At 42.2% G+C, this 72089-nt stretch overlaps 1 protein-coding gene across 1 annotated transcript; it reads right to left on the bottom strand.

Moving 5' to 3' along the window:
* Positions 1-13391: 13391 nt before the first annotated feature.
* Fbxo32 (F-box protein 32) lies at positions 13392-50655 on the bottom strand. The gene is made up of 9 exons (XM_026407402.2): positions 50234-50655; positions 44081-44193; positions 42142-42191; positions 40930-41022; positions 28054-28147; positions 27074-27258; positions 20186-20368; positions 19107-19250; positions 13392-18712 (listed from the first exon to the last, which is right to left on the bottom strand). The coding sequence occupies exons 1-9, from the start codon at positions 50347-50349 to the stop codon at positions 18623-18625; spliced, it is 1068 nt and encodes a 355-aa protein (XP_026263187.2). The 5' UTR covers positions 50350-50655; the 3' UTR covers positions 13392-18622.
* Between the last annotated feature and the right edge of the window lie 21434 nt (positions 50656-72089).

The raw sequence follows: 72089 nt of genomic DNA, 5'->3' as shown, positions 1-72089 counted from the left end.
ACTCATCTTTATTTCAATATGTACCTATTTCAATATGTAAATATTAAAAGGTAAATGCACAGGTATTTATATGGCATTTGCCTCCCAGCAGTAAAGAGAACAGATATACTTACAATATTGAAGAGTCACTAGTATTTATTTAGGTCATGTTTTATGTTGTGATTCAGGTAGCTGAGAATGTCAGAGAAAAGACCTGATCTCTTATAATTCTGGAATCAGAAATAAAAAAGTCAGAGTACTTCAATTCACATTTCCTGAACCGATATTCCATGTTATACTAATCTGGGAGGTGCTAGTAGGATTAGCCTAATAAAAGGGTTCTGTGGTCCAATAAGTTTGGGAAACTCAGCATACTGGATCCCCACACTGGTGTAACTCTATCTGGGTATTATTAAGGAGTTTTAAAAAAATGTGTTTTCTGAAAAAATCATATGTTCAAAAATAATTACCAGATTTCTTTATGAGGCAGAGGATAGAAGAAGTAAATATGCCCAATTCACATGCATTTGCTGTCACACAACAAATATCCCCTTGTAGACACTTGGGGCTAAATGTTGGTCTATGCAACATTTTTAGTGGGTTTGACCACATCCCTTACTGAGGAAACCTGCCATGAGCTATGTCTTCAAGTGACTAGTAAAACCTAGAGGGAAAATTGTATTATCAAAGGACAGACATTCTTCAGGAAAAAAAAGTGTGCTGTGTTCCTGCTATTGAAATATGGTTTTCCAGGACTTAATGGAAAAACTAACAAAGAAGACAAAAAAAAAATGCTGTTTCAATGCAGTCATTTTGTAGACAAAGGTAGAAACCTACAATCTTTCCTCTACCACAGCATTTCATATTTAAACCTATTTTTAGTCTGATGGTGGAACTCACAGCTAATGCTTATGAGATCTGTGTCTAGACAGTTGAGAAAAACAGGAAATGAGTTACATTGTCATAGCTTCAGAGAATTTAACCTTATGTCTTCTAGCTCCAAGCTGGGCCTGCTTTAGAAAAACATTCCTTCTATCCTGAGAATTTCAGGGTATTTAAGGAACTATAATCATCCAGGGCCTCTTCAGGGAGCACAGATAGCTATTTTTGGGGAAAAGGAAATGAGAACATGAGCTTACTGTGCTTGGACCATAAACTGAACGCAGTCACTTGGCGGAACATGTTTGCTGTGCTCTTCTGAATTCCAAGTGTGCTCCTGAAAGGCAGGAGCTCAGCCTGGAAATGCTTTCTCTGTCCTAGGCGCAAAGTGTGATGCTGCAGGGCTTGACCTCCAGAAGAGCAAGTTAAGAAATGGTATCTGACATTTATGGGACACTCTGTATGTGCCAGGCACACAGAAAGCTAAGCATATCACATGTGTCATCTCATTTAATCTTCACAGTGACCCTAAGGTGTGGGTACCACAAAAACTCCTATATCCCAGCTGAAAAAATGAAAGCATGGAGAAGTCAAGGAATTTGCAAGAGGAGCAAAACCCTAGCATTTGAACCAGGATCAGTAGGATTCTAGAAGCTGTGTTCATGGTTGGTATGCTCTACCATTATAGGGATGTTGTGAAGATTAAATTACGTATAGTAAATTTATCATAGTTCCTGATTCAAAGTGAGCATTGCAATTAATTCCAGTTGTGATTTATTTTAGAAATAAGATAATGCTATTCTTCGATGCTCCTCATCTTCATCCTGATGTAAGGCTGACAGTGCTTAGTATTTTTAAGTATTTACTGAATCAATAGTGAATTGAATAATGGTGGTGAGGATTTGTGCTCAGTGTTCTATGACTATGGTGTGGCAGTAGGTTAAATGATTGTGACAGTTGGTAAATTTATAGAGTTCCTAAGCAAGTAAGGAGAATTGACTAACACTGAAGTGAAATCTGCAATATGGGCCTTATTAACCATTGCTGCTGCTTCTTTTTTTCAATATTTATTTTTTAGTTTTAGGTGGACACAATATATTTTATTTTTATGTGGTGCTGAGGATTGAACCCAGTGCCTCACGCATGCCACTTGAGCCACATCCCAGCCCTAACCGTTGCTTCTTAGGGTCTAAGAAAGGACTACATAAGATAGATAACAGATAACTACACTAAATGCCTGCTTTGATAGATTCACTAAAAGGCAGTAGAGAGTAGTATCAGATAAGCTGAAATACTTTGCTCAATCCAGCAGGGAAAGCATAAAACAACAATAAGAACAAATTAAATCATTACAAATTGTGTTAAGTGCCATCAAGGTAATAATAGACATGTTATGATACAAAATAATGGATTTGGGACATGGGCAGGAGGTCTAGATCTTATGTTGCTTTAGGAAAGCATCCCTCCATACATAAAATTATGGAAAACAAGTGATAAAATACAACAGACATCTGGGTGCAATGGCACATGCCTATAATCCCAGTGACTAGGGAGGCTGAGGAGGAGGATTGCAAGTTCAATGCCAGCCTCAGCAACTTAGTGAGGCCCTAAGCAACTTAGTGACACCCTGTCTCAAAATTTAAAAAAAATTAAAAATAAAAAGGATTGGAGATGTAGCTTAGTGGTAAAGCACTTCTGGGTTCAATCCCCAAAACAAAAAGGAAAAAAATACAATGGACAGTAAGTAATTCTTGAAAATTTATTTTTAATGCAAAGTTACTTGTAATCCAAATATGTAATGTAATTTTTCATCTTTTTATTAAAATACAATTATATTAAAAAGAAACTGTTTAAAATACAATCTCTTTAGCCAGGTGTGGTGGCACACATCTATCATCTCAGTGACTCTGGAGGCTGAGGCAGGAGGATCGCAAGTTCCAGACCAACCTAAGCAGATTAGGAAAACCCTGTCTCCAAAAAAAAAAAAAAAAAAAAAAAAAAAGGCAAGTGACACATTTAAGACCTGATGATAAGGTTAGGAAGAGGGAAACATAGAGATGAAGCCTTTGGGATTGGAAAGAGCATGACAACATAGAGATGAAGCCTTTGAGATGGGAAAGAGCATGACAAGTTCAAGGACCTAAAAGAGGATGAGAATATGTAGAGCATAATAGGATGAGGTGAGTCTGGAAAGAAGTAGTACTAGCTCATGTAGGGCCTGATTGGCTCTTGGTAAGAAAATGGGTTTTATTCTAAGTTTAATGGACACCTTTGAAGAGTCCTAAGTAGGTAAGTGTCATGCTTTGATTTGCAGCTCTGTGGACAATGGATAGATAGAATAGGAAGGCTGTTGGGGTTTCTTGTACCCATAAGAAAGATGGTAGCTTGGACCAAGCTGCAACTGTGGGGAGAAAGAAGTGGGTGGATTTGAGAATTGATAAGACCTGATCTACAAGTATTGGATATGGAGGGTCAAGGAAAGAGGAGACATATGGGAATGATTCTTAAATTTCAATTTGGGTAAATACAATCTCAAGAGTAGTGTAACAAACAAATATGTAAAATTATAGCTGTCTTAGTCAGTTTTTGTTAGGTTCTGCTCCAGTAACAAATAACCCCTAATTATCTGTAGTTTATATGGCAAAAGCTTATTTCCCATCTGTATCATATATCTATTTTGGGTCCTCTGTGGCTTTTTCAACTGGGATTCAGTCCAGAGGAGTAATCCCTTCTGGGTCATGCCAATGTGTGGCAGGTGCAGAAGAGCTATGGTAGAACCACCAAAGAGCTCTTACAACATCTACTTGATGTAAAACATCTACTGAATGGGGCACTTCACTGCTGCTTGCACTACATTGGCAGGATTGGGAGTCATAATCTAATGTCAATGGGGCAGGAAGTAGTATTCTCTTGTACAAAGGGATAATTATTTGGAACATTTATACTGTACACTCCAATTTCAAAATATGGTATTAATCACCAGGAAATGGTTTGTTTTGTTAGAAAATAAGGAAATAACCCTATATATCAAGAGTTTCTATGTGCCTTACTTAAGGATGAAGGAAGGTATATAGAATTTGGGAATGACTACTTTGTGGATTTTCTCAAAAAGAAGAAAATCTTTAAAAAACCATTTTAAAACTTGTTATCCATTTATGAGATGTTAAGATCTAAAAATCACATGATGGTACCCTCCTCTGTTCAGCAAGGGCTAGGTCTTTCAGCAAGGGCTAGGTGAGACCATGGAAACTGGTAGAAGAGGACATATTGATGAGGAAGGAGTGGTTCCCATTGTCACATATTCCCAAGAGGAAATATTAATGTAGATACTTAGATCATTAAAGAGCACTGCAAGTTCAAGAGTAAATATATATCAATGTCATTTACTTATTTTTTTTATGGTGCTCTAAGAGTATATGGAAAGGAGAGTACCCCAAGTGGAGTACATCTTGTTTTCAACCTAGAAAATGGCACAGGACCTCAAGATACAATTGTGGACAAGATAGAGAACTGTGGCTGCCAAACTCACAACTGGGTATTTCCAAGGCTTGAGGAACTACTACCCACTGATGCACTGGTATCACAGGTGGAGAAACTTGCAAGAGGAGTTTACCCCCTGGTCTCATCTTCTTGGATATATTCTGTTGAGAACTTGAATAAAAACACAGAAAGCGTGCTTTTTCAAATCTGAAGATGAAAGAGAGATGACAGAGACAAGATCTCAAAAATCTTGTGAGAGTTCAAGAAGAGATGGAACCTAGTATAACAGAACAGTGATGAAAATGTGAAATCCTACATCTAGTTTAAAAAACATTCAACATGAGGGAAAGCCAGAAGGTCCAGGCCTTTTAGTTGACAGGGAGTATAAAATGGGCCAATGGTACTTTGTTCTTACACCCTATAATTGATTCCATCTTAATGTATACATTAAAATACTAAGCACTAACACATCTCCATATGTTAATGAAGAGAGGAGGGAACAGATGTCCTTTATCTGCTGTGTTTGGGCCACTTATGGAGCCTGCATTTTTTTGTTCTGGAATGCTTTTAGGGACAGGGGGTGGGACACTGAAGGACCCAGATAATCACAGAACTCTCAGAGGAATTGAGTGTGGTTAGTCCAACAAAGAAGAGATTAGGGCAGAGTGCTTTAGAGCTGTCTTTGAGTATTTAAAGGGCAAAGGTGTGGAAGTGAATTCAAGTTACCTTGTGGGAGTCAGAAATGCACCTATGAGCAGATATCCCAGAGAGGGGGATTGTGCACTGCTCCCAAGACTTTCCTCCCAGAGCTATTTTGATGAGCTCCTTGTCATTAGAAATCAGTGTTGCTGGGATCAAAGTGGAGCCTGGTTGGCCATTAGAGGTGGTGGAGAACTTTCCCTAAGTGGAGAAGGAGGTGTTTCTGCCTTGGCCTAGTCCCACACACATGTATCATGTAAGCTTTGTTTGCTAGTCCTGCCTTATCCTCCTCTGTTTTAGTTATCTTTTCTTTCTTTCTTTCTTTCTTTCTTTCTTTCTTTCTTTCTTTCTTTCTTTCTTTCTTTCTCTCTCTCTCTCTCTCTCTCTCTCTCTCTTTCTTTCTTTCTTTCTTTCTCTTTCTTTCTCTTTCTTTCTTTCTTTCTTTCTTTCTTTCTTTCTTTTCTTTCTTTCTTTCTTTTCCTTATTTTCTTTCTTTTTTTTGGTCTCTGTGACCAAAAGACTTGACAAGAACAATGTAGAGGAGAAAAAGTTTTTCTTTGGCCCATGGTTTCGGAGATTCAGTCCATGGTCAGCCACTACAAAGCTCTGGGCTCGAGGTGAGGCAGAACATCATGGTGGATGGTTTTGTGGAGGAAAGTAGCTTAGGACATGGCACCAGGAAGCAGGGAGTGAGTTCTGCTTACCAGGAACAAAATATATACCCCAAAGGCACACCCCCAATGACCTATGTCCTTCAGCCATACCCTACCTGCCAACAATTTCCACTTAGTTAATTCATATCAGCAAGTTAATCTACTGATTTGGTCACACTGTCACAGGAAAGTGGGGAGATGAAACTCTAAACCTTGGTTCTTGTGTTCCAGTGAAAGAAAATTTAAAGTCAGACTCCAAAAGCCACATAAGAGAACTTTATTATTGGTGAAAGTAAAATGAAAAGTGAGGTGAAAGTAGAATAAAAGCAAATTGAGGGTCAAGCAGAGAATATGAGAGAGAGATGGGGGGGCACCTCCAAGCAGAGAATGGCAAAGGAGACAATGATGTCTCCAAATTTATTACTGTTTGATGTCTACCAGGAGAACTGGGGTCCTCCTTTAGCAACCTTCACCAATATAGGTGTTCAACTCCTCCTTTTTTTTTTTTTTTTTTTTTTTTTTTTTTTTTTTTTAAAGAGAGCGAGAGAGGAGAGAGAGAGAGAGAGAGAATTTTCAATATTTATCTTTTAGTTCTCGGCGGACACAACATCCCCGCTGGCACGTGGTGCCGAGGACCGAACCCGGGCCGCACGCATGCCAGGCGAGCGCGCCACCGCCTGAGCCACATCCCCAGCCCTCAACTCCTCCTTAATGGGGTGGTGGATTTTTAAAATTTATTGGGTCCTTTCTAGAATTGTCATTGTGGCCATCTTATTGGGGGTGGGGGCTTCATCTGCAACTCAGTCCCATGTTAATGTAGGCATTGGGGTCAGTAATTGGTCAGAAGTCACCTTAGTGCACATATGCAACTAAAGGGATCTTCCTTCCCAGACAAATGGAGATACCTATAACCATTATTCCTAACTTCACACCAACCTCAATGACCCTATTAAGAGTTGGTCCCTTAATCCTGTTCTTTTGACATTTTTCCATTGGCTCCTTTGCTTCTGTTTATTTTCTACAAATTAAATACCACTCTTTGCTTTCTTATCCACTTTGAAAGTAGTTTTAAAAAGACCCTAAAGTAATTTGAAGAATGCTTGTGAATTTGACATACATTTCACTGCTCATTGCTAGCTACTACCTAACACCGCCTCATAATAATTTCACTTCTGAACATTTTTACACTGTCACATGAGCTTTTGGGGGACACCTCATATTTAAACCATAATATTCTCTAACACAGCTCTTGTACTCTGCACCATAACTGCATATCTAATCATATTACTCAGATGTTGCCTGGGGTTTCCCTTGCCTTCAGAGATCTCCTCACCTGAAAGCCCAGTTGTGTGACAGTCTTTTTTGTTTAATATATATATTTTTTATTGGTTGTTCAAAACATTACAAAGCTCTTGACATATCATATTTCATACATTAGATTAAAGTGGGTTATGAACTCCCATTTTTACCCCAAATACAGATTGCAGAATCACATCCACATTTTTACATAATGCCATATTAGTAACTGTTGTATTCTGCTTGTGTGACAATCTTGAGACCTCCCATGGTATCTGTGATTCTGAGCTGCCTTCCTCATGCTTAGTCTCTTGCCCCTCTTCCCTGACAGTCTGGATGTGAAGCCCATGACAAAAGCCTTTGGTTGTCAGGAGAGGCTGGCAGATCAGATTATGTGGGACCACAGGAAGCTGAAGTTGGAAATGTGGAATAGATTCTGGTCTTGGATGGTCTCTGAGCTAGAGTCCTAGAAGGATATGAGGACTCTAGTCAGAAGATATTAATAAGGAGACCCTTTAAAAAGGTGTAGGCAGGGTCAGGAGAAGCAACAAAGGATAATGTAGTAGGCCAAGATCATTAATGTCAAGGAGCTGTGGTAAGCAGCATAATGGTTCCCCAAGGTCTCCTCATTTTCCTAAGAACCTCTTCTGTTCCTTGACAAAGAGGCTTTGTAGATAGGATTTACAGATCTTGAAGGATCTTGACTGGGGCCAGGATCCTGGGTTATTCAGGTTGGGTTCAAGGACATTGTTAATGGTCTGGGGGCACCCTCACTGATGTATTGCAATTATGAGTTCAGTTTTTAAACTGGCCAAATATAGAGAGAGCAGTACAGAGAATCTTCATTTACTTGTCACTTAGATTCAATAATGATCTATCAAATGATTATGAACAGGGGAATGATATAATTAGTATTTTAGAAAGATCTTTTTAGGGCACGAAGTAGGTGTGTTGGAGGACTCAGCTCTGAGGTGACAAGATGGTTTAAGTACCTCTTAAACTTCCAAGAAAACTGATGTTGACAGTGTAGCTAGTGTGTGTGGGAGGTGGGGGTGGGTCAGGGAGAGTTTTATGGGTAGAACAGGGCTGTAAATGTTCAATTGTGGGTCTGTGTTTCATTGAATCTAAGATGCTGTGGATTGTAAGATACAACCCAAATGCAAAGATATTAAAAGTGGAAAAGAATGTTCACCTTAAAATGGTGAAATGCAGTGGAATTAAGAGCTGGGCCTGCCAGCCCTCCAGGAGAACACTGTACATGAGCTCATGATTATATTCATCTATGAAAGACACGAATTTTGGTATCTGGCATCCTGGTGCATAGTATGATTAATGAACGCTTCTGTTTTATGTTTCCCCAGTTGAACTCGTGCTGTTCTTGATTAAATAATGTTTTGGGGGATTTGTATGGTTGGGAACTTCATAGGAATCTCAGTTTAGCAAAGTGCTACCTGGACGCAATGATGCATTTATGAGGCCACAGTCATGTTTAGGTCAGGGGCAGCCAAATTTGTTATATTAATAAAAATGGTTGCTTTGAGTGGCAGTGCTGGGGTGCTGGTCTGTTGCTTCCTTTTGTAGGAGCTTTTCTGAGCTTCCAGAAAGAGCTGGGATTTCACAGGCAGATGGAGCTATTTTCCATGTTTTTCCTCTTCAGGGACAGGCCTGCAAACTTGTAATTACAGGGTAGCAGCATCCCTTGTTTGGGAAGTGGGATGGTTACATAAGCACTGTGGGAAAGCATACATGGCCCAGGCCCCACTTGGACAACCTAAAATCGCCTTTTGAAGGGTGTGGCATCCAAATCAAACCAGCCCCTGACTGAGGGGCAGGACAGAGCTTTCTGCAAGAGCTGAGTGCAGGGTGGGAGGATCAACATGCCAGCATGGGCCCCAGTCACATCAGGTAGCAAGTCCTACGTCTGAATGCCCGGGAACCCCAGGGCAAAGTTTTGCCTTTTTGATTTGAAATTCATTGAATATTTTGTATGAATGTTTTAAAGAAGTCCAGAGCCAGATTTCTGTGTTGCAGGTTATTTTAGGACAATATTTTATCAGTTGCTGTTTTGGGAACAGCCTTTGCATTCCCAGAAGCGCTCAGCAAGACTGGTCTCTCTTCACGCCTCCACTGCTCAGGAAGTGTGGGTTCTGGGTACATACCACTCAAGTCTGAGTCCCAGTTCTACTGAGTGTCCCTGGGCAAGCTCTTATCCTTCTTATGCCTCAGTTACCTTTTCTGTAAGATGGAAATAATAAATAGAACTTATTTAGAAGAATTGTTGAGAAAATCAAGCATTGCCTTGATAGTGCCTTGCCATTTAATATAAAAGGAATGAGATTAACCACAATATTGAACACTAATACGGTTCAGTTTACTCTGTGCTGGTCACTTTTATGCATAAAAATATATCATTTAATCTTCTCAACCATTCTATGAGTACATGCTATTTTTATCTCTGTTATAGATGAGGAAATTGAAACATAAAAGTTAATCTGGGGCTGGAGATGTGGCTCAGCGGTAGTGCGCTCGCCTGGCGTGCGTGCGGCCCGGGTTCGATCCTCAGCACCACATACCAACAAAGATGTTGTGTCTGCCGAGAACTAAAAAATAAATATTAAAAATTCTCTCTCTCTCTCTCTCTCCTCTCTCACTCTCTCTTTAAAAAAAAAAAAGTTAATCTGATCAATATAAGTTAATTATTATTGTGTCTCTATTGAACCTTATGCATATTTGATTGTAGAATATTCTAGTTAATGGTTCTCCCCAAGAATATGTGAGTTCCTCAAACTTAATGACTCTAGCTGTCTTTTTTGACTTGATTAAATCTAGTGCCAGAAAAGAAAAAAGACACAGAGCAGATAAATAATGGTGAATAAATTGAAAGTAGTTTACTGGGAATTCTCCATTTGGAGTACAACTATGAAAAGATTTTGTTCCTTTTTCCAGTATTGGCTCCCAACTATATTATAGAACTCTTTATGTTCCATAATGATATAAAGAGTTGACTCCCCTGCTGCTGACATTTGGGTCAAATTTTGCAGCTTTTCAGTTGAGACATATTTGGCTTAGGTTTAAACACTGTTTTCTGTAGAGGAACGACTAGAGAAAAGGAGATCAGGAGGAGGGGAGGATAAGAAGGGTAATGGGGGATGAAGATGATCAAAATATGTTATGCACATACTAATATGCCACATGAAACCCATTGTTTTGTATAATTAATATGCACTAATAAAAATGTTTTCTGGTAATCCCAGCTGCTCAGGAAGCTGAGAGAGGAATATCACAAGTTTAAAGCCTGCCTCAGCAATTTAGTGAGGCCCTCAGCAATTTAGTAAGATCCTGTCTCAAAATAAAATACAAAAATTATTATGGGGATGTGGCTCAGTGGTTCAATCCCTAGTATTTAAAAAAAAAAATGTTTTCTGATGAGCTGGTTGGAGACCATTGGTTTAAGTAATAAGCAAAGACTTGAATTGTGGAGGCCATTGATTTAATCATTATACTTTTTACAGGTAGTAAAGTTTACATGGTTGGGGTTTTTCCTTCTCTAGAGCACATAAGGCAAAACAGGAAATGGAAAGTGGATCTAGTGAACAATAACGACAAATTCTTTCATAAAGCTTACTCTGTGTCCAGCGCAGCTCTGACTGCACAGAACGTATCTAATCATATAAAACACATCAGCTCAATTACTCCTCACAGCAAGCCCAGGCTACAGACACTGGTCACACCCATTTTGCAGATGAGGGGAAAGGCACATAAGGTTTGTAGCATGCTGTCCAATACAGCTGGGAAGTGGCCGTGAATTTCTCAGCCTGCGCTCTTCTTGACCACAGTGCTGTGCTACCTCTCTCAAGGAAGCCCAACTCCTCAGAATCATTTTGAAATTAAGAAAAAGCTGAATAGTAAAACATAATCAAAACTATTGAATGCATATTTCAAAAAAAAAAATTCAAGAAGGGGGAGCCGCACAAACACTTTTATGTGGGTAAAGAATGACTCTTTTACTGTGCTCTTTGGCATCTACTAACATGACTTCTCAGGATGTGGTCATTGGACAAATGCCTCTTATAGCCACTAGATTCTGCTCTCCCTCTGGATTTTCTCCTTCCCCCTTCTTTAGACTTTCCTTGCCCTTGTTCTTTTTCTAGGATCCTGTATTAGTCAGGGTTCTCCAGAGAAACAATCAGTAGGATGAGTCTCTCTGCCTCTGTGTATGTAGAAACATACACACACGTAACTGTTCTTCTATAGTCAGAGTAGAATAAAATTCCTTACAGTAAAATTTTATTCTTTAATATAAATACATGTACATCCCACATATATATCTATATTTGTTAAGAAATGGCTAATGCAGTTGTGGGGCTGGCAAGTCCAAAATCTGCATGTAGGCTGACAGTCTGAAGACCCAAAAAAGAGCCAATGTCACAGTTTCAAGTATAAAGGGCCATATAAAGTATGAAGACCCAAAAAAGAGCTAATGTCGCAGTTTCAAGTATTTTGTGGAGACAAAATTCTTTCTTCTTTGAGGGGCCCCAGATTTTTTCTCTTAAGGCCTTTGACTGCTTGGATGAGGCCCAGTCACATTTTAGAGGGTGATCTGCTTTGCTCAAGGTCTACTTATTTAAATGGTAACCACATCTAAAAAAATCCTTCATAGCCACATCTAAACTGATGTTTGATCAAACAACTGGGTACTTTGGCTTAGCCAAGTTGACCCCGAACTATTACAGAACTGCTAGAAGAGAGTTTGGGCTTGTGTTAATTTTCTACAACACTGGAAAGGCTCTGGCACTGAGACCCCAGGGGATATAGAGAGATACAGTTCCCTCCAGAAGGGAAATCTGTCCAAACTTCAGAGTGCTCCCTGCCCCAAGACATCTGTTAACATCACCAGATGGGCTTGAGTGGTAACTCTCAGGCTCTGCCTCTAGCTTCCAGTTTCCAAAGAGGAAACTTTACTTACAGGGATTCAGGAAGAGTGTGTTCTGGGCTTATGTTCTCATCCCACACTGCTCTCCTTTCCAGAAGCATGGATTCAGTTCTTCCTGTTGTTCCTACTGGAGCTCCTCTAGTACTTTTTTTCTTTCTTTTTTCTTTGGTACTGGGACTGAACTCAGGGTCACTTAACCACTGAGCCACAACCCAGCCCTTTTTTTGTATTTTATTTAGAGACAGGTTCTCACTGAGTTGCTTAGGACCTTGCTAAGTTGCTATGGCTATCTTTGAACTTGAGATCCTCCTGCCTCAGCCTCCTGAGCCACTGGGATTACAGGCGTGTGTCATTGTGTCTGGCTTCCTCTAGTACTTTGTACCTGGACACTTGAAACTTTAGATCTTGTGTTGTAGCTGACATACATTTTCTTGCCCCCACTTCCCACCATGTGGGTGAGTCCCTTGAGGGCTAGGGCTGAGCTCACACTCTGGTGCCCACAATACTGCTTCATCATGAACATCGCTCACTGGAAAGAATCTGCAAAGCTGCTTCTCTGGTGTTTCTTGAGCAGGAGCAGGATTGGCGTCATCCTCAATGAAACCTATGTAAAACAGGAAGAAGAACAGGACATCTACCACGGACAGAGGCTGATCCCTGTTTAGCCTTTCAGTTCTGTACTCTAAGGGTCAAGAAACAAAACAACAACAACAATAAACAAACAAAAATAATTTTTTTAAAAAAAACTTGCTGCTGAAATTAGGCTGTGAAGATGGTTGTATCCTGTATTTTCTGGCAGAGCCTTGGCCACCTTTGGGTGGGGGCCATGTAGCTGAAGAGTGAGAATTTTCCTGTGGGAGTGGCAGGGACCCACACTGGGGAGAGCTGATAGGGAAAAGCTTTCTAGGTGTGGACATGTAGTGGGGAATCTGCCAGAGAAGCTGTTAGTTTCCTGTCACTTCTGGAACAAATCACCACACATTTTAAAATAGCACAAAATCATTTTGTAATTTAGAAAGTTGGATCTGACATGGTCTCACTGGGCCCATGTTAGGATGTCAGTAGGACTGTTCCCTTCTGCAGACTCCAGGGAGAATCCCTTTCTGTGCCTTTCTGCTTGTATTCCTTGGCTAGTGTCCCCCTCCACACTCGTGGTGCTTTGCACAGGTCTAGCATATAGTTGCTGTTTCATAAATTTCCATTGGTGACATTGACTTCAAAATTCACTATTCACAAGTCATTCCACTACACAAACAGTGAATGGAAATATACTATTTTAAGTACAGGCTGTATTATGGTCTCTGGTCAGTATTCAGCAACAGGCTTATTTTTCATGTATTCCCAGAAATTTTACAACAATGGTACCAAGTTTCTGGGAGAAGGAGTATAAGTCTCAATAGGCAAAATATAAACATTTTTGTTATGATAAAAATCCAACTTGAATTGACACACTCCAAAAATACACCAGTGTGTGTTTTTGGAAAACATTTATTGCAATAGAGTGTCAAAAATTTTTACAAAAATATGCCACTGTCTGGTACAAACAACTATAAAAAAATCAGTTCATCATGCAAGAAAAGTGCAAATAATTTATACAGAAGGACTCAGCTCACGCAATATTAAATAAACATCTTTGCATGTTTGCAAGTAATCGGTCTAATTTACACTTTAAATTCAACCCACTCTACTATTTTTCACTAAAAAAGTACATTAAAGCTTCTAGGCTTAGGACATGGACTATCATACACACCCCCTTCAGCCAGGGTGATTGGCACACAGTAGACCAAAGATGGCGCCAAAGGCTCCCAAGCGTACAGCAGGGTTTGGAGCCTTCTGTTTAACAGATGTGTGCATTGTAAATTAAACAAAGTTGTCTATATTCAAAGATAGAAAAGTCATGTTCAAATTCCAGAAGTAATGGAGCAGATGGAGTTTCAAGAAGTTCTTAGTTTTGGAGCAGCCATCCATTGTGAGCCAAATGGAGCAGGACTCAGTTTTGAGAGATTTTTCCAGGAAGCTTTGTTTGCCAAGTTCAAAGACATTTGGAAAAGGCCTAGCATACAAAGTCACAAATATCATGGTCCCTTGCTCCTTCCTTGTTGCCTCATGGAATAGACTGTTTGCTAAGTGAAGAGGAGGTTTAATAGAGAAAGAACTTCCCCTGGGCTACAGACTCCATGTAACTTGCAGCTGGTGCTAGAGGAGGAGGAGATAGCTGGATGGGATAAATGTACTCCTTAGTGGAAGAGGAGAGGAAAGAGCTGCTTGGTTACCATCAGAACCTCAGTGTTCAGAAAACTAGCTGCTGCTCATCCTTGTGTTTTTATAAGGGTAATCAAAATATAAGTACCCAAGGGAAAAATGAATTTGTCAAAACATGCCACATACTTTATAGCAAGTTAGGTTGTCCTCACTAGGACTCTGTACTCACACTGGAGGTCTGCATAAATATCAAGTGGCTCCTTAACTTCTCCAATAAGAATTAGGGATGTAAAAGGTTTGGAAGACTTAATGTCCAGCTGCCCATTGTGCAGCAGTCTCCAGTACCTTCCACAGTGCAGGTCTTGAGAAGAATGACATTAAGTGTTATGTGTCTCCAGCCATACCACCAGGTGACTGGGACCAGAGATAGGGACACAGGTCAGGCCCCAGGTTTCCATCCAGCTGAGGCCCATCCCCTAAATATCCTGGACATGCTTCCTCATCTTGAAGGCCTTCAGATTCCACCCTGACAACCATTCAGGTCTAAAGTCTCAGGAAGGAGTTTCCTTCATCTGGAAACCACAAAGATTTTACCCTCCATAAGAAAACATTGAGTTTTAAAGGAATTATGACCTTGTTTGTTGAAGCTAGTGAGGACCCCGGGTTTATCAGGGAGGAATGTTTTTGCATTTGCCTAGAGGTTCAGGGTGTTTCTGAGGTCTGTTAAAGCACTAATAGGGTTGCAGGCCAGCATCCAGTCAGAAGAGATGGTTCACAGACTCAGATAGTTGGAAAGAGATTAAAAAACAACAACAGATGTCAACATAGAAAAGTACGATAGAGTTTAGTTAAAAAACACACACACAAAATTACAGTTAAAAATTCACACATAAAATATAGAGTGTTTGCAAATCAAGACATTATTGCCTGGCAGAAAAAAACATAAACTCAGGTGCATATTTTATAATAAACATTGTGTTGAATGCTAAGAATGATACACTGTTGAACATCACTTGTAATGATTTATCTTCTTGTAAATCACACCACTTACTTAGAAAAATGAAATTCCAAGATTTCTCTTCTCCCATATAAAAACAACAGAAACAAGGAGCTTGCAAGCTCTGCAAGCTCAGAAAGATGAGAACTGGCAATAACATAATACACACCCATTACCTTACTTCACAGTTACAAGTAGAACCCACTCTTACATTGAGAATTTTGCAGTGTAAACCCTGTCCATCTGAAATTATCTCCTCCAAGCCACTCCAATATGAAATTGATCATGACTAACCAAGGATCATCTCAGGACTGATACCCCGGGGGGATGTTTTTACCTTATAACTTTTGTTCTTTTCTGCTACCTGCCCTCCCATTCAACTGATTCATCTAATCAAAGTAACAGTGTTGCATAAGTATGTAATCTAGTTTAAAATGTCATTAGACTTTCTTTTTCTGGATCTTGCCTTAAAATGAGCACTCCTCAACTTCACATTTTCTCTTTTCTATAAATGTTGGCCCTTCTTCTTGGGAGGCTCGAGATTTGCTGCCTGCGAACCTCTGAGTTGGACAAAATCGTTGTATCCATATGGATGTGCTCAGAATGCTTTCCTTTGCTGTAAGTCTGAATTGCTTCAAAATGAACATCAATTTCTAGTTCTGCTTTGTAGAGTGTGTGTTGTGTGTGTGGGAGGCTGGTAGGCACACTAAAGAGGGTAGAGTATTCTATCTCTTTCAGCAGTTTCCATCTCCATGCCCTTTCTTGATATTACCCCAGCAGTTCTGAGACAGGGATTCTTTGTGTTTGCTTTTTGGGTCAGGTTGTCCTGGGTGCATTTGTCAATAGGGAGCCTATTAGTGTCCTGGGAATAAGAATTTTCTTTTAAACTCACTGTACTTACATGTAGTGCTCTGGCCATGCCTAACAGAAACCATGTGGTCTAACATAGTCTGCCTGCTCTGCTCCTTCCACTGTCCCCACACAAACCAAAGCATCGAAGATACACCATTTCTATCCCTTCCCCCTCCCTCTCTACCTGCCGTTTCTTTCCTTATTCTCCCCTTCCAATGAAAAAGACCCATAAAATGTTGGTTTCTTGTTTTTCATCCTTAAAAAAATGTCCAACTGTCACATACCACATCCAATAACACCAAACTACATGGGCAGATTCCACAGACACTGTCTTGGTAAATATTATAAAAAATACTGACTACCTGTTGGGGTGGGGGCGGTTTTTGCACAAATGCATGTTGTTGCCTGGGGTGTGATGTCCAATGAGCCTGGCTGACTAGTTTTGTGCTAATCATCCAAAGCAGCCACTGTTCCCAGGATTGCAAACCTGAAAGTGCCAAGAACTTTCCCTTTCTTCAGTCAGCATGATGGAGCAGAGGTCATGAGTTGGGAGGATGTGGAAGACCATGAACCCCTAAACCTGAAGCTGACAAACCAGAGCTTTCCACAGCAGTGGCACACCTAACCCACTCTATTCCTTTAAGGAAAGTAAGATATTTGACAGAACCTGAAAATTATGGAAGAAGTAGCTTTTTATTTAACAGTCAGGTCCTGTATTCTTGAGGTCCAACTGATATGGGAGAGAAAAACAAACCAAAAACACCCTCTTAGTTATTACAATGGTTTATAGCCCTCCAAAGCTCAACCTACCACAACACAATCTTATTCATTCATGTCTGATTTTTTTCATTAGGGAAAATTTAAATTCATCTTATTTCATTAAATTCATTCTCATTATGGAAAATTTCAGTTCAATTCATTTATTTTTCTTTTTTGGGGAGATGATAAAGAAATATGGAGAAATCCTGGTGCAAGTATAAGCATTACAAAGTGAGGAGCATTGGAGAGTTTACTGCAGAATGCTGACGTGCAGACTGAGTGGTTGAAGGAAGGGCATGGAGAGGTACTGAATCACTACTGACCCTTGCCTTGTTTCTGTACCTGCTTAGCTACCTTTTCCCTCCTTCAAGGGTCACCCCAAGGTACAACCTTTATTGTCCCTCAATATGAATGTGAGTTAAGTTCCTATTTCCGTTTCAATTATTTGCCGAGGGCATGCAAGGTGGCGACTTTATTTGGGGGTGGGGGAGGAAGCAAATACAACTGCAAATATATGTACACTGTTGTAGAAAAGCAACTTTCTATAAAAAGTAAAAAACAAAAACATTCCCCATCCTCTTCCAGGAATATCTGACAATTAACTCATGAAGTCCTGAGATTTCCTTTCTTCCACAGTGACCTGCTGATACTTGCCTTGCAAAATCCCATGGGATCTTTGTTTTAACTATCTTCATTTTAACTCTCCAGCCATGAAGTCAGTTTAAGATGAACTCATCTCCCTATTTGGCTGGAACTTCAGGCTTTATTTTTAATCACACTTACAAAAAGCCCTAGTTCAGGTTGTCTCAAGGACTTAAGAAAGCTCAATTTATCACCCTGACGACAGAAAGAGCAAGTGGCAAAATGCTTAATTGTCTGATAGGTAAAACCTGTCTCTCTCAAGCCCCAGCACTTGGGCTGCAATCAGTTTGCAGATGTACACTTTTCCACAAATGCACCCAAGGAAGCCCAGATAAGCCCAGAAGTTAAACCGGAAGAAAGAAGTCTTTATAGCTATGGGGTACCTGATTCTATCTTTTCCGGGGTATGATTTCTATTGGGACTGTTGTTAATTGGCCTTCTCTTTCCCCAGTGAACTACAGTATGGAAGGAGAAAAGGCACATGTACTTTGAGATTGTTCTAGGAAGGAGGGGACTCCAAAGAGGGCCCTGTTTACCTAAAAAGGAAGTGTGAAACAAGATGAGGGTTGCTTCCAACATCCTTTCCATTTTAAATCACTTTTTATAGTGATGAAAACACTTACAAGAAACACAGACACTGCCTACTGGATAATGCACGTTGTCAGAGATCACGCTTTATGCTTTTAGAGGTAGACCATTGTGTGGTGTCTCATAGGATAAGGCCTATGCCCACTCAGGTTTCGGGGTTGGTGCTTCTTTGCCTTTCCAAAACAAACTCAATCAAAACCAAAGCTCCATGATTTCTTATATGTATTTTTTCTTCTTTCTTCCTTTTTTTTTTTTTTGTCTAAACAGATTTTCACATTGTAAACAAAGAGCATTCTCTCTGCATTTGAGTCTTGCCTTTTTCTTCCTAGGGAACTATAAAGGAGTTTCCATGAACATCAAGAGAATTCCATCTTCATGGCTGACAGAGAATTCTTGCCTTTAGAGTCTTGCTGGCAAATTGTTAGAAAAAAGTCTATTTACAATACTTCTGCTTTTCCATACCAATTCTAATGTGGAGTTCACATTCTTAAATTCCCATCAGCAATTGTATCTCTCCCCTCCAAGGTCCTCTCAAGGACTTATCTGAGAAGTCTCAGGCCAATGTTTAAAATGTACACTATTTACAAATGGAGCGTCCAAACTCTGTATTCGTAGCCATCCAGTCAGCAGGGGGCCCTCTGAAGTGTTGTCATGTACTGGGATTCAGAACTTGAACAAGTTGATAAAGTCCTGGGGTGAAAGTGGAACGGAGCAGCTCTCTGGATTGTTAGCTGTACAAGGATGGTCAGTGCCCTGGAAAGACACATGGTGGTAAGTTTAGAGTTCTCAGAGGTGTTGCACTGAGTTTGGGCACCATGAGGTACTGCCCAACCTCAAAACAACAATTCTCTCTCAAGAATGCCACAGCACTGCAAAAGCGATAGAGCTGTGTGTTTGCCTGTGTATGCACCTGTGCACACAGAGGTGGGAGAATTTGGAGGTGAGTGGGTTCCAGAGAAAAATAAACATAAGGAGGTGAAGGAAATGAGGGAAAATGAAGGAAAGTTTCTCCTCCCTTCCCAGCTGCTGGATCAGTTTTACCTTCCCTTTGATTTGGGGCCTGAGATAGGAAAGATCAGGAAATGGCCTGGAGCTGCTGGCTCTGGGGACTAGGCTAGGGGGCTGTGGTAGCGCCTCTGAAACATACCTTCCAGGAAAGAATGTGACAGTGTTTGCAAAGCTGCAGGGTGTTCCCATACTGCTCTTTCCTTGGGTAACATCGAACAAGCTTAAAATACATCTTCTTCCAATCCAGCTGCCCTTTGTCTGACAAAATTAACCGCTTGCGGATCTAAAAATCAAATGAATAAAAATAATTGCAGGAGAGTTAGTCAAGAGCATGATTTGTGGTTTTCTGGTTCTTAAAAGTTCTACTCCTACCCTCCTTCCCCTTTCCCTCTCTATCCTACAATAGCCAGAAGGGAAAGACTGCCAAGATATAAAGAAGTGCCTTCAAATCTCTCCTCAATTACACAGTATCTTTGAACCAGTCTTTGAAAGATATAGGTGGTTGGTGACAACTTACTAATGACCTCTACTAAATTGCATTTAGTCTGTTAATACTTAAAAGTTAGGTCACATTCATAATCCACTTCAACATTTTTCTCTGCTATAGACTTGAGTGATTATTTTCAGGGAGGTGCAGTAATTCTTGGCTGTGTGTGTATGTGTGTGTGTGTGTGTGTTTGTGTTTGTGTTTGTGTTTCCCATCAAAACTACCTGGGGGTGCTGGGGTTGTGGCTTGGTGGCAGAGCACTTGCCTCACATATATGAGGCACTAGGTTCAATGCTCAACACCACATTAAAAACACATAAATATATTAAAAAAATTATCTGGGGAAGAGGGGAGGGACAAAGGGGTAAGAAAGATGGAATGAGAGGGACATCATTACCCTAGGTACATGTGTGATTGCATGAATGGTGTGACTCTACTTCATACACAACCAGAGAAGTGAAAAATTCTGTTCCATTTGTGTACAATGAATCAAAAGCTTTCTATTGCCTTGTATAACTGATCAGAACTAACAAAAAAAAAAAAAAAGAAAAACTACCTGGGGTGGCGGGGGAAGCAACTTTACCCTCTATAGACACCTTCGATTGGAGTTTTCCAGTCAAACCCAGTAGCCCTGAAGTGGGGCAGCCATGCTTTATGTTAGAGGAGGACAAGGGAGAGGAGGGTGGGGCAAAGGAGGGCCATCTGTGAGGCAGCCCGTGGGCGCCACTGACCTGCCTCTCGGAGAAGTGGTACTGGCAGAGCTTCTTCCACAGCAGCCGGTCCTCACTGAGCACGTGGAGGTCGGGGGCCACCTGGCCCAGGCTGACGAGGTCGCGCCCGTCGCTCAGCCTCTGCATGATGTTCAGTTGTAAGCATAAGGGCAGGTCGGTGAAGGTGAGGCCTTTGAAGGCAGGCTGCAGAAGGGAGGCGACAAGCCTGGGGTCAGAGAGCAGCCATTCTCCAGGTGACACACCCTAAGAATGTGACTGTCCCCTCCTCTGCCACCCTCAAGCTGGCTTATTGATCAGAGGTCAAAAAGTAATTGTCCCCGTCCTACATACAGAATGGGACCATGGCCGAGACACACGAAGAACAGCCCAGAGTGGCTTGTGCTGATGGTACCAGAGGGAGTCTCGTAAGTTTCACGAAGCTCTGTGATTTTACTGTAAAAGGTTCTCCAAATAGCACAGGTTGAATTCTAGAGCTTCATTCAATTCAGGGCTCAGTCATCATGTTTGCTACCTTCCTGCCTTATGGGCCTGGAGGGAGAGCCCCAACCTGCCAGCTGGCCTCTTGTCTCACTGCCCCCTGCCTCATGACCTTGGAGCCTCTATAAAGGTTTACTCATAGGCACCTGACACATCTTGCTCACTTCTGCACAATGCCCCCCCCCTCCTGTCCTTTAGGTGCACTTCAAACCCATTTCCTCTGAACGGCCTTTCCTGCTTTTGTGATTCCCTCTGGCCTCATTTATTGCACCTCCCAGAGTGCCCATGATCTCTTTCAGATCTTTTTTGCAACACCTCCTATTTGTTATGTGACACCCCCCCCCCTTTTTTTTTTGGTACCAGAGATTAAACCCAATGGCACTTAAACACTGAGCCACATCCCCAGCCTATTTTATTTTTTATTTTGAGACAGGGTCTCATGAAGTTGCTTAGGGCCTTCTTAGTTGCTGAGGCTGGCTGACACAACTCTTCTAAAATAAATCCTAAGTGGTACATTCTGCTAGAGCTTAACCTCCACAAAAGCAAGGATTTTTACCTAGTTTCACTGTTGTGTCTCTAATTTTTGGAAGAGTGCTTGGTGCTTAGTAGGCACTCAGTAAACATCAATGGGATCAATGAAACCCAAAGAGCTAGACAGACAAAAAACAACAATAAAAGAAGCCTGTACTGGAATCTGTGTGTGCAAGCACACACATATGTACATGTATGTATGAATGTATCTGTGTGTATGTGCTTATTTGTGTATATTTGTTTACATGCATGTACATATGTGAATGCATGTGAGTACATTTGTGAATGTGTGTTATGTGTGTATATGCATGTGTGTTTGTATGTATATGTGTGTGCACCCACACATTTTGGAAATGGCTCGTGTAGAACCCTTTGGCCTAAGCTCCATCATCTACTGAAGCAGTTCTATTCAAACCTGGGGTTCCATTGAATATATTGAAAACTTCTGTGGATAGTACATTGGCAGTTAATGAGGAGCCCTTTATTGTTTCAAGTTTGGATGAGCTCAAGATATTCCATCCAGGCCTATATCCCTGAAGGCAGGGACTAATTTTGTACTCCTTGCAGACTGGCCCAGCAAAAACAAGCCCTCTTGGTGCCTACTGTGGCCTGGTCCTCGAGTTGCTGTGATGAGCTCCAGAGGCCAGTGAGACTCATAAGCAAACTATTCTGGAGCAATACATTAGATGCCATGACAGAGGAAAATTCAAAGTTCCAAAGGAACAATCTGCACAGAGCAGGTCCTTGGCAGTGCCCTGATACTTCAGGATGCTGCCATTTGGAAAAGAAGGTGACAGTCCCTTGGGACTTGTTCCTTGTCTCTGCCTACTACTTTGGGGTGAGCTCTCAATTTTGGACTACTCATTTTTAGTTCAATGTTCTGTCACCTCCGAAAAGTCACAGTAGACAAAACAAACAAAAGCAAGCATGGAAGCTTTTTCCCTCGCTCAGGGAAAATACCTTTGAGAATGGGTATTATTTTTCTTCCTCAAGTTTTTTAAAAATATTTTTAGTTGTAGATGGACATGATACCTTTATTTTGTTTATTCAGTTTTTTAAATGTGGTGCTGGGGAGGTCAAACTCAGCAAACTCAGCGCCTTGCACATGCTAGGCAGGCACTCCACCATCGAGCCACAACCCCAGCCCTCTTCCTCAAGTTTTTAGAGAGAGAACTTCTGTAGGAAGCACATCAAAGCCCAAACATACAGAGGACCCTGAGGGTCATACAGCCTCAGTTATTGCTCCCATGTCCCTTTCAGGCAGGACAGGCATGTAGTGGGAAGGTGGACTTGAGAAGGGGACTAACAAAAAGAACAGATGGCAGCATGGGGCAGGGCCCTCAGATGGATAAGCAGCAGATCTGGATCCAGGTACCCTTGGGTACAGGGTCCAAAGTGGCCAGGTTTTGAAGACTGAAGATCCCTCCAGCTCTAACAATCTCAGACTTGGAGTGACTTCAGCCTCCTGGTTCATCAGAAGTGTCTATGACTTGGCAATTTTTATTGCTCCGTTCCACCCCAGGCTGCTGGGCTGAACTTTCAATTATTTGCAACGTTCAGGACTTCACGGGACCGCAGAAGGCTCTGGACCTATTTGTCATTTATCATCTGCTGCTGATCATATGAGCTAATAAAACGGCCATGAGATTTTCTTTCTGTTTCCAGCACTTCAAAGCCTCTACTTTTTTGGTTAAAACTCCCAGGCCAATTATTACATTAACTCCTATTAAAGGCAAGTCTACTTGGGCAGAGTTCACTCTGTCAAATTTTCAAACCTGAACTTTTCCTAATTCCTTGCCCAGACCCCATGCCAAGCCCTTCCTCCTGATAAATGGTTAACTGCTTGCATGCCTTCTTCTGCCCGAATATAAACATATAAAAGAAAAATACGTCACTCTCGCTCCTCCAATCAAGCATTGGCTAGAATCCACTTCTGTCTACCCTGCCCCCTTGTTTCAAAACACTGCCTGGCCCAAAGCAAGGTCATTAGATTTGATTTCTCTCCTTTACAAACCAGTTCTTTTAATTTTTCCTTCATCTTTTATTATGTGAATTATACTTGCCAATAAAAAATTGGTTCGAAATAATTAGATATGAAAATTTTGATGGAAAACAAGATTATGTGTTGGGAAGACACTGATAGAACTTTGGCAAATAAAAAGCATTTACTCCCCAAATCACCTTCCTATTTTCATGCAACAACATACCTCTCTTTTGGGCCAAACTGTTAAAAAGTATTTTTTAAAATATAGTCCAGACTGCAGTAATTAAGTCCCTTCTCTCTCTCTCTCTCTCTCTCTCTCTCTCTCTCTCTCCCTCTCCCTCTCCCTCTCCCTCTCCCTCTCCCTCTCCCTCTCCCTCTCCCTCTCCCTCTCCCTCTCCCTCTCCCTCCCTCCCTCTCCCTCTCCCTCTCCCTCTCCCTCTCCCTCTCCCTCCCCCTCCCTCCCCCTCCCTCTCTCCCCCTGTCCCCATCCCTTTCCCCCCACCCCTGCAGAGTTGGGCATTCATGTGGAAAGCTCTCCAGAGCTGGTGGGTTCCAGCAGGGCTCTGAAGATAATAGAGCTCAAAGCCCAGGAGGGTTGGGGCATAGGACATAATGGAGGAGGGAGCATAGCCCTTGAAGACAGGCCTGGATTCAATCCCTGTGCCAGATCCTACCAACACTGAGACTCCAGTCAAATTACACCCAGCCCCCCATATCCTGAGACTTGCATCCTTGGATTCAACCAGCCACTGATAGAAAATATTTTAAAGATATCACATTTGTGTTAAACTTGTATAGGCATTTTTTCTTGATCATTATTCCTTAAACACTATATCATGACAACTATTTACATAGCAGTTAAATTGTATTATAAGTGATTTAGAGACAGGAGGTTCTGCATAGGTTAAATGCAAATACTATGTCATCTAATCTAAAGGACTTGAGCATCCATGGGTTTTGGTATGCTCAGAGGGTTCTGGAATCAATCCCTGGGGGGCTTATTGAAGATGACTGTATTCATAACTACTCTAATTTTTCTCATTGATAAAATGAGGCAATGCATATCTTACAGTGCTGCTGGGTGGAGCAGATGGGATCATACACAGAAGTACTTATTACAGTGACCAGTAAATTTTGGCCATTAGTTCTATTTACAATTCACTAGATGAGCTAATTAGTACATATGAAGATCTTAGAATAGTGAGTGCACAGAGCAAGCTCTTGATAATAATAACACCCAACACCTTTAAAACACTTGCTACACATCAGACACTATTGAAACTGCTTTGTATAGATTAATTTTATGAACACTCACACCAGGGCCTATTCCTATTTCCTAGGGGAGGAGAGCGAGGCATGGAGAAATCGAATAACTTTCCCCCAAACCTGCAGTTAGTCATATTTATCCTCCATGATCCATGGCAGTATTTTCTAATATGCACTGTTGAACCCTGGATAAGTACTTCAGTGGGTCATGGAGGAGACTCCCCTTCAAACATGCATTCATTCAACTCAAACTGCTTGCCACCTCTGTGCCAGGTGTGGAGGAATGGGTAAGGCCCTGTCTTTGTGGAATCTGTAAACTAGTGGTCAGAGATGGGAAAGTACCTATGCATGAGATGATTTTGGATCATAGTAACTGCTCTGAAGAAGGCTGTGGTTTCAATAGTTGGGGTGGTCAGGAAGGTTCCAAGCCAGGAAGATCAGAGTGTGCAAAGAGTAGCTGGGCTTGGTGGAATACCTCAAGCAGAATGAAGTGGGGTGAGCTGCTGTGTTTGGTCTCTTCTGCACAGGATTTCATTGGATTAAAAAGTTATTTTTTTTAATCAAAAAAATTGGATCACTGGATAAATAGTTGGAAGAAAACTGGATGGGGAAAAATGTTTGGAAACCATGAATGTTAAGCTAGCTTTGCCATTTTAGGAATAAGCAGTCCAGGGTTCTGACCTTAGCTCTAGCTCTAATTGCTGTGTAATGCTGGGAAAGTCACTAGGCTTCTCTGGTACCCATCCTAGCTCCAGCACGTGAAGGGTAATAGTAACTATTATGGTTACCTACCAAGAGTGTTTGGGGTCCAACTAAGGAGAGCTCTGAGGGAGTAAGCCCATGCAAGTACTAGGTATGTCTGGGAATAGATATGGCCAATGGGGGCTCCTATAGTGTGGGCAGGGGGACCACGGTGAGCTCTGAGCAAGTGTGACCATCTAATGGCTGTTCCAACATTGCTGGAGGGAGGATGTCTTTGGGACAAATGGGACTTGCTCCTTTATATCACTGGCTGGGCAATTCTTTCCTGATTTAAGATAGGAAATATTAAATCCAAGCCAGGTGTGGTGGTGCATGCCTGCAATCCCAGTGGTTTGGGAGGCTAAGGCAGGAGGATCTCAAGTTCAAAGCCAGCCTTAGCAACTAAAGTTGCTCAGGGCCTGTCTCAAAATTTAAATAAGTAAGTATGTAAGTAAGTAAGTAAAGGGCCAGGGATGTGGCTCAGTGGCTAAGTACTTCTGGGTTCAATCCAGGCCACAGAGAATTCTAGAAATCGAGTAGAAGGGGTAAATGAGTTTTCTCTGAGAGGGAAGATGAAATTTCAGTTTCAACTTCACACTATCAAATGATGCCTACATTTGAGAGATGGGCCTGGGGTAAATTATTAGAATGCATTAGGTTACTATTCATGATAAACACATTCTCTTAAAACAATCCAATAACTGAAATGGCTTCTGTGGGGCAACCCACCTTTGTGCTCTGCTCTGTTCATGCATGTGTGTGCCTGCATGAGCGTGTGTGGGTGCGTGAGGTGTGGGTGTTGTAGCCCACGTGACTCTAAGGGAGCCAAACAACTCTGAGGCTTCTAATTATCCCCTCTGTTCCTGAGCTTAAGAAACCAAGGCATAGGGAAATTGTTAACAGTAAAGGACATGCAGTTCCAACACTTCACATAGTAAACCACTTCTTTAAAGGGGGTTGGGGGGCTAGGGGTGTGGCTCAGTGGAAGAGCACTTGCCTAGCATGAGCAAGACCCTGGGTTTAATCCCTAGGACAATAAAATAAGGTAAAGGAGATCTCTGCATGCTACCTTCTCCTGATACGGTACAGTCCTAACTTTATCAGTGTGGGTCCCGGAAACCACTTAAACAGCAGTCAGATAAGTCAGTGTCAGATAAGTAGGCAAAGTGCCATGTGAGGTGCCTAAGTGTCTGTCCATTAGTGAGCCCAGAGAGATCATTCCAGCGTCTTTTGTATATTTTTTGTGTGCCTCAGTCTTTCTGCTCACTATTAAGAGGACAAGAGCCAAGGGTGAGTTATGTTTTGAAGCTAAAAGGAACTACTGATAATGATAGCCATGTTTTGCTGGTAATATATGGCTTCCCCCCTGCCCTTTGAGTGAGAAGTGCCTGGTTTTGCACATGCATATCCACAGTCTCTAATCACAGTCTTCCTTTGTACAACTAATAATTGGAAACAGGATTTTAAAAGGCTGGTACCAGTCCTCCAAGCCACAGCCTCCACAGCACTACTATATTCAAGGCAGCATCCCAAAGCTGCAAATAATTCATTCTTTGTGAGAAATGGGAAGAGAAATCTCTGCACCCTACTGAGTACTTTAGGATAGCTAGCATCTGCCCTAAAGCCAAGATCCCATGATGTTTCAAGATCTTAGATGATTCATCTGGCTGTGCTCTTTCACATACTTTGATCCTGTACTGCCAAGTTCTTCTTCCTATCCTCCCTTTAGCAGGAAGCCCCCTCAACCTCAGCCCATCTTCTGCACCAGGCTAAAGCATGAAATCAGAGAAGATCAGACTCCTTCAGCACAGTGTGGATTTGAAGTCCTGGCAAGACTGCCCGGCATCCCAGTGGCAGACCCAATTACCTGAAGGAGGCTTCCCGCTTACCCTGGTAATCTGGATGTTGTTCAGCTGCTGCTGCCAGTGTAGAATCGTCTCCATGCGGTACACCCACATGTTAATGTTGCCCACCAGCACAGACTTGCCAACTCTCTGGACTAGTGTACATAAGGATGTATAGAGGGTCTGCAGTAGTTCCCTTATGAGTCTAATGTTTTGCTGGTCTTCAAGAACTTGAGTAGAGAAGAAAAAAATACAGTTATGATAGTGGAACACTGTGTATTTTTAAAGTGAGCTTTTCTTCTCATCTGCTCCTGTTACCAGGCACTGCCTCTGGGGATACAGTTTTCTTTCTCACCAGTGTTGATTCTACATTGGCCAAGCTTCTGTACTCAAGGCTAAGGGGTAGAGTTTCCATGATCTAGGTCCCTCTTTGTTCTTCCTGATTCTCTATAAAGCCCCTTTCTCTCTCCATTGTTCCATAGCACCAATGATTCACCTGATCAGAAAGCTGCTACTTTTGCTCAGTAGTGGCATCTTTTAGATCGCCAGTGGAAAGAACACAGTTCTGGGGTTAAGAGGTTCTAATCCTGTCTGGCTGATCTCTGTATGATTGTGGACAAATCCCTTCTCCTGGGTGGACAAATCCCTTCTCCTGGCTACTTAAGCCAGAAGTCTAAGGTTCCCTGTAGCTCAAATAACCTAAGAATTGAGATGCACACAGCTCAATTTCCTCGTTATTTGGAGACTCAGTAGCTAAGGGTGGGATGTGTGCTCCCATGGAGAAGCTTGCAATGCAAAGCAGAATGAATGAATCATCCCAGAGACACAGGACGATGATGGTCTCATTCTTTGCCTTGGGTATAAGTTATACCCTTTCTGAATCAGAACGTGGTACCCCTGAAATGCAGCTGGAGTTATTCATTTCCATCCACTGATATTAATTTAAATCTAATGACATGTCTATTGTATGAGAAATCCATCTGTCCATCCCCTTGCCTACAAAAAGGGTGAGAGAGAGGGCTCACCTTTTAGTACCACCTTTTCCAAAATGTTCATGAAGTTCTTTTGGGCGATACCACTCAGGGATGTGAGCTGTGACTTTGCTATCAGTTCCAACAGCTGTGGATAAAAATAGAAGTTGCCAGGCTTAGAATACGGAGATATTTTTCTCTTCTAATCTTCACTTTTGAGTCACATGACATGTAGACACAGACTGACGAAGAGAGATAAATGGCAGGCAGGACTACTAGGCAATAGAGCAGATGTTTGACATGAGAAACAAATGGGGTAATTCAAGACCCATGAATCAGGCTGAATATTTAATTGCTTTTTTCCTTTTAAATGTAAAGACTTTTGGCTTTGGGGGTGAGTAATCCATTCCACTTTCCCTACTTCAGTGGGCAGAGCTGAGGGTACTCTGAAGAGAACAAAACCTCCCATGATGCCTCTTGAGTTCTGCATAATCAGTCCCCCCTACCCGCACCACGGAACTGCTCTGCTCTGCTCCCACTTGAACTTTTCCCCCATTGGCACCGACTGCCTTGGAGGCACCTGGAAGCTCATGTTCAGTACTTCATGCATTTTTCAAGGACATAGCAATTAGTTTCCAGATATCTCCTGCTTATGAAGTGTTCAATAAATGCACCTATTCATTAGAATCTCACTGCACTCAACTTTCTATAGAAAGGGGACAATCAGAGGAGAGTGAGGGCAATTTAAGGACTTGTAGTCTGAATACCTGTTTTGATCTGGTGGCAGTGATGTCACTGTGGCTGAGAACTAGGATCCTCATAATTCTTAGCCTTGATCAAGTCTTGATTTGACTGATCATTTGCTCTGTGATTATGGGCAAGTCACTAGCTTTCTTGGTAACCCAAGGTTTCTATTAATACTCAGAGTCCCTGAGGTTGTTGTGAGCTTTAAATGAGATAATGCACATACAGCCCTTAGTGCAGTGTGTGGAACATATTGGGTGCTAAATAAAATCGATTGGCTTGTTGAAGGACTATGTCCCATTCCTAATCTGCTATCCCCAAATGAAACAGATAAGAACTGAAGTTGGTGTGTTCTTAGTTCAGTTTTCTTTCCTTGTATGGGAAAATTCTGTACTCCTGTGTCATGATTTTAAAAACACCAAAGATTCTACTGTTGAAACACGAAAGTTCAACAGTAGAATCTTTGCAGGGGTCTTACAGATGGTCTAGTTCGACACACTAAACAGATGAACAAAGTGAGGCTTAAACAAACAACTTCACAGCCAGCAAGAGGACAAAGCAGTGTCTTGGAAATGGGAAAATAAGGAGACACTCCTTATGCTTTCCAACAGGTATCAAAAGAAAGGGTTGACACAAAGTGAAAATTAGTTTCAGAACCCACCAGGTCCCCAGGAGAGCAAACTAGATTGAGACTTTGTAAATAGAAAACTAAGAACCTTTCTTTCTTGGAATTCCTGTTCCTAGGAACTTTCTATAAGAGATGGCCCTGGCCAGGATCCCACGCAACTCCAAAACACTGACTATAGTGCTGTGTTGGGTGCTGGCATCAAGGCTGAGGGAAGAAGCAAAGTGAAATTTAAAAAACCTGGGTTGCAGAGGAGGACTGAAATCTTGGCTCAAGCCCCAGGCAGTTTAGAGCACCTCTGCTTCCAAAGCACTTGTTCAAACATTTGTCCCCACTGAGCCTTTTAGGCACCTGTCAAACCCCCGGAAAGACTTCATTTCCTGAACACAAATTTTAAGTTGAAAAATAAGAGAAAAAAGAGAAACCCAAAACACTTTTCCTGCCTGGATATGTATCTTCCACACACATAGGAACTGGTTTGCGGGGTGAGAACTGGTGACCTAAGGCTGGAAGGTAGGAGCTGACTGTTGCTAAGAAAGGCCAGAAATCAAAACACGGGTAGAGGACTTGGCTATGGGCAGTGACCACACTGAATGCTCTCTGCCTATCTGATTTACTTCTGCCACCAACCAGCATGTGACAGTCAAGAGATGAGTGAAAGTGGCACAAAGGGGCTAGCCAAACCTTTCATTTATCTCCCTGACCCACAGCAAGATCCAGAAGGCCCAGGCGGTAGTTTATTAATACCCTGAGCCTCACATGATCAGCACAGAGCAAGATGAAAGAAAACAAAAGCCGGGAGTCTGCTCTGGAGGCAGCCGGCTCACTGTGACTCACCACTGGGTGGGAGGTGGGTCGAGGGGGCAGGAGGAGCGAAGGCAGCGCTTGGCCTGAAATCTGTCCAAAACCCAGATTCCATGTGATTACCATCTCATGGAGGGTGTCAGTTTTAATCTCGTCTAAAAGTGCACCAATCACAAGGACAAGAAAACTCTGAAGGCTCTGACTGTGCATTTAATGGGAAACAAAAAGCCCTTTGGACTGGCTGAGATTATCTTCTTTGACTAGGCCAGGGAAGAATATATCAGCAAGGATTTGTCAACAGACAGCAGAATGACATGTCAACTACTCTGTGTTTCATCCAATCTCAAGGGAAAGTCTCTTTTTTTACTGCCAGGCAGCTGTGGAACCCTGGAATAGGAGACCTGGATTCTTCAGCTTGGTGACCTTTACAACTGTCATTCATTTGGCAAGTGTTTCTTTTAGAGTCCACTCTGTCCTAGCATTGTTGATAGGTCATGCCCATCGGGTATGATGGTAAAGACACACGATCCTTAGTCTTATGGAGTTTACTGTCTAGTCATTTAATCTCTCATAGCCCCAGTTTCTTTATTTCTAAAATGGCAATAAAAAAACTACCTACTTCACAGGATTATTATGAGAATTAGGTGAGATAAATACGTAAAAATCCATGCCCCAAATAAGGCATTATTATTATTATAAGATAGTTTTCTTCTTTGAAATCCCAGTCTGCTAGTGAAGTTTGAAGTTGACATCTGGGGTTGGCAAACTTCTGGAAAGGGCCAGTTTAGTAAATGTTTAGGGTTTGTGGATTTCATGGTCTCCTCTGTAACACTCAGGTTTATGGTGGTAGTGCAAAAGCAGCCTTGGACAATATGTAAATGATGTGTATAGGTGTGTTCTAATAAATCTTTATTTACAAAAACAGGTAGAGGGCCAGGTGTTTGGGCCATAGTTTGCCAACTTCTGATTTATAGCCTAGAGTTTAAGAGTGGAAGTTCCAGAGTCCAACTGCTTGCCTCAGTTTTCCCATCTATAAAATATGCATAATAGTAGCATCCATTTCAAGTTACTGTGAAGATTAAACAAACTCATATAGCACTTACAACTGTGCTTGGTATACCAAATACATTATTATCATTGGCTTTTATCATAATACAGAGAATATTGCTAGATAAAATTATTGCCATTGCAGAAAATAGTGAATTAATAGGACAAAGTATAGCCCAATTAAATAGTCAATTAAATGCTTTCAAATTTAAATTTTTCTTTCTGTCATTTTTATTATGTTTGTGATGCCTTTAATAACTCCCTGTCTGTTGGTAAAAGCTAATGTTGACACATCTTTTAGACTTGCATAGATACATGTACCATGAAATCTTATTTTGCTAACAATAATGAGTGTTTACCATGTGACTGAGAATGTGCCAAGGGCTTTGCATGCATGATCTTGTTTAATATTCAACAATGACCCAATGAGGTAGTTTGCTAAAATGAAGACACTGAGGCTCAGAGAAGTTAAATAACTCACCTAAAGACATACCAGCAAAAGCAAATGTGGGGCCAAATTTTACTCTTAATAGTAGGAGTACTATGTATTGTTATGTTCTGGGGACACAGAGCTTGGAAATTCACGTCAGTATTATTCTGTGACTGGTGATCAGCTTTTCATGTTAAGGTAGAAACAATATGCAGCATGTTTGTAATAGCACATTTAGGAGGAGGCAATTGCTTTGGGTTAAACATTCAGTTTATTTTCTATGCAGGTCCAGAAACAGTAGCAGTGTTGTTTGGGACTAGTAGTAAAGAGGACAGAATTTGTTAATTTGACTTCAATGTTTATCAAGTTGTATGCCCCTGGGGCAGTAGGTTTGTATCTAGCAATTTGTTTACCAAAATGACTGAGCCAACTGGATTCTTTGTCCTTAGCCACAAGAGAAAAAAGAGAACAGAGGAAAATGGCTTGTTTGGAAGTGGTTGTTTGTTTTCTACTGGGCAAATTTAGCCCAGGTGCCAGTAATTTGTGGATGTGTTTGAGAGGCAAGAGGGGGAGGGGGAAAAAGGAGGAGGGCTCTGGGCTCCTCCTGAATTCCACCGTGTCATTGTGGTGTGGCCAGTGTGGTGATCAGGCCTGATCTGTAGTGACTGGTTTAGCAGTAATAGGAATGAGGCTGTGCTACTAGAGGAAGGGGTGGTGGTCACCACTTGCCCAAACCACATCCTGCTCTTCAGCTTTAGCTCTTGCTAGTTTGGAGATGATGAGTTGGAGAAAAATCTAGTTGCAGGCAATGCGGAAGAGCAAATCTCAGAATGCACATCAACCACAACTGAAGTGACATTTGGAAGACACACAGGCAGGAGAGAGTTCCCTCCTACATTACTCACATAAAAGCAAGCTCCTTCTCTTCCCTCAGTGCATCCTAACATCACACTCTTATTTGTAAAAATACATCAGTGCATATCACTTCCATGCTTAAAATCCTCAAATGGGGCTGGGGTTGTAGCTCAGTGGTAGAGCTCTTGCCTAGCACATGTGAGGCACTGGGTTTGATCTTTAGCACCACATAAAATAAATAAATAAAATAAAGGTATTGTGTCCATCTACAACTTAAAAAAAAAAAGTAACAAAAATAGCAGCTTCCCTTGCCTGTTAGTTTAGAAGGTCAAAACCACATGGAGGTTAACCATGAGGCTGTTGCCCAAGCATACTCTATCTCATGGGAGATTGTTAAGAACAGAAGGTACGCTCCAACTCTTCCATCTCCCATGACAGCAGAGCTCTGAAGCTTGACTGGAAAGTCTGCCACTGTTATCAAAGGCAGGAAAGAGGACCAGCCTCAAGAAGCCCCAGCCATGTCTCACGCTCAGTACCCAAGTTGGGTGCCCACCAGAAGGTGATGTCTTTTGCAATAAACTCTTGGTTATATTAGGCAGGGCCTCTGCCTGCACTCAGTGCCGTGCACTTCCAAGACCCTTATTTACTCAATGGATAACACAGAGCATGAGCCTGGAAAGTTTTGTCCTGACTTTGAGCTTGAACACTGACAGGTTGGAAGAGGAAAAATTTCAGCAGCATTAATAATCTTCAGGCATGTCAAGATTGGGTAAATATTATTTGCAAGCGAAACATCTTTCTAACTGAGGGAGTTAAAATAGCGAGGGCCAAGTTTACATGAATTAATCGTATCCTCAGCTGAGAGGAACTTGCCTCTCCATCTTTCACTGATCCCAATTAATTTTGATGTTACATTGGTGCCTGGTTCTGAGCAACAATGGTTAGCTCAGTGATCTTTCTTAAACTGATATCCCCACCTCTATTCTGATTTTATGAGGCTGAATGTCACACTGTCCTCAGCCCTCACCCATGATCACTCCCCTTCACTTCCATTCTTTCTTATATCCAGGTTTCTGCTCATGTCATTTGTCCCTTCAAAGCCTTCCCCCTGCCTCTTCATCTGCCAAATCCTGGTCATCCTCCAAAGAAGCAGATTCTCAGGTTCTGCCTCTCCCAAGAAACCACTTGCTCCTAGCCAGTACCAAACTCAACTTGTTCATTAAATGTTGTGTCTTGTCACCCAAAGTAGGCTGGAAGTACCTGACAAGCAGGGGCCAGATCCCCCCTGATTCTCAAGTGGCTAAGGCACTGTGAGTTTGTGGCCTCAAAACAGAAGTTCATGGACTCAAAGGCTTTCTCTTGAAGCACTTTGCCCCCTGTGGAGACCTAGCAGGAGGATAATGGGAATTTGCTCCTGGACACTGTCGATCTCCTTCTTTAATGGAATCAAGAGACCTTCAGATACTAGTTGCTCAGAGCACAGTGTCAGATACCCTCAGGAACATTCCTCCTTGGATGAGCAAAAGTCTGCTGAACTGACACTTAAAAGCTTAGTTACCTATCCAATTTGGCATGTTCCTCTGTATAATAAGCACCAACTCAGCTTAGAGATCTAAGTCAATTTCAACATAAAATATGTTTCTGAGCCTTTTGTGCTATGTGTTTAGATTCTGAGTCCTCAAGAAAAGCATTATACAAACTGGCATGCTTTTGATCCAGTGGTTTCCAAAATAAAATCAGATAGGAAAATACAAAGTCATCATCACTCATGATCATTTCTGAGAGTCCCTTTCAGATGGAGTCACAGCCCTTCTCTGTTGACTTTGTTGCTGTGTGGCAGCTGGTCACCTTTCCTCTATTCCAGATACCACCAGTTTTATGGCCCAGGTGGCAGGGCCACCCTCCATCACAGAAAGGCCACCAAGTGTGTTTAGCACCAAGTTAATCCCCAAGGTCATTGAAGCAGAGGAACCTATGTGCAGGGCCAGGCTGCTCATGCTAATCATGACCCGCAGGGGCTTGGCAACAGCATGCTCTCAATTTAAGGCACTGGGTTTAAATTTGAGTCATTGGGCCATATTCAACCTTTTGTTTGCCAAACCACCAGTCAACTTAAACTAAAACATGTTTTTGGAAAATGCACTTCAGGGGTGGTAGGAATGCAGAAACTTTCTGGAAATATTCAAATAGACTTAGGGTGGTAATGTGGGGGGAAAAAAAGAATGTGCATTGGTTTAGGTTGTGATGTTCTTTTTTGCTGCAGGAGGGTGGGTTGCAAATTTTTCTTGTCCTTCCTGATCAAGTAACACATATGGGTTAGTATACTCTAGTCAGGGAAATTAGTACTCAAGTTCTGCATGACCTTCTGAGGCTGATAATGACAGCTACAGTTATCATATAATTGCCCTCATTCTCATCCCATAGAGAGAGCTGGAAGTGATGATCAAGGTCATCCTGACATGATTTCTCCTGTAAGACAGTGTGTGCAAATAATTTAGTGATTATAGAAGAGGGCAGGCTCCATTCTGAACTTCTCCATCCAAGATAGGTGGTGGAGGGGAGAACACACTGGAGCATGAGTCAGGACCAGATTCAGGTACTGTTTTGCCTCTGCATCCCTTTCTGGCTAGGTGACCTTGTGCAAATCACTCAGTTCCATGGCTTCTGCTTCCTCATCTCTAAAATGGGTAACAACAACTGCCTTCTGAACCACCTGATGATGCTCATCAACAAAATAAAAGTACAGGGATGTGATCAGCAAATTGCACAGTAACAGACTTATCATATGATAATTGATAGCATCTGGAAATGTCAGAAGCCATTTCAAAATCATGACTTTCTGAAATACTGCTTTTTCAAGGTGCCCTGTTCCTTGTTTATTTCCCACCCTGCAGCTCCCTCCTGCTTGCCAGATGATGGTGCATGAAGTAGCTTCTCCTTCAAAGCCTCTTCTCAAACCTGTGCAATCTTCTCCTAGTCAGATTTAAATGACTAGTCATCAGCAGAGCTCATGGGCTTCTTATCACACAGGCACTGTGACCTGCTTATCTCATTCAGTGTCAGTCACAGCTCTGGGAGGAGTACTATGATCATCATTCCCATGTAGCAGGTAAATGAGTGAGGCCTGTCCAGGATCATGCTCAACCAGCCTGTGGCCATTCTCTTAGCTGATCCTGAATCATAAAGTACACTGCTACTTTTGTCCAAATGGAATATTCTGCTCACTGGTCTCTGAACAGACCTGAGTCCTGCCTGCCTCCATTCAGTCTATCCCTACTCAAGACCAGTTCAAACCCCACCTTCTCTTTGAAGACTTTTTCAGCTACCCTGCCCACATGATCCTACCTCTGGAAGTTCATAGGCCATCTGGCTCTGCTACATCTTGGTAGTTTCAAACTCTCTTATGTTGATGGCTCAGGTAACTTCCTTTAATGCATATCCCTCAAATAACCAGTTAGATGGTAAAGCAGTGGTCAACAACTTTTTATGTAAAGGCCAGATCATGAATGTTTTAGACTTACAGGCCATAATAACTCTGTTGCTCAACTCTGAACCCAACTCTGCATTTAGCACAGAAACAATATTGACAATATTTAATGAATGAACATAGCTATGTTACAATAAAATATTATGGATACTGAAATTTGAGATGTATATAATTTTTGTTATAAAATAGTATAGTTTTTATTTGTAAGATATTAAAAAATATACAAATCATTCTTAGCTTGTAGTCCATGCAAACATAGGTAGTAGTCTGTATAAGCCTAAGGGCCAGCAGTTTGCTGATACCTGCAGTAGACCTTAATGCAGGGTTGTATCTATTTTATCTTCCTATTTCCCTCACTGGATAGTGGCAGGGCCAAGTGACAGGAGCACAGATTCTGGAATAGTACAAATCTGAGTTCAAGTTCCAGTTCTACTCAGCAATCACAGTTACTTAGCTGTTGGTTCCTGCCCTTTTTAAGCTATGCTTTTTATTGGTATGGTTCAGTTTTTATCTTCATTTATCTTATCCCAATAATGCAGTTTTCTCAACTGACTCCATGGGGAACAGGGATAGGCACTTGGGTAAATGTTGATATTTTCTGTTGTTGAGCCTCACTAGCGAGAGCATAGGGATTTAAAAAATGTACACAAGTTCTAAGCACCCATTCTAAGCAAATAGGCAAATGTCCTCCAACCCCACATTGTATCTGTTCTGCAAATTGAGACTTCCTTGTCCCATCAGCCCAGATGTAGAACACCTATAAAAACTTACATTGAGTAATATACCACTTATATTAACTTTGAAATAATTATTATGTTCACAGAATTGAAAACTTGGGACTTATTGGATTAATTGCCGAGGAAAGATGACTGCATATGTTTAGATCCTACCTCCTTCCTGAAAAATAAATTATAATTCTTTTTGAAACTTAGATAACATTTTCATATCCGTTCTTTATTTTACTACTGTATTTTCCATTCTCACAAAAATGTTTTAATACAGATATGATTACTCCAGTGTTATAGTTTAGAGAGGTACAATGGCAGATTTGCAGATGGTGTCCCAGCTAATAAGCTTTGAATTCAAAGTGGGATGTCGAAGGGGCTGTTCCCTGTCCATTACTGCATTCATTCCTAATGGACCACAGTATATACCCCAGAAGTCATATCCAAAATTTAATTCTTCAGGGTCTGTTGTTTAAAAATCCATTATGCAAAATATAACATTTGGGCTCCAAACTCATTTCTGAGCTGATGTGCAAACTTGAAAACTCATTGGGATCACCTGGCTAACATTTTAAAGGGGGCAATACCTGAGTACTGTCTTCAGCTAATTAAGTCTGAAGTTCTAGAGGCAGGCCTCTGAAGTCTATCAAGCCTCGTAGTTGACTCTAATGTGCAGTCAGGGCTGAAATCCACTTAATTCTCTGACCTCTCTGTACCTGATTAGTTAGCACCCATTTTCTCTTGGTCACCAACTGTCAATCCCATGACTGTCTCAGCCACCAGAAGCCTCTGGTCTTGAGGAAGAAGATAAGCTACTTTTGTAAATGGACTTCCACAAATAGGTAAGTTGCTACTTCTAATTATTTTCAATAATAGCTCAACTTGTGTTTAATTCATTGGGGGAGATAAGTGATGCAGCAGGGACATTGTGCATAGTTTGAAGCCAATTAAAATGACAAGCAGATGTCATTTAAAAATTTTTTAAAATTTATAACAATTTTTTTTCAGATCCCCGAAATTCCATGAAATTTTCATGCTGATAGAGATGTTAGCATTTTGAGGCAGCAGTGTTGACTATCTCTTTAATTATCTCTGCATGTCTCTTTTTTGGAAGATGACAGCCAGCATGAACATTAAAAAAATAAAACAAAGCCAGATGCAGTGGTGCATGCCTGTAATACCGGTGGCTTGGGAGGCTGAGGCAGGAGGATCATAAGTTCAAAGCCAGCCTCAGCAATGGCGAGGCACTAAATAACTCGGTAAGACCCTGTCTCTAAATAAAATACAAAATAGGGCTGGGGATGTGGCTTTGTGGTCTAGTGCCTCTGGGTTAAATTCCCAGTACCTAAATAAATAAATAAATAAATACGTGAATAAATAAATAAGAATTTTTAAAAAGTTAAAAAATAAAATAAAAAACTGTGTGTGTGTCCTGGGGAGTGAACCTAGGGCCTTGCATGTGGCAAGCAAGCACTCTACCAGTCAGTTACAGTCCCAGCTTTTTTTTTTTTTTTTTAATTTTTGAGACAGGGTCTCCCTAAGTTGTCAGGTTGGCCTTGAACTTGAGATCCTCCTGCTTCAGTCTGTCAAGAAGCAGGGATTATAGGCATGTGTTATCATGCCAGCTGAATATAGGAAAATTTAAAGATGTACTTTGGCTTTAAAAACTTTAAACCTTTTTTCCCCCAAGTGGCCCTGAAAACTGGCTTAGCTCTTTAATGGAACCAAACAATCATCGTGGCATCAAACCACCATTAGGTCCAAGTAGTAAGACAGGGGTAATATGTTGGCAAGTAACTCTGCAGAGTTGGTTTAAGGATAAGAAAAATATATGAGAAGTATAATGAGTTCCTAAGAAGAAAAACCTCAAAACATAGTGCCTATCATTAAAATGTTTTAAGTTCTCTATAAAAATACCATATTATTTCTCAAATTACAGAGGCCTCTAACAGTGAAGGGGAAAAAAATATTGTTCTTTCCAAAACAGAAATGTTTTCCACTATTTCTGAACCTATTTAACTTTGAAAGCATTCAGTAATTTCTGTCTTTAAGATTACTTAAAGGCATGCACTCATGATGTATCTTACAACCAGACTATCAGACACAAGTTCTGTGTGCCAAATTTTAATCAAGTGCCAGATTATCCAATTACTATTTTTTTTTTAGATTTTTAATATTTATTTTTTAGTTCTCGGCAGACACAACATCTTTGTTTGTATGTGGTGCTGAGGATCGAACCCGGGCCGCACACATGCCAGGTGAGCGCGCTACCGCTTGAGCCACATCCCCAGCCCCCAATTACTATTTTTTTAAAGGAGAAATACATCTTTATCAACCACATTGAAAAGGCATTTTATAGGGAATCAATAATAATTTTGGTAAGCAGGTAATATTAAATATTAGAAGCTGACTTTGGTGGATTGTGGTCTGCATGTATAATATATCCCAATGTTTCCACAGCTACCCTATAAAATTGGGTCCAGTCCCTCTTACAGTGGAGGAGAACAAGTCTTCAGGTGAAAATCAGAGGATCTGGGACCTGACTTCAGGACATTTTACTTTAAATCCTTGGCTTACATGGAATTTATCATAAAACTTAGAGTATGGACCCTAACACTGCCCAGGTTTCAAATCCTGATGTTGTCTCTTTTGTAGCTTTGTGACCTTGGACAAGTCATTTACTTTGCTAACCTGCCTGCCATTTGTTTAAATGAAGCTTGCAGAAGTGCCTATGCTTCATTGGGTTTCTGCAAGGATAAAAATTGAGACTGCACACCGTTGCCTGAAATTATATTTCCACTATTATGGTCCTTATTCCTTCTCTTTATTTTATTTTTATGAAAGAAAATATAGGTAGGAAGAAAAACCATCTAAAAAGGGACTGTTTTAATGATCAGTCTGTAGCAAGACATCAGATCTAGGTGTCTTCCTCTAACACAGAAGATGGAAACTATTCGTATTCTTAGCAACAGAAGTTTCAAGATCTCCCTGGGCCTGTTTCCAACCAGCCTGGACTAGTTTGCAGGCACTAGGAGGACTAGGTGACCTCCTTAAACTGGCAGAGTCATGCTGAATGACACAAACATCTCACCCAAGAAAGGTTCTTATTTTCACGGATTGGAAACGGGGCTTAGCTGGGAGTGTACTGATCTGCACATGCCTCAGGGGCTCCACTCAGCGCTTCTAACCTGCAGGCTGGGTTTTGATCAGGTCAGTTTGCACGGCCAAGCTTGTATCTGCCCAGATGACAGGTGAATGATCAGGCCTCAAGAGGCTTGAATGTCATCACTCTGGCTGAGCTTCTGCAATCATCTGACTCTGTGACACAGCACTGAGAAGCCCAACAACTCAGAAAAAGAAAATTAAAACCAAACCAAGCAACACCCACAGGGGGAAATTTCCCTCCTACTTCAGAGCCTGAAACCCAAACAGCTGCTACCTCCCCTGGTGAGCCACCAACAAAAATGGGCAAGGGACCTTCAGGGGGAATAACAACAACAGTCACCCAAATGGCAAGAATCAATGGCCTGGAAGTCATGGTCAGCTTATTTGCTTTAATCCCAGTAGTATTCATTAATTAATTGTGAAAACTCACTTATTTTTTTTTTTTCTAAAATAAAGTTTAAAATGGAAATCAATAGATGTCAACAGGCAGTTTAGGATTTAGGTAGACAGGGGACTAAGTGCCATTATCACTTGGGCATGGGGGTGGAAGTGAGTCATAGAAGGCCACATTGAGATGCTGTAAACCTATCCAGTTTTGTGTCCTCAAGTAAGAATTCCTTAGGGTCACTCAGAGTCAGCCAAAGCAGAATAGGAAAGGGACAATCAGATGCAGAAGGTTTTAAAACAAGCCAAAGTATATTAGGGCTTGGTTCCTGCCGTAGTGTCTCTTGCTCATGTTGCCACCTGCAACACATTCCCATTTGTCCATTGGGTGGGCTCAAGGGACTGCAGTGAATTTTCAGTTGAAGGGACCGGCTCATGAACAGACTGACTTACTGAAGGAGTATGGCAGTCCCTGTATGTCAGGGTCGATCTCAAGGACATCCTCACCTAAGACCTTGAAGAGGGAGGTTGGGAACGTTTTTTTCTGCTTGCCTCGAAACACTCAGGGTCCTGAACTGCTGTCTTCTGAGGAAACTACTTCAGGAAACCCAAACAGACAATTCAACATGAGAATCTGGATAAGCTTTGGGCTCTTGAGACTTACCCGTACTACGTAGTTGAATCTTCTGGAATCCAGAATGGCAGTTGAGAAGTCCAGTCTGTTGAAAGCTTCTCCCAAAGTGCAGTATCCATGGCGCTAAATGTAAAACAAAGACACGGAAGTTATTCCTGCCATGCAGAGGTTGTTCTCTGGAACAATCCAACTGGACTCTACCAAACAAGCTTGATGCCTGTCTTAGGGAACCTGGGCATTGGTATTTCCTGCACCATGAGTCCCTGGGGGGCCACCAAGAAGGGTGATGTGTCTGGCAGTTGCTTTTGTTGGGGACTACCATGAGAAATGTCCCTTTCATGACTTAAACCATCTGGGCTCTTTTTCTCTGCATACGAGTCTGGGAAAATATTTCTGGAAGCTGAATATATGATATGGGGAGATGACAATGGCAAGTGACTGTGATACATTCCCCAGAGAATTAGATGCACCTGTGTCAACTGTGGCACCAATCTGCTCACACTAATAGCACCTTTTAAAAAAGTCTTTGAGAGGAAGTAAAAAGAAGTTTTGATCTTTTGCCTATGAATGCACAAGGCATTGGGAGTCGAGAGCTCTGGCTCACAGTCCCAGCTCTGCTCTGCGTATCTGGGTGGTCTGTTCTGACCCTCTCTGGGCCTCAAACACTGAGTGAACTAGAAGTTTTCCAAGATCCCCAATAGCGATAGAAATCCCATCATCCTGCCATATTGCCTTGTGTCCTAGTTGTCTGAGCAAGTGCCTGTGCAGAGAGAAACGGTACAAAATGGTTTGTCAAGTGCCATACAAATGACGTGAATGCACTGTCTTGTCTCCTCTGACATCATGCTGAGCAGGCTCTGGAAACTTCTATTAGATATAGTGATTAGCCCTTGCAGGACTAACCCTTAACAATGTCTGGAGAGATCTTAGAATAACGGGAGGTACCGTCCTCAGGAAAAATCCAGAGCTGCTTCATATTACAGTTGAGAGACGGATACATTCATCTTTATAACACACTTTTACATACGTTATTTCACTGGACTACTGGGGAGTCTACTTAGTGGCTTTTGCTTCTCTCTCCCTGTGGTCCCAAACTCTGATGGCTGGGCCACAGGCTGCTGGCCTTCACCATATGCACCAAAGATGGCAGGATTGGAGTTAAAGCTGCTGCCTGATTCTCTCTGTCCCTTCAGGGAGGTGTAAGGCTAGGCATGAAGGTTTAATAAACAGGTCAGTGCTCACCTCTTTTGTACTTCCTTTGTGAACATAGATCCATTTTTCTTGATGGAAATCTTCAGAAACAAAAAACAAAACACAGCTTGTTTAAAATTGGTCATGTGCTCAAGATTTTAAACTGACTCTTTTTTCCCCACTTATTCCAAAGCTTAAAAAGTTTCAAAAAAAAAAAAAAAAAGATGACGACGACGACTCTAGTGACAATCTAAGAGGACACAAATGCTGAGTTTTTGCAGCATACAAATACCGAAGCTATAATTTTCTTTGTCTAAAGCATTTAAAATCGTCAATAGTCAGTTTTAGTATACAAACCCCCAAATAAAAAGAAAATCTAATATCCAAGTATAAAAGAACTCAAAAAATTAGACAATAAGATAACAAATAACCCAATCAATAAATGGGCCAAGGACCTGAACAGACACTTCTCAGAGGAGGACATACAATCAATCAACAAGTACATGAAAAAATGCTCACCATCGCTAGCAGTCAGAGAAATGCAAATCAAAACTACCCTAAGATACCATCTCACTCCAGTAAGACTGGCAGCCATTAGGAAGTCAAACAACAATAAGTGCTGGAGAGGATGCGGGGAAAAGGGCACTCTTGTTCATTGCTGGAGGGACTGCAAATTGGTGCAGCCAATTTGGAAAGCAGTATGGAGATTTCTCGGAAAGCTGGGAATGGAACCACCATTTGACCCAGCTATTCCCCTTCTCGGTCTATTCCCTAAAGCCCTAACAAGAGCATGCTACAGGGACACTGCTACATCGATGTTCATAGCAGCTCAATTCACGATAGCAAGACTGTGGAACCAGCCTAGATGCCCTTCAATAGATGAATGGATAAAAAAAATGTGGCATTTATACACTATGGAGTATTACTCTGCATTAAAAAATGACAAAATTATAGAATTTGGAGGGAAATGGATGGCATTAGAGCAGATTATGCTAAGTGAAGCTAGTCAATCTTTAAAAAACAAATACCAAATGACTCCTTTGATATAAGGGGTGTAAACAAGGACAGGGTAGGGACGAAGAGCTTGAGAAGAATATTTACAGTAAACAGGGATGAGAGGTGGGAGGGAAAGGGAGTGAGAAGGGAAATTGCATGGAAATGGAAGGCGATCCTCAGGGTTATACAAAATGTCATATAAGAGGTAAGGAGGGGTAAGTCAAGAGAATACAAATGGAAGACATGATTTACAGTAGAAGGGGTAGAGAGAGAAAAGGGGAGGGGAGGGGAGGGGGGATAGTAGACAATAGGACAGACAGCAGAATACATCAGACACTAGAAAGGCAATATGTCAATCAATGGAAGGGTAACTGATGTGATACAGCAATTTGTATACGGGGTAAAAGCGGGAGTTCATAATCCACTTGAATCAAACCATGTAATATGTATTAAGAACTATGTAATGTTATGAACGACCAATAAAAAAAAAAATCCAAGTATAAGTTTGTTTTAAATGTTAAACCTAAAACTTACATAAATCCATAAACGTACAACAGATAACATGCAGTTGAAATGGAATAAACTAAAATAATTCATGTTTATTAATAGAGTTTTATACCCTCTGCTAATAACTAAAGCATCTAGAAATATTAATTTACAAGGAAAGAGAAAAAAATCTATTTTCAAAGCTTCAAAACACAGTTCCAAATAAAAGTAGTTGCTGGAATTGATTTAGCTGACAGCATCACCGTATAATAACTATATGGCCTATGTCAAATACAAGTGACACACAGGGGAAAAAACACCCTAAATAGCAAATAACTTATAAAGAAGATAAAAAGAATAAGTTGATCTTGCTTGCAAAATGCACAGTCAGATTTCTGGGTGCAACTTCTGTGATGTCTGATGTTCGACGTGGAAATTTTCTCCCCCAAGAACCAATGATAACTCTGTTCAAACAACTTTCCTCTTAAGTTAAAAACAAATGGCTTACATTGAGTTTTGGTTTTGCTATTCAGTATGTCCTTCTTTCTCTTCTTGGCTGCAACATCATAGTTCAGGCTGTTGAAAAGATTCTCCTTGTTGTATACTTCCTTGTTGCAGTAACTATGGGTAACAAGACAAGAGGATGAGCTGTGACAGCTACACTTTAACATGAGTTGTTTCTATAAATAACACATGGGGTCATAAAACACAATCATACAGGCTTCTCAAACAAGAGAAAACAATAAAATAATTACTCAAAAGAAGTCCACACAGGCATAGACTTCTCTTTTTTAGGATGAAATACTGTCACCTCTGTGTGGAAGGCAGGGATGGGGGCTTCTAATTCTTTTGAATCCTCTAACAAGGCCTGCCATTGTCATTTGATACACAGTACTTCCCTCTCTAAGGGCAGTGCAGGGTACTACAATGTCACTTTAAACAAAAGCCACAAATGGGGGAAGGGCCATTACTGGTATCACTGTACTGTACAGTGCCTACATTTTCCAAAGGCAGCTCCTCCAAGTTGCTGCTTTTTCTTCTTTTATTTGAAATATATATTTTAGTTGTAGATGGATACAATACCTTTATTTTATTTGTTTTTATGTGGTGCTGAGGAACGAACCCAGTGCCTCACATGTGCAAGACAAGTGCTTTACCACTGAGCCACAACTCCAGACCTGTTTTTTCTTCTTTTAAAACAACTTTATTGAGATATAATTCATATACCATGGAATCCACCATTTAAGGCATACCCAAGCCCATTTTTCTATTATGAGCCTGTCATGTCTTTACTCTTGCAGGGCTGAGGATCAAGCCCAAGGTCTTGTCCAGGCTCTACCACTGAGCCATACCCCTAGTCCCATCATATCTTTAAGAAATGACTGCATTTACAAAAATCTGACATATGAATTCCACTTCTAGCAGATGTTTAGGGTACAGTGCTAGCTGTTTAGTTTCCTTGACCAAAACTAAGCATCCTGCTACAAGGTGAAGAGCTTGGGTTCTAACTAAAACAAGGCAAAGCCTTAATTCATAAATTTTGAAGGTCTGAAAAGATACAGAGGTGTACCTGTCCAATTCACAGGTCATCAAAGGATGGGCAGGTTCAGCTTGGGGCCAGGTGTACATCTCCTGCAGCAGGCTGTGGTAGGGGTGACAGGTTCTATTCCACCTGGCTAGGTGACCTCAAAGTGAATCTCTAAATAGTTTCCTCAGAAAGGATGAAATATTGAGCTACAGTGAAAAGATAGGTTCTCTAACTCCCTCAACGCACATGAAGTACACAAGGTACGATTTTCAATCACAGTAAAACATCAATTAGGTTTTTTTTTTTTTTGGTGACATCATCAATATGTTAGAGTCCTTGAGTTTTTCAAATTTCTCTGCTGATTTAAAATGTGCTTTGATTTATATCATGTTAGATTTGCATCTGTTGGGTCAAATGAGGCCCACCTGTACTCCACGCCATGCCTTGTGAAGGTGGTAGGAGAGAGGGTTTGAAATGGTTTTCAGTGTCTTTGCTGTGACAGTCTCTTAAGTCCCACTTCAATTAATATAATAAGTATCTTACAGTCTTACACTGCAATGCCTAGTAATATATGACACATAACTTTTCTAGACCCAAGATGTGGTGGATCATCAATCATTTGTTAATCTTCCTTCTCAAAAGCATACTTAATACCATTGATTGAGTTTCCTAATGTCTTAGCCTTCTCCTTTTCATTCAGGGAAACAGGATATTTTTAGGTTTCAGATAGGGTAATGTCCTCTGTCAGAGGCACTTTCTTAAGCAAGCCAAGGGTGGATGTTTTGGGCCAGGCTTTGTGTAACATGTGAGCGTGTGTTTGTCCACTTGCATTACTAGAAGGGGTACAAATCACTGGCCAGTGGATTATCTCCTCCAAGGTCAGCAGGAAGAAAGGGGTAGAACAATGACAACAGAACTCTGAGTCCCTGAGGCTAACTTAGGAAATTTTACTCAAAGCTAGGGAAAAGAGAAAAAGAAGGTGTCTGAAGGGGTCTGTGATGTACCAAAGCAAGGCTAGAACATTCTGTGTGCAAAAATACCACATGAAGGCTCACTTTTAAAGACAGTTTGCTTGCGTATATGTGCACATACATACCCCTTCCAAACAACAAAAACCTACGTTAGAAATTCCGTGTATGGGGAACCATACAATGAAGCTATCTTAGTCTCCATCATTCAATTAAGGTTCAGCAGAAACTTTGCAGAGCTGGGGCCACAGGTTGTGACCATTCCTTAGAAATTGTAAATACTTATATTTCATCTCATTCTTCTCTAATTGAAAACATTCTTCCAGGGAATTCAAGCATTTGCTGCCCTCACAGAAGCACTAAGAGCCTGCTTTAAGCCCGAGTGACTCATTTCAAAAGGGAATTAAAAGGAATTTTGCATAATTGATGATGCTCTCTCACTGTAGGATGTAGAAAAGTTTTAACTAAAGGGAAACCCTATACTTCTCCTTTGGTATTAGGTTTTGAATTCTGGAGGTAGGCCTGGAAGGAAGGGCCATGGCATTTGTTTACATTGCCTGCTTATATGTTTTCTTTTAAGCAATAATATATTCAGTTAGAGGCTATTTTGAGAATTCAATTATGTCCATTTCAAGGAAATGCAAAGCCAATGGAAAATTACAACTGAAAGTTTTAACACACACACACACACACACACAGAAACTCCACCACTTAGGAATCACAGCATTTATTTTTTTTAAAAAAAATAAACAAAACCATCTTAAGGAGATTGCGTTCTTTACCAAATTCAATAATAATAGCCAGGATGTTGCTATTTTGTAGTCAGTTCTTACTATCTTGATTTTTATAGACTCAGGCCTAGAATAAGAAGTACCTCCCCTGTGCAGCCCCACATCATCATCAAACACAGACCAAGATACTCTAAGACAACTTTAGAAAAGGTGGAAAGATGTCAAAATAATACTATAAATAAGACCACATTAGCAACAGATAAAGGGGGGATTGGAAAAAAATAGAACCCCATTTCTTATTTCATTTGCAATAAAAAACAAATAATAAAGTCATGTCCTGCCCCAAAGTAGTTACATAGCCTTGATTAAGGCCAGTGAGATTTCGATGCTAATTTTCTGTAAGACATATCCAGATGGCCAAAAGCTAGTCCCAGATTACTCTGTGAGACAAACAGCCTAGTGTATGAAGCTTTTAGAATAGTGTCTTGCACATAGTAAGCACTCATAAAATCTTAACTATTATTTTTATCCAGAGCACCAAGGCAAACTTCCTGCTTCCTGGTCTAGACTTAGCTACACAGTAAAGCAACAGTCAAGTGAGTTTTCAGCTGCAGAAGTGCGGGCTTGGAAAATAGAGCCAACATTACTCATCCTGGGGGTGGATGTGGGTGGTGGTGATGGTGGTGAGGAGGGCAGTATGGTCCCCTCAACCCCATTTCCTTGAAGCATTCTTGGCTCAGACCAATTCATGCTCAGCTCTTGCCTTGAAATTTTAAACTGCCACCAAATTTAACACTTGCCATTCCTCTTCTATCTTACATACTTTCAACTTTTTGAGAAGGGGCTCTGCTTTAAGTTTTTCAGAGCCTTTCATGGTCTTGGGAGGCACCTGGCTGCCCTAGGATTTGTAACATTCTTTTTTTTTTTTTTTTTTTTGGAGGAAGACAGGGGCCTGGACCACAGAGCAGCCAAAGGAGTCCAGAACAGGAGTGCTGTGCTTACAAGAATGGTCAACATTGAATAATAACCCCAGGCCAAGAACCATCAAATGCACCCTTCATTCCTTGCTCTTATTGGGCAGCTCACAGACTGGTACTTGGAATTTGAGAATGGGAAAAGGATCCCATACCTCTGTAGTCCTGTTTATGGTCCCCCACCTTTTCTTTGAGGGCCTTCCTTTTGTTTTCTCAGAACAGGAGAAGGCATTCAACCTCACCTGCGTAGCCAGGCACTGGGCCCAAACCTGACATCACAGAGAAACCAAGACGGAAAACAGTGGAGATATTTGAGATTACCAACTGAGACCTCAGAAGGCCAACTGCTTTTAAGAAGTTGGCAGACTTCTTCTGCTAAGTAAGGAAGGGGTTGTTTACAATTGTTGGAAAAAAAAAATACCCTGCAAACAAACAGCCAGCTGTTTTGCTGGGAGACTACACAAAGATTCCCAAACTCTGACTCATCAGAGGAGCACAGGTGGGCACTATATCAATTGCTCCTATCAGTGACCATGGGTGCTGAGTGTGACAGCTGGAGCTCAGAAGGTGTAAAGTGGGAGGAGGTTCCTCAAAGGGACAAAGGGGCCTGGAAGCTACCTGATCCCAGCTTAGTCTAAACATCTGGGAGTTTAAAACAGCTTCAGGTTCTCCATACTGTGGAGAGGGGAGGTGTCACTATTTCTTGAGGAGAGCACACCAGTTTATCTCAAGGAGCAGTTATTGAATTGCAGGCTCCCCATTTTTGAACACTTCCTGCTGAACAGAATCAACCACCACCCTACAAATGTATTTGGGTGAGACAAGGTGATACAAAGCTGGTTGCACCCCTACTGCACCGTCCTAGAAAGAATCTCAACTTTTATGCAGAAAGTCCCAGAATATTAGATCATTATTCCTTAGGAATAAGGAGGGAGGAAGAAAGTTTCCACTCTATCCCCTTCCCACTTAGTGGAGGGAGAATAATTTAGGCATAGTCACAGCAGTTGCCTTTATTTTTCTGCAAACAAGTTTTCTGTGAATAAGATTTCTGTATTGTGCTCTCCAACTCCCCTGGGACTGCCTCAAAGCATCTCTAATATAAAGGTTAATATGCTCTTGTCTCTACTGACAGATCTCAGCATTAAATAATTTGTTTCTCTTCATTCATGGACAAAGGGAATTTGATGCATTACAAATCACAAACAAATGGGAGGCTCTGGAGGTCAAGCTGCCAAAACAACCACATTTTCTTGATAGTTTTCTTACAATTTATTGCTCAGCCTTTATCCAAACAACCACTGGTAAATCTCAGTCAGCAGGAACCTGGCCCAGTTACAGAACTCTCCACTGAAGTCAATTTAAGGGTGCAGGGGCCAGTGGTTTAACCAAAGGCAATGGGAAAAGACACCCAAGGGTGACTCAGCTGCAACAGCCCCTCCCCACCCCCATCAGCTTTCATCACCTTCTTTACTAGTCAAATAATTTCTCTTATTGGTCAAGGTCAGCCTCTCCAAGTGAACATGACTTTTTTCAGAATCCAGGATCCCTCTGAGAAACTGACAATCCCGGATCCTGTTCTCAAACATTCAAATGGTCCCACGACCATTTGATTCAGGGCCACATAAGTTATTCTTTGTATTTGTGTTAACGAAGCTGAGCATGGAACTCAGAGGACCTCAGATTTTCCACCAGCCTGGCAGAACTCAGGGGAGACCTCAAGTCCCCAGGGGTCTTTCTGCAGCTGGCAGGCATCCCTAGAAATGGGAGTGTGCTCACTGTACCAAGACTGATGAAAGGGCCACTTAGAAAACAGGTGGCTAGTGCTTCGTCTGCCCCCGAAACGAGGTTTGTGGGCTTCATCGTCTGCCTCTGAGCAGCCTCTAGACATTACCATCACCGAGGAAGTCCGCCCAGGAGGCTGCTGCCCCAGGGACCATCTGGCCGCCCCTCCAGATTACTCATTTTCTCTGCCCGCTCCACCGTCGTCTGTGCGTGGGAAGAGCGTGGGGGCGCTCACGATGGGACCCACGTCCAATCGTCACCAGACTTATGACACTTTGAGCCCCGCCACCCCGGCGATGAAAGGCGCACAGCCCACTCGCCCGCGCCTGCATAAGCGCAAATGCCTTTGGTCTATGGTGTCCAAAGGCAGAAGGTGCCTGAGTTGCGTGCATGTTTGTGGACAAGATCTGCAATTGTCAGGTTCCAGAGGGATCCAGGGTTCTGTAAGAAGTCATGTCCACCTGGAGAAGCTGACTTCAGTAGTAAGAGAACCCAAATTCCGGGTCTCCAGTGCTCTGGCGATTTCTGCAGAAGTCCGGGCAACCCACTCCCACACCCTCGGACAGGGCCCACCTCCTCATCCTGTCCCAGCCCAACCTATCCTCATTCATCTGCCCTGCGCGCCCCAGGTCAGCCCAGGTCAGGTTTGCCTGGCTAGAAGGTGGAGGGTCCCCTCACCTGCTGAGGTCGCTTACGAAACTGCCGCTCTTCTCATCTAGGAAACGCTTCCAGCCATCGGCTGTCTTCACCCAGCTCTGCCCGGGGGATCGCCAGTCTTGCCCAAGGAATGGCATGGCACCGAGAGCGGACGCCACCCACTGACTGGACGAACTGATAGACTGGACCGGCCTGGCGGTGTCGGAGACCAGCCTCCCCCAGCGGATGCTCCGGGTGCAAGGCCCGCGATGTCTGGAAGTGCAGGGCACTGGCGTGGAGGGTTGAGGGTTTGGGGGTGCGGAGCCGGTCCCCTGCGCTCTCAGAGGGCGCTGTCTCTGGGGAGGGTCACGCGGCGCGTCAAGCTCCGGGAGTGCTGCGCGGCTGTCGGGGCCACAGTATTTATCCTGGGCCGCTGGCCCCAGCTCTTTGTTGCCGGAAGAGCGCCTGCTCTTAGCCCGGCCCCCCTCCCCGAGGCCACGTGGCTTTGTTTATGGGCTCGGCTAGTTTTCTGAGGCGCCTGTGGCTCCCGCTCCACTCGCCGTTGCACAACCGCGCGCCCGTGGAAACTTGAGGCTGCCTTGCCAGGCCAGATCTTCCACCACCCCTCAGTCCCCTGGCACCTTCGCGCCCCCTCCCAGCCCCCAGGGCGCAGCTGCCGCAGCCCGAGCGAGGCCTGGCGCTCGGGAAGCCGAGACCGTCCTCCTGCGGCTCCCGGGCTGGCGGAGAGCTGGAGGAGGCCGGCACGGCGCCTAGGTCACACTGCAGGGCAGGTGTGGGGAGGAGGACCGGTCACCTCCCTCCCAGAGCATCAAGATCGAGCCCTTCAGGCAGATCAGTTCTCGGGGGCCAGGCTCAGCGCAGCCGGGGGCAGAGCAGGGGCCGAAGCCTCCAGTCCTCTCTCCTGGCTAGGATTCCCCCCCCCCCCGCCCCCTAAGGATCCTGGGTCGGAGAGTCGGGAGGAGGGGACAAACTCCACCCCTCCCCACCCCCAAGCTGTCATTAACAAGCCCGCTGTCAGGCCTGATTTCCCGGATGGCAAGGAAGCAGGAAGAAGAAGGCCCAGGAGGCATCTGGTGACCGAAGGATGGGATTGGAGAACAGAGCCCCATCCCACCCGAGGACCCTAACCGAGCAGCGCTGGGCTCCTGGCTCGGCACCGAGCAGCTGGGGGGCAGGGTTAGGGCCTCTTAGCCCGGCTCACTGTCCCAACCCCCGGCTAGGGCGCAGGGGCTGTGCTTCTGTTCCAAGGAACCACTGTCCTCTCCTTCCTTTTCCACGGTTCGTCCTCCTCTCGGCCTCAGCCACTGAATCCTCTGGGGGGAGTATCAGGTCTCTCTTGTTTTCATTTTGGAGAGAGTGGAGAGAGAGGCCCGGAACGTCCACCCTAGGACTGCGGTGCTTGGAGGTGCCCAGCGCGGGTGCGGAAGCCCTCTGTTAGCGCAGTTGATTTACCTAACCCTGCTAACGGGAGAAGGGTCTAGTATGGGACTTATCCCGATTGAAGGGACTGAGGGCCCGGAGAGGTGGTCAAACCAGTAACCTTCCCAGAGCCAGACTAGTTTTCAACAACACTTAATACAATCTGAAACTATGGCTGTTTGCTTTTACTTTTTGTTTTTGGTAACAATCTGCCCCTCTCTGCAGAATGTCAACTCGGTGAGAGCTGGTCCTCCTCTTTTGGCACTCATCCAGCCCAGCACCCTGCCAGGTGCAGAGTTGATTTTCAGTAACCATTTCTTGTATGAATAAGTGAATAGACACGGGAGGCTATGGCATGATTCTGGCCCTTTATCACCTCTAGTTCGCAGGACAGCTGGATTCATTTGGTGATTGGATGGCACAGGGCAGTAGCAGGCTTCAGAATGGCTTCAGACTTGATTCTTAGTCCTGTCTCTGCAGCCATCCGGAGCTTCTCTTCCACTGTCCAGTGCAGTCTGGAAGACTGAGAGTAAGCAGAGAAACTGACTGTATCCTATAGGGGCTAGTGCTGGAGGGGGAAGGAGATGTTTTTAATAAAGTCTGTTTCCAAGAAGTCAGGGTTTTTCAATTTAGGTTTCCCACCATAAATAATTTATTAGTGTAGTAATAGTAAAAAATAGCTTGTAAAAACACTGCAGAAGGTCCCAAACAAATGGTAAACATGCTAAGAGATGAGACAGTGCTGGGTTTGGTTTTTATTGGGGAGAACAGATTATTTGCAAGGAAGAATAATTAAAGGATGTGATTATTAAAGATGCATGCTAGTTACTAGTAAGTAAGCAATATCCTTATAGAAGCCATAGAGGGCCAGAATATTAAAGATTCAATTTGAATTTTGTTAGAGTAGCAATATACTGCTGGCTCTATCTTAATAAACTTCATTTTCTCAACTGTCAAGGACTTCATTTTCTCAACTGTCAAGAACAATTGGCACCATTAATGTCTATGCTTCAGGATTTTTAGGAAGTGTAGTTGATTGGATTATTAGTACCAATTCTTCCTACCTTTGTAGTACTGTTATGCACCCGTACCCTTGCCATGACCTCTTAGTGGGTGATGTGTATTTTTCCACTTCATGACATTGGGCTTGGCCATGGGACTTGCTTTGGCCAGTGGGATGCTAGTGGATGTGATCTGAGAAGAGGATATGGTGTGTGTGCTTGCTGGTTGACCTTTTATGTTTCTAGTTCAGTGAAAAAAGCATACCCTGGCTAGCCACCATTCTTTGATTTGCTTGAATGACATCATTGTGTTAGCAAGAAATAAATGTTTCTTGTTGAATGCCATTGATATTTTTGTGAACTTTTGTTACACAGCATTATTGTGTCTTTAGCTGAATGCTACAAAAGGTTGAGTAGCTGAAAATTGATAAAAGTTTTTTTTTTAAACATAAAATTCAAGCACAAGTAGAACATCACAAAATTTGCCCTATTTTTTTGGTCTAAGAGCTAATCTCAGGAAGATCATGTTTGTTGAGAGTTCTTCAGCTTTCTCCTACTTAAAAAAAATAGTAGCTCTCATATCTTAACTCAGGCTTCTTCTGAAGTATGATTCACTGCCTTAGATTTCCTCTACTATCAGAAATCTAACTTGGTATATTTTAAACATATGGTTTCAACTAGAAAGACTTATAATGCTGGACCACTCAAGATAAAGAATGTGTTGGGCGGTGTCAGGATCAAACTCAGTGACTTTCACATCAGATGTTGGTTTGACTGTGCCAAGATTCTGTAATTAAAGGCTGTATTTTTGAGCGTTTGAGAATCACAAAAGGCAACACTATCAGTGTTATAGCTTCAGGCTGAAGAGATTGCCGTGGATTCTCAGAGGACTTCAAAAGGCACAGAGTGACAAGGCCTGATGATGTGAATAATGCTGTGGCCACGTATTCCATTGCACGGACACCTAGCCAGTCCTACGCAGTTCCCTGAAACAGTTGCTCAGATTGCATGCTGGGTATTTGATGTTTCACTTGTGCTTCTCCTCTATGGAACCCTAAGCCCCTTGCTGGTAGGGACGAGTCTTAGCAGTTTAGTTACCTCAATACCTTATATGGCATATGGTACACGGCAGGCAATAAATTATTCACCAAATGTTTTTGTCTGACCTGGAAGCTATTATTCCAAGACCTCACCTATTGATATCTTATTAATTCTATAGGCATAGCAGGGTGAGGAGGAGGAAGACAGCACCCCCAACTCCCAACCCTGTGCATTCTCTAACACTGGTGACTTACCTGTTGGTGAGACAAATAGGGAAGGTCGTCAAGAGGTAGCATCTTAGAAATTTGAATGTACTATTGCCCTGGTGGCAGATGCTGACCATGCTGACGACACTGTGCTGAGTACCTTGTGAACACAATCCTTTCTAATACCGGTCACCAATCTGGAAGCTAGTAGTTGTCGTTCCCATTTTGCAGATGAGGAAACAGCTTCAGAAAAGTTGAGTCAGTCTGCCTGAGATCACCTGGTAAGTATGTAGTGGAACTCAAACAGGCACCCAGGTCTGTCTTTAACTTTGATCGGAGCCAGACTGACTGGGTTCAAGTCAGGGTTCCCTACTTATAAACCTGTGCAATCTTTGGCAAGTTATTTAACCTCTCTGTACTATACTTTCTTCATTTGTAAAATAAGAATAACTATAACATCTACCTCAAGGGCTGTTGTCAGGATTTATTGTGACAATATGTATGATGTGTTTATAACATGGCCAGCACGGAAAGTAGTTATTGCTATTATCTTTGTGCAAGATCTTTACCTCCGTCTTTTATTTGGTTAAGTCCACACCCATCTTCACATCAAATGGCAGGTTTGGAGGGCATGGAGCATGGCTCACTCAGCTAGCTTCCAAATACAGAAAGCATCTTAGAGGAAAAGTATAGTGAAAAGATAGCTAGTCCATTATTAATTATATTTTATTGAGCTTGTAAATGTCCTCATTCTTTACAAAACATACATGACTAATTTTCAAAGGCATAGATGTAGCCTGTTCATTTCCTCCTGGGAGTTCAGAGGCATTGTCTCTAGAAAATACTGTGAAAAACTTGATAAATATGAAGTGCTTTGTTGCTTTTAAGCCAAAATGACATTTGCTTATGGTTTTGACTGAGGGACAGACTTCTCCTCACTGAAATGCAATGGTCTTTTTTTTTTTCATAGTTTCTTTTTTCTGAAAGGGATTGTGTGTGTGTGTATGTGTGTGTGTGTGTGTGTGTGTGTGTGTATGTGAAAAATACTTAGCAGTAGTTGTAAGTTAAAAATAACTTTTGCTTATTGGGTGGGGCAGAGGCAAGAATAAACCAAAATCTGTTCAAGTTAGAATGAATTTTAATAGAAGAGGAGATAGAGAAACTCAGGGTATTATGAACTCCCGCTTTTACCCCGTATACAAATTGCTGTATCACATCAGTTACCCTTCCATTGAATGACATATTGCCTTTCTAGTGTCTGATGTATTCTGCTGTCTGTCCTATTGTCTACTAATCAAACCGTGTAATATGATGTATTAAGAACTATGTAATGTTATGAACGACCAATAAAAAAAAAAAAAAAAGAGAAACACAAAAAAAAAAAAAAAAAAAAAAAGAAACTCAGGGTATTAAATTTGACCGTTGTCACAGGAATGCATGTATAATGACACAACAATTTGCATATGACCTTACACCCCATCTGCTCAGGGCTGGGCTTCCTTGAAACAGTGTGAACTGCGTCTGTGAGGTGTGTTCGAGCAGGAACTGCCAGCTGTGAGTTATTTTTGGGTCTCTGGCTGCCACAAGTCCTGCCAACTAAACTGAAGTCGGTCAGACACATGTCACTGAAAATATGCTCATTACTTTAATGAGAATCATTTGGCATTCCTCAAGTGTGGGCCTGGTTCTGCTTTGGAGAGAGGGTCAAGGGCATTTTACTATAATCCTCCTTCTTTTGTAGACCACTGGCTCAGTTTGAGTGGAAATTCTTTTCTTCTTTAGTAAATAGCAAAAAAAGTTTGGAGACACAACTGCTGACTTTTGTGTAGCATAAGGAAATGAATGTTATTGTGACATTCACACCAAGGGAAGGCCAAACCTCTAGTGGCTTTAAAAAGAGAACATATGTTTTAAAATAAGATGTTAAATGTGTTATGGATGCATAGCTTTCAATACAAAACTAGTGCCTGAAATTAGTTCAAACCAGAGTATGTATAATCCTTCAAATGGTATCTTGAAAGGCTGAGTAGCAAATTTTAGTTCTGAGACTTTACATATGCAAATATAGATTGGGCTGAAATTCATCTAGGTATTGTGCTTGTTGGCTTACTTACTTAATATCAGTAATGTTCACATAACTTCGCAAGGTAGGGATTGTTATTGCCGTTTTACAGATGAAGAGAAGGAGGCTCAGGTGTGGCAAAAACGTGCAGTTCAGGGCTGGGGTTGTGGCTCAGCGGTAGAGCGCTCACCTGGCATGTGTGAGACCCTGAGTTCGATCCTCAGCACCACATAAAAATAAGTAAGTGAAATAAAGGTATTGTGTCCAACTACAACTAATATATATATATATATATATATATATATATATATATATATATATATATATATTAAATATATATATATCCGTGCAATTCAGCTTAAAAATCAGAACTCACCTGAAGGTGACAGGTGACTTTACCTGCAAGGAAGGAAAAGGCCCAAGAAGGGATGCCCACTGAGGAACACAGATATTAAGACAGTCCTGGGAAGTGGGTACCATGAGACAAACCAGCAGGGTTAGAATGCGCCATAGTTGTATAGACCAATGTCCCCGAGAAATGCGAATTTTGTAGTAAAATTCAAATTCTCTGATTTACACATTTGTAGTGATGGGATTTTATCTGGACTTTACATCAAATAAGTTTGATCCAAGAGTACAGGAGAAATGATATCAAATATTTGAGCTCCTTAAGAAGTTACTTTAGGGACTAGGATTGTGGCTCAGCGGTAGAGTGCTCGCCTAGCACATGCAGGGCCCTGGGTTCAATCCTCAGTACCACATAAAAATAAATGAATGGAATAAAGGTATTGTGTCCAACTAAAAAAATTAATATTTAAAACAAAAAAGAAGTTACTTTACAAAGGCCGCCAGAGTCTTAGAGAAACTACAGATTTAAAGACTTAGGTGCCCTCAAGTCCCTTTCTGACCATCAGATTAAGTGCAGATCTGCTGTGATATATATATATATATATATATATATATATATATATATATATATTAGTTGTAGATGGACACAATACCTTTGTTTTTATTTGTTTATTTTTATGTGGTGCTGAGGATCAAATCTAGTGCCTCACATATGCCAGACAAGTGCTCTGTCACTGAGCTACAACCCCAGCCCTGTGTGTTATTTTTTGACAAATTGTTGTCACCACTGCTTGTTTTGACTGGTTGCCCCTGGGGATCACTAGATGCCCTTTGTGAGTCAGGTGAGGTGTGTTTCCTGTGTGACTCAGCTCCCCATTTGTCTGATCCTGGAGAGGTCACTTAGCCTGTTGGGTGTTTATCTTCATATTTGTACTCACACACGTTATAGAGCTGATTGTATCTTTCACATCATTGATGTGAAAGATCATTAGCAATACTCATAAATTTTCATTGGGAAATAGAACTCAGTTCTCTCCTGTCCTTTTTCCTGGGTGTTTTCTAGTTTTCTGCCTATTGTTCTTGTCATTTCATCTGACAAAAGCCAGAGCTGTAGATATGTTCTGCTCCCTGCTCTGTACCCAGCACCTGGCACAAATGAGGTGTCTCTGTGTGTGGGATTAAAATCTCTAACAATTTTGTGGGCTCTGAACTGCAAACCATTTTATTGCTTCTCTCAGATGATTCAATAAAAATAAAAATAAAATGAGCCCATAATTTCTTTTAAACAACAGTACGTTCATTTCAGGAGGAAGAAAATCATTTAAAAAGAAGCACAGAATGTTCATCTTCCTTTCCATCCTGATTACAGCCTGAGAAATTCAGTCCCTTAAGGGACATAATATTTTCAACCAGGCTTTACTATTGATAGTAATTGAAAAAATAATTTAGTCTTTTAAACATCTGCTTTTCTAAAAATGGTCTGCTATAAAAGCCTTTGCTAAATGTCTCAAAATTATGTATTTATTGAAGAGATGGTACATAGCCTAAAATTTCCCCCTCCTCTGTCAACTAAGCAAGAGAAGTGCTAATCTTTTATTCCGTTTTTGGCAGTTTTACATGTGGTAAAATTTATTCTGGAATACTATTCACACATTGTCTCAATAGGGATGTGGCACACCCTTGCTGTATTCCTGGGGATCTTCTACAGTAGCCTTTAACACAGAAATGAGCACAGACCTGCAGGGAGTGGTTAGGCCATGAGAGCTAAAACCATGTGACAGTGTGAGACATAGGGCCGGGTGTTATGAGACACCCATGGGGACAAAGCACCCAACCCAGCTGGGAATAGTCATGGGAGGCTTCCTGCAGTTGCTCTCGATCTAGGTCCTTAAGCTCAGTAGGAACCACAGGTGTCCAGAGGTACAGGGGGGAGGGTGGGTGGGCATTCCAGGTGGAGGAGCCAGCAGGGACATGGCGTGCAGAACAGGAACAGCATGGACCATGGTGAAGGGGAGAATGTGAAGGGGACAAGGACAGCTAGGAACTAGGAGGCAGGCAAGGCCAAATTTGCAGAGGGCTCTGTGGGCTTTCAGGAAAAAGCTTGGGCTTTATCTGAAGAGAACCGTGAAGGGTGGTAGATGGATAGCACAGTAGGTAGATAGCTCTCGGAGGCTGGAGGGGTGCATAGAATGTTCTGGATAGGAGGCAGGAGACAAATTAGGTTTTTACTATTTTCAGGCAGCAGCTGATGAGCACCAGAGGCAGGGCAGCCATGGATAGCTGGATTGGCCATGAGACCTGTGTAGAAGACAAACACTACAGGATTCAGGGATGATTGAATGCAAGGGGTGAGGAGATGGAGGTGCCAAGATTCTGAGGTGGGTGAAAGAAGAAATGAATGATTGAATCTAGGGTTGAGGACTAAAGTCTCGTTCTGAGTGAGACCTCATTCTCATCCTGTTTGAGGCCAGCAACAGAACAAATTTGGTGCTTCCTGTGCTTCATGAAGATTGCCTGTGTTGCTGGAAGGACTTCTTCCCAACTGCCTGGGCCTGCCCTGAGGCAGAAACTCTGCTAGGAATAACACTTGGTGGGATCTTTTCTTCTTGCCCTCTATCTGATCCACAGCCCTCTGAGACCCTGTCTAGTACATGTTCCATTTTCAAATGACTTGAAAGTGTCATCAATGTATATGTTATATAATTTATAACGAGCTTTCTTTTTTAAAAAAAAAAAGTAAGCAAAGCTGGGCACGGTGGCACACGCTTGTAATTCCAGCCACTGGGGAGGCTGAGGCAGGAGGATTACAAGTTCAAAGCCAGCCTCAGCCACTTAGTGAACCCCTGAGCATCTTAGCGAGACACTTCTCACAATAAAAAAAAATAAAAAGGGTCAGGGATGTGGCTCAGTGGTTAAATGCCCCTGGGTTCAATCCCTAGTACCCCCCCCCCAAAAAAAAAAAGTAAAGAATGAAAATGCCTAAAATCAACAAGTAAATGAACATGCAATGTAAACGTGTCTTCCATTATTTTTTTATTGCCTGGTTAGGACCCCTTTTATGTAGCCCCCTGATTTGGTGGGAGGCTAAGCTCATTTGCAAATATAGGACCTAAAGGGACCCAATGTTCCTACTACTGTGGTCCAACCAGGGCCAGTCAGGTGACTTAGATTTGACCCATCAAGCACTTTCCAGAGGGAGGGAAAAAGTGGTTCCTGCCATGGTAGCTTTGCGGTTGTCCCTATTGCCTTGTTCTTTGAGTCTCTGTCAGTTTCACCTGTTTTTCAAGCCTGTTTTTTTAGCCTCTTCTTTATTCTATGGATCCTCATAGTCTTATAATAAAATATTGGGGCTTAAGAAAGCCAGGGTTGATTTGTGTCGCTTGCAAGCCATAATCCTGACAGTGCAGAATTTCCAAGTAGGAGAGAGATTCAGAGCGGGCTACACACAAACATCGTTCCCCTAAGCCTCTCTGGTCTCACACACGTGTGTGTACTGGGGCCAAGGGTTGAATTAAACCAGAAGATGATTTGTAAGCGCTAGGACTTAGCAAAAGAAGTCATCTGCTGAGAAAACTGGACTCAAGCCCAGAGGAGGGATTTTGCCTTGCACCAAAAATGGCAGATTTAGACATATTGAGACAGAGAAGAATGTTGAACTGTCCCTGTGTCAAAGTCAAAGACAAGGAGTTGAAAAGCCCAGAGCTGTAGAATTTGCTGGTAAACCTGTGGGCAGCAAGGTGGAGCCCAGAGAAAGTTCGTCTGGCAATATTTTATAAATTCACCTAAGGCGTGTATTTTGTCATAAACAATTTCTAAAATCGATGCTTCAGGTGTGAAGTACAGCATTCAGGAGGGAGGAAGGGAATGACATTTATCAAGTGCCTTTTGTGTGACTGAGTTTTTTCTACCTTGGTTTCTTTAACTTCTAAAGCTCCCAAACCCTTATGAGATAGGCATGAAAGCCTTATTTTAGTCCCTAGAAAATTGCCAATTAGATGACTTGCTCAGAATCACAGTTTGCAGAGCTGGGATTTGAGCCCAGGACTTTTCACTCCAAAGCTCATGCTCTTCCAGTGATGCCATTCTGCCCCTGGAAGGTCGCAGGAGGGCAACAGATGAGAAGGACAAAGGGAAGAGAGAGAGAATTTAGGGCCCTTGGAAGCAAGCTTTCCTTCCATGTAAATGAGAATTGGGCCTGGAGATGCCACTGACTGTGTTTTAGTAGCTGCCATTATGCAGTCTGGAGGGGCCTCCTTGTCCTGCTTTCCTTCATGATATTGCCTCTACATCACCAAGAAACTCACAGAGAGAAGTATAACCCTTGGTTCTTGCTGTCAAACTTAACCATTTACCATGTAACCATCATTCAGAAGCTTTATAGAACCTGGAATGACCTTATAAAGCTCCTAAAAGAACTGGGAAATACTCTGAAAGTTGGGGGTACTGTCCTACAGGATGTGCTAAAAACATAGTGTGATTTTCTGTGTATCCAGAATCCCTAATCTCAGAACCAGGGCAAGACAGGAGCAGCCCAATCTCACTTCTGAACCATTACACCCAACAATCTTCCTACATCTTGGGTTCTTGTCCTCCCAACCTTGGGTCAGTGCACTTGGGGTCCTGGTTTCTACCAGGGAATGCAGAGATGGTTCCCTTAAATTGGAAGCTCATGTTGTCCTTGAGTATTTTAAGCTCCTCATACCACTGCATCAGCAGGAGGGGTACCGTGTTGACAGGAGTGACTGATCATAATCACATAGGAAAGTTAGGTTAGTGCTACCCAACGATAAACAAAAACCATCCAGAGTCTGGGGACTCACTGGGTCACTTCTCAGCCTCTCGTATACAATCATAACGGTTAATGCAAAACCATGACATTCCAGTAAAGTGGGATCACTAGGGCTCAGATCCTGTGGAAATAAAGATCTCACTCTTTCATTTTTTCTTTTTTGCAGCACCAGGAATTGAACTCGGGCCTTACATGTGCTAGGCAAGCACTCTCCCACTGAGCTAGACCCCCAGCTCTCTTTATTTTATTTTGAGGCAGGGTCTCACTAAGTTTCTCTGGTTGGCCTGAAATTTATGATCCTCCTGCCTCGGCCTCCTGAGTAGACAGGATTAAAAGTGTGCACCATCCCTCTGGGCAATTTTCTCTCATTCTATCAGGCAAAAACTAACCATCTGAGGTGCTAAGGGTGAGGAGAAGGTAGGGTGGACTGGGAAAGAAGGAAGCTATGATACTGGATCTGGATTCCAGGAGCAGCTATGGAGGTGTGTTATATTTGCCTCGTCTAATTATGATAAAGATGCTCTCATGGGTTATGGGTTCATTGCACGTTGAAGTTATCAGAAAGTCAAAAATGCACTTATAACATGTAACCCACAGAACACCATAGCTTAGCCCAGTCTATCTTAAGCATGTTTAGCACACTTATTAGCCTATTGGTGGACAAATCATCTAATACAAAGACTATTCTGTAATAAAGTGCTAAGTATGTCACGTTATTTACTGAGTCAGTGCACGGTGGAGTATCAGTTGTTTCCGCTTGTGATAAAGTGACTGGCTGGAAACTGCTCTAGCTGCCAGCGTCCAGCATGGTGAGTGAGAGAGGATGGTCCATGGTTAATGTGGGGGAAAAATCAAAACTCAAAACTTGAAGTCGTTTCTGCGGAGAGTGCACTGCTTTTGCACTGTTGTGAAGTCCCAAAATCATTAAGTCGAACCATTGTAAGTCAGGGACCGCTGGACACTTTCTTTTTCCTCTTGCCTTTCTTCCACCTCATGGGCATATTCCAGATGGAGTGTGACTGGGTTGGCAATTCCTTTTTTTTTCAATGATGCCACAGTTTATGGGACTTGGTGCCTCAACGATGTTGGGATGAGAGTCTTTTCTTCAAGGTGAGGGACAAGGTGGACGCTGAGTGGCTGCAAGAGGGTGGACCACACAGGCTATTCTCTGCATCCCTCAATACCCTTCTTCCTTATGCAGGCTCTGTTCTTCTCCAGGGAGCCGAGCCCTACAATGGGATCCTAGCCCTCTGGCTTCCAGTCGTGTTTGGTCACTAAAGGTTACTGGCAGATCAGAGGTGGGAGGAGAGATGTCAGGTCTCCCTCTCTCTCTCAATCTTTGCTTAAGCACCACAGATGCACCGACTCCTCATTGCTCCAGTTCCAGCTCCTCTGCCTTGACAGCAGCCCTCGTGGGTCTGTGAGGTTGCTTCCTCCTCTTGTCCCTTAAGACCCTTAAGAGGCAGCAACGGCTTCTTGCAGCTTCAGTCTCTCTAGGTCCCTTCACCCTATTTACACCTCTGCAACTGGCCCTTTTACTAAAACCTCTTAATTAAGCCATCTGAGCAGAATAACCTGTTGGGCCTCTGTATGAGAGAAACTGGGAACTGATTTTATTTTATTGAAGCAGTTTTCCTTTCCCCAAGGAATATATAGTAGTGGGTTTTTTTAAATTATTATTTTAAAGAAAGAGTCCCTGTGATATGTAAATCAATCTGCTCTACAAACATCTGATTTGCATACAGACTTCCAAGAGGAAGTCATGCCAGGAGTACTATAAAATAAGGAGATTATTTTAAAAGCCTATTTTAAGTAAGAGGGTTGTGCAAATGTGCTTTCCCCCTAGCACACTTGTGGCAAAAACATCTTTGTTATAAACGAGAAGATTGATCTCTACAGATACTGGAGAATTCAGCTTACTCCACTTTTTGTAAATGATTGTCATCAAATTATAATCCTTTGGGCTATACAGTAATGAAGCATCCATTTTTTTCCTTCTCCAGGCTTCTACTGAGGCCAGACAAAGTCCCTGTCGTTGAGTGGCATGTGATGTGGCCCTGGCCCACCAGGCACAAGCTGGGTGCTGTGTAAAGGCCTACATGTGACTCCCAGCTGTCACTGATTAGCTGTGTGACCATGTGCAAGTTCAATAAGTCTCTGCTTTTGAGTGTTCTCAAATGTCAAAATGATATTAGCTATCATTGACTCATTCTGAATGCTCACCGTGTGCCAAACAAACAAAACCCCCAATTACCAGTCGACTTCTGCAGCCATGCAATTGTGGATCTAGAGATCTACTTCCCAGAGTTGCTGTGAGAACTAACTGAGGTGTTTGTGAAGCAGCAGGCACATGGTAAATGCTCCACCAAGGCTAGAGATTAGGATCATGTATTGGGGAGACAGACCCGTTGCAATAAAATGTAGCACATGGTGTGCAAATGGTAGAGCAGGGTGAAGGAAGAGCTTCATGTCTGGGAGGAGGTGTTGAACAGAGTTTGGCTGGGCAGAGGCTGTATGGAAGCAGGCATGGGACGAGCAGGCAGGCAAGTTAAGGCCTATTGTGAAGACTCTCCTTGGCCATGGGAAGTCTTTGCTGAGGGCAGGGGCAGAAAGCCCTGGAAGCCAAGGCTTGCCTCTTCCACAGTATTCTGCCGCAGAACACCCGGATGCATGTTGAGATCTGTGTGTGCCCATCTCTGCAGTCAGTGCTTCATTTCTTGGGCTTAAACAGTGTTGAAGGCTGATGCTGCAGTAGGAGCTTCTAAGCCCAGGGGAAATCATTGGATCTAGAGTGCTATTTTTTTTTTTTAAGCACAAAGTCTCCAAATACTACTGTAGTACTACCTTGTTGAACTGGTATCTTCAGGTGGGCATGGTGGTGCCTGTAATCCCAGCTGCTCAGGAGGCTGAGATAGAGGCCAAAGTTGAAGGCCAACTTGGGCAACTTAGGGAGACCCTGTCTCAAAACCAACCAACCAACCAACCAACCAAACAAGCCTAAACCAAAAAACAACAACAACAAAAATCTGTACTTCTTCCTTGCATGGTTTCAAAAATATAAGGTAGGAAACCATGGACCACTGACTGTAAGCTTCTGGGGTTGGTGGACATGGGGGGACCAATGTCTAGAGCTGCTTTATTTGTCTTATCTGTCTTTCAGAACCAAAGGGAAGGAAGAAAGGCCAAGGAGAGATTGATGAACACAGAATCACATTTCCTGAGTACACAGAATGCACTGTGCTCATCACCAGCTGCAGGTGCTGTGGAATCACAGATGAATAAAACAAGCTCACAGGCGTGTCAGACACCCTGTGTCCATGGCAGAGTGTCTGCTGTGTGTCAGGCAAGGTGCTGGGCTCCACAGATGTTGCCTGCTAATGGCTTTGAGAAGTACAAATACAGTTGTGCTCATTCCTCGTTGTGAGGACCAAGGTTCCCAGAAGTTGGTTATTTGTCAAGGTTTCGTAGCTGGAGTTCTATCAGGGTCTCTACAGGAAACAGATGGCACACTCAGAAGGGGTACTTGAGAACAATTCATGACAGGACAGCTCACAAGTATTGGGCAGAGTAAGGGATCCAACACAGACTGTGGAGCACCCAGGGATGGCAGTGGGCAGGGGTATTCCACCCCCAGGGCTAAAGGGACAAGAGGAGGAAGCAGTTACAGGGCCCCAGAAAGAGGGGCTAAGATGCAGGGCAGGCCTCAGGTAGGACTGTGGCCTTTGTAGGAGGCAGCCAAGTCCCAGTGACTCAGGAGAAAGGAGCGGAGGGGAACCGATATCCTGCTCTCCCTCTCCTTGTGCTCTTCAGTCTCTTGTGGTGCTTCCAGCAGTAAAACCAACCAGAAGCCAGAAGTCGAGGGAGCCCATTGGCAGCCCATATGGGTCAGGTCCTGGGGCACAGATGGAGGCAGGGAAAGGCCAAGTGTGAGGTCTGGAAAGGCAGATGCAAAGTAGCCAGCCCAGCCAGAAAGGGAAAAAGAGTGGAACCCTTGGACTTCTCCTGATTCCTGTTCCTTGCCTTGTCTACTCTTAATACTCTTAATTCAAGTAGCAGCTCTTAATTTTTTCCATTTTTTATTAGAGCATCATAGTAGTTGGGTTCATCCCAACAAAATCGTGCATGTATGGAATTAAGTCTCAGCTCATGTTCCTCACCTTTCCCTTCCCACTTCCCACCCCCCGTCTCCTTCCTCTACTGGTCTTCCTTTCACTCATCTATTTATTTATTTTTAATATATATATTTTTTAGTTGTCAATGAATCTCTTGAATTTATTTATTTATTTATTTACTTACTTACTTAATATGTAGTGCTGGGGATTGAACCCAGGGCCTCACACATGCCAGGCAAGAGCTCTACCACTGAGCCACAACTCCAGCCCCTCATCTGTTTATTTTTGCTTGGTTCTTTCTACTAATACATAAAGGTGAAATTTGTTTATATATGCACATACCATAATTTTAAAAATATTCATTCAGTATTTTCTCTCCTTTCCCATTACTCCTCTCTTCCTCTCCATCTCCTCCTTCCTCTATGGATCTTCCCTATTTCATTAAGATATCTGATCCCCCCCCCTTTATTTTGCTCTAGCTTCCACCTGGGAGAGAAGACATTCGATCTTCGATTTTCTGAGTCTGACTTATTTCACTTGGCATGATTTTCTCCATTTCTATCCATTTACCAGCAAATGTCATAATTTCATTTTTCTTTTCTTTCTTTTTTTTTTAAAGTTATTTTGTTTTTTTTGTTGTTTTTTTTTAAGAGAGAGTGAGAGAGGAGAGAGAGAGAGAGAGAATTTTTAATATTTATTTTTTAGTTCTCGGCGGACACAACATCTTTGTTGGTATGTGGTGCTGGGGATTGAACCCGGGCCGCACGCATGCCAGGCAAGCGCGCTACCGCTGAGCCACATCTCCAGCCCATAATTTCATTTTTCTTTATGGCCAAGTAAAACTCCATTGTATAGTTGTACCACTGTTTCTTAATCCACTCATCTATCGACAGGCATCTGTGTTGGTTCCATAAGTTGGCTACTAAGAATTTTGAAGTAGCAGCTTTTCAACACTATCAAGTATTCACAATTCCCTGGATAAAAACAGGAAAAAATTCTGCAGGATTAAGCAGCAGGAGTGGTGGAGGGCACCTGTGCTATTTTGGCTACCCTGACATCCATCTCCCCCTGGGTTTTGGCAACAGCACCCCCATTTCCCTTGGTGAGAAACCCCCTTCCTGGTACTTTGCACATGAGCCTCACCTGCAGGACACAGGGTGGGTTTGGGTCACAATCTCATAGTTCTCCAGAGAGCAGCCTTCAAGGTTTGGCAAAACGGACTCAAACTCTCACAGAGGTCCCAACTTCCTGTGGCAAACATGTAAGTCCCTCTTCAGCAAAGGGCACTGGAAGTCTTGAGACTGGAGGGTGTTCTGTTAGACTGCTTCATTAGCCGCTGCATGTCCTCGCAGAAGACATATTTGGATTTGGGGGGGATGGGATTCTGCCTGTCCAGTGCAAGGTTGTCCTGTTGAGACCACCGTGGCATCACTTTATGTGATTGCAAAAAGTGCCTCTGTCAAGCTACGTCATCTGGACCTAGGTATAGGAACAATTTCTTATTGGGCCAGTAGTGCCATCTTGCTGTGTGGTTATATGTGTGTGTGTGTGTGTGTGTGTGTGTGTGTGTGTCTGTGTGTGTGTAAAATAACTATGGGTCCAGACTTCACACACTGGCATCATATTTCAGTGATGGAATGAAGGGTGATGGTCCACCAGTGTATGGGTTTCTGTAATCATTTTTCTAGAAGTCATAGGAGGGGATGAGCATAAGCCTGACCTATCATCTTCTCCAATATAGTGAAGTCTTCAGGTCATGTGACCTAAATCAGGTCACTCATACCAACTTCAGGCCCCTGCTAGCGAAACTAGGAATTCCCATGCAGTATGAGGTGCTGAGAGGGTGGGACAAAGCCTTGCAGCTCTTGGCAGCCTTCTTGCCTCTGTGAGGGGAGAACCTGATAGGAAGTGGGGCTAACCCAGGGGTCAGCAGGCTGAAGATGTCCATCAGGGTGAATGACTGGTCCCAGTTTGCCTGGGACCATCCTGCTTTTAGAAGTTAAAGTCCCACACATCCCAAGAACTCCTCAGTCCTGGGCTGATGGGGACACCTGATAACCTCAACTAGAAAGGGAGAGTGTGTCCTGATGACATCATTTGCACCCCTAGATCCAGCCCTGCCTGTGAACTTTTCACTGGTTTCTGTTCTTTGCAACCAAATGGGTCCCAAGTAACCCAGAAATGGGCAGTTCAGGAATAGGAGCATCTCTGTGGCTTGTGACCAAGTCAACAAATCTTCCAACCAGTTCTTAATTTTCTGATCTTTAAGATGAGCCGCTGAATAATTTTCAAATGTTCTCTTCCAGCCCCATAAAGTCTATGTAGCTGTATTGGCCCAGCCGTGCAAACTCCCCTCTCTCCTTTTGCCATAAAAAAGAAAGAAAAAAAGTGTGTGTGTGTGTGTGTGTGGGGGGGGAACTCAAAAGAAAAATAAGACTGCTGTGCACAGTGTTCTAAGATGCAAGCCCAGAGCTCCAGCTGATCTTATCACCCCAGAGCACACTTTTACCTAGATGAAAGCAAGGGCTATTAAAATAGCTGCTTGTAATTTTTATGTGAGAAGAGGGCTGGAACACTGGGCATTAAGTGGTATTTATTGTGCTTGTGATACTCAACAGCTGGAGAGTCTTTAAGGAGTAGACAGTTGCTCCACGGACAGGAAAGGCTACTAGGGGTGAGCTGCCATGGGGCAAAACTGGGGGCAGGGTGTTTTCTAAGTCCCAGTGCTCAAGAGCAGAAAGGGACCCAGTCTGGGAGCCAGGATTTCTGGGTCCTAGAATAATAATAACTATTTATTTAGTGCCATTGAGTTGATGATGCTCTGTAACATACATTTTCTCCTGTGGAGTATTCTCTTTACCTGTAGCAATCTACCTAAGGTACTTCACTCTTTTTTAAAATTAATTAATTTATTTTAATTAGTTACATATGGAAGCAGAATGCATTTTGATTCTTTGTACCCAATTGCAGTACAACTTTTCATTTCTCTGATTGTACACGATGTAGTGTCCCACCATATGTACATTCATACAAGTACCTAGGGTAATGATGTCCATCACATTCCACCATCTTTCCTGTCCTCATACCCTCTCCCCTTTCTTCCCTCCTGTTTGCCCAAAGTTCCTCAATTTTCCCCATGCTCTTCCCCATTATGGATCAGCATCTACTTATCAGGGAGAACATTCAGCCTTTGGTTTTTTGGGATTGGCTAACCTCACTTAGCATGATATTCTCCAACTCCATCCATATACCTGCAAATACCATGATTTTATTCTCTTTTAATGCTGAGTAATATTCCATTCTTTATCCATTCATCTATTGTAGTTTGCTTTCACAGTTTAGCTGTTGTGAATTGAACTGCTATAAACATTGATATGGCTGTGTTACTATAGTATGCTGATTTTAAGTCCTTTGGGTATAGACTGAGGAGTGGGATAGCTGGGTCAAATGGCGGTTCCATTCCAGGTTTTCTAAGGAATCTCCATACTGCTTTCCGTATTGGCTGCACCATTTTGTAGTTCCAAGCAATGAATGAGTGTGCCTTTTCCCCCACATCCTTGCCAACACTTATTGTTGTCTGTATTCTTGATAACTGCCATTCTGACTGATATGAGATAAAATCTTAAGAGTAGTTTTGATTTGCATTTCTCTAATTACTAAAGATGTTGAACATTTTTTCATATATGTTGATCATTTCTCTTCTGAGAAATGTCTGTTCAGCTCCTTAGCCCATTTATTGATTGGGTTATTTGTTATTTTGGTGTTAAGTTTTTTGAGTTCTTTATAAATCCTGGAGATTAGTGCTCTATCTGACATACATGTGGCAAAAATTCTCTCCCAGGGACTGGGACTGTAGCTCAGTGCTAGAGCGCTTGCCTAGCACATGCAGGGCCCTCAGTTCGATCCTTAGTACCACATAAAATAAATAAATAAAGATTGTGTCCAACTACAACTAAAAAATAAATATTTTTTAAAAAATTCTCTCCCCCAAATTTGCTCAATTCACAATAGCTAAATTGTGAAAGCAACCTTGATGCCTTTCAACAGATGAATGAATAAATAAACTGTGGTATATATGCACAATGGAATTTTACTCAGCATTAAAAGATAATAAAATCATGGCATTTGCAGGTAAATGGAAGGAGTTGGCGAATATCATGCTAAGTGAGCTAAGCCAATCCCCTAAAACCAAAGGCTCTCTCTTCACCTCATTGATTGTTTCTTTTGCTGAGAAGAATTTTTTTAGTTTGAATCCATCCCATTTATTAATTCTTGATTTTATTTCTTGTGCTTTAGGATTCTTGTTAAGGAAGTCAGGACTTAATCTGGCATGATGAAGATTTGGACCTAATTTTTCCTCTATTAGGTGCAGGGTTTCTGGTCTAATTCTTGGGTCTTTGATCTACTTTGAATTTAGTTTTGTGCATGGTGAGAGATAGAGGTTTAGTTTCATTTTGTTGCATATGGATTTCCAGTTCTCCCAGCACCATTTGTTGAAGAGGCTATCTTTTCTCAATATATGTGTTTGGCACCTTTGTCTAGTATGAGATAGTTGTATGTATGTAGGTTTGTCTCTGTGTCTTCTATTCTGTACCATTGGTCTACATGTCTATTTTGGTGCCAAACCACACTGGTTTTTGTTACTGTATTTTAAGGTCTGGTATTGTGATGCCTCCTGCTTCACTTTTCTTGCTAGGGATTGCTTTGGCAATTCTGGGTCTCTTATTTTTCCAAAGGAATTTCATGATTGCTTTTTCTATTTCTATAAGTAATGATGTTGGGATTTTAATTGGAATTGCATTGAATCTGTATAGTGCTTTGGGTAGTATGGTCATTTTGACAATATTAATTTTGCCTATCCAAGAGTATGGGAGATCTTTTTACCTTCTAAGGTCTTCTTCAATTTCTTTCTTTAGTGTTCTATAATTTTCACTTTCACCTCTTTTGTTGATTACCAAGATTTTTTTTGAGGTTATTTTTCCTAATTTCTCTTTCAGAGGATTCATCACTGATGTATAGAAATGCATTTGATTTATGGTATTGATTTTATATCACTTCACTATTTCTTATTCTGTTTTATCTTAAATATTTTTAGGGAGGTTTTGTTGGCTGCTTTAAAACAGACTGGGTGATCATGAAGAATTGGATATTAATTGTCAAGCACATATCTCATTGTCTCCTTTTTGGTAACAATCCTCCTTTTCATGAGAGAAAAATTTTCTCTTTTTCTATGTGGTTCTGGGGGTTGTTCATCAGGTACCCTTGCCCTACCCACAGGGGTTGCCAGGTAACCAGGGGAACTAATCCCCTATAGTGTAGTGATTGGTCCATAGGTGGGCATGTGACTGAATGAGGGCCAATCAGAGCCTTCTTTGGAATTGGTTAAGAGAGTGGAGAGGGAAATTTCTTTTTCATGGGTCTGTTAAGCCAGAAGAAACTGTGGCTGGGGTCACTGGAGGTGATCTTTCTTAGCACCACCAAGGAAAACTGTGCAGCATTAGGAGAGAAAGCAGGATGGGCAGAAGGGTGATGAGGATGGAATGAGAGTGAGAGCCTTCTTTTGAAATTTAATCCATATACCATAAAAAACCATTCCTTTAAAGTGTAAAATTTCATGGTTTTTAGTATAATTCCAGGTTTGTATAACCATCATTACTGTCTTAATTCCAGAACATTTTCATCATGCCAAAAGGAAACCCGAACTGTTAGCAGTCACTATCCATTCTCAGCCCCCGGACCTCACTAATCTGTCTGTTTCTGTGGATTTGCCTATTCTAGACATTTCAGAGAAATGAAATTATATAGTATGTGTCCTCACATACCTGTCTTCTTTCCCTTGGCACTATGCTTTCTAGGTTTGACTGTATTGTATCAGTACATCATTCCTTTTTTATGGCCAAATAACACTTCATTGTGAGAATATATTATATATATCCATCAGTTGGTGGATATTTATCTTCTTTTTTGACTATGGTGAATGCGGCTGCTATGAATTTTTCAGAGAAACTTACATGATTGTAATAAATTAATTCTGTGATGATTTGCTAATGTCTGTCTTTTCTATCTGACTGTAAGTCTATGAGTACAGGAGAGCCTAGTCTGTGCCTAGCATCTGATAGGTGTTCAATGATTATCTATTTGCTGAGTGAATAAAGACACTGGAGACTGATCTCATTCTGCAGACATGGAAGCTGAGAGTCGGAACAATTAAGTAGCTTGCTTAAGTCACATCCGTCAGATTCCCAACCATAAACTATAAGAATCATCTCTGGATAAGGGGAAAAAAAGAATTTGTTGAATGGCTACTTGGGAATCACAGAATCACCAGGAAGACATGGCTTAGAAAATGACCTGGAACAAGGCAGGGGATTTGGCAGCTTGGATCCAGGCCAAAATTGTGCCCAAGAAGCAGCCTAGTAAGGATAGTGCTGACATTCCCTTGATCAGAGGATATTACCGAGTGTCCTGCTGTGGCCGTCACTGTCCCTGGGTCTCAGCTGTTGCTGCTGTGCTGCTGGGCTCACCGGGATGCTTTCCCACTGGCCCTGCTTGTTGGCATCATCAGCATCAGATTCAGCTGCCTGTCCATCTATTTGGCTGTGACTTAGTTGCCAGAGAAGCTGGAAGTGAGTATCTGGCAATTTTGGGGTCATCTTACCCTAGGACTCATAGTAGGGGATTCTCTAGAACACAGAGACTTAATGTGGATTAGAAAAATTTTTTTCTCACTCTAGTAATAGATGGGAAATAAGGTCCCTCCAAATCAAATACATTATAGTTGTTTGATAGCTTTCAATAAAATGCCCAGTTCTCTGAACCTTTTGATGAAGTGAAAGCCTTATATTCAGCCAGGCGTGGTGGTGCATGCCTGTAATCCCAGGGGCTCAGGAGGCTGAGGC

Source organism: Urocitellus parryii, chromosome 7 (genome assembly GCF_045843805.1).
Source record: "Urocitellus parryii isolate mUroPar1 chromosome 7, mUroPar1.hap1, whole genome shotgun sequence".
NCBI classification, from domain to species: domain Eukaryota; kingdom Metazoa; phylum Chordata; class Mammalia; order Rodentia; family Sciuridae; genus Urocitellus; species Urocitellus parryii.
Note: the sequence above shows the minus strand (reverse complement) of the source record. Positions and strands in the feature narration are given on the sequence as shown.

Excerpts from the sequence above, each read along its gene's own strand:
- Fbxo32 (XM_026407402.2), bottom strand. The coding sequence starts at position 50,349 with ATGCCATTCCTTGGGCAAGACTGGCGATCCCCCGGGCAGAGCTGGGTG. Across the intron at positions 41,023-42,141 it reads ACAAAGGAAGTACAAAAGAG|CGCCATGGATACTGCACTTT; the intron begins GTGAGCACTGAC and ends TTTTACATTTAG. Across the intron at positions 28,148-40,929 it reads GATTCAACTACGTAGTACGG|CTGTTGGAACTGATAGCAAA; the intron begins GTAAGTCTCAAG and ends TTTTATCCACAG.